We start from the raw sequence: 52804 nt of genomic DNA, 5'->3' as shown, positions 1-52804 counted from the left end.
AAGCAAATATAACAAAATTCTATTATAGAAGAGCTGAGCTAGACAATGAGCTGGCAAACAGGCTGGCAATCTGTGTATATTGAGCTCAAGGTGGATCATAATCTTCATGATCTTCAACAGCCCCCTTAGCTTGGAACTCAGATAGAAATGCTGATGTGAAGGAAGAGCTTTAGTAAACAAGTCAGTAAGTTATTCATGTGAGGGAGTGTAAACCAACTCTAACAACCCTTCAAGCACCTTTTCCCTAGTGAAATGGCAGCCTATTTCTATATGCTTGGTCCTTTCATGCAAAACAGGATTTTTTCCAATCTGAATAGCAGAGAGATTATCCAGCAAAACTTCATTGGTTGTAAACCTGTCACCCTGAGATCTTACAGCAAACGAACCAACCAAGCAATTTCTGCAGAGGCAGCTGCCATTGCTCTATACTCAGCCTCAGAAGAGGACTTAGAAACCATGCTCTGCTTCTTATATTTGCAAGATACAGGAGACTTCCCTAAGAGCATAACATAGCCTGTCACAAATCTTCTAGTTTCAATGCAAGAACCCCAATCTGAGTCTGAATATGCCTAGAGAGTTAGCAGAGTTGAACCTTGTAGTAAAAGAACTTGACCAACTGTTCCTAATATGTATCTCATAACATGAAGAAGAGCATGAACATGTGGAAACCTAGGTTGACTCATAAACTGACTCAATGTCTGGACTGCATAAGAGAGGTCAGGTCTAGTATGGGTGAGAAAATTAAGTTTTCCAACTAGGCACCTGTAGAGAGCTGGATCATGAAAATGATCACCTTGTTCTGATTCCAGCTTTAAATGCATAGGCAAGGGAGTCTTTGTAGATTTGGAAAGATCAAAACCACAATCTTGTAACAATTCGTTAGTGAATTTCTTCTGAGTAAGAATAACACCATGATGAACATAAGAAACTTCTATTCCCAAGAAGAAATTCAGCTTCCCTAAATCCTTGATGCTAAACACATTGTACAAGTGATCTTTTAGATCCCGTATTACTGCATTATCATTACCAGTGAGGATGATATCATCCACATACACAACTGCAAAGACTAGAACAGAAGAATTATGCAAAATGAATAGGGAAGTATCATTTGCAGACTGTATAAATCCTTTGCTGTTCAATTCCTCAGTCAATTTGGCAAACCATTGCCTTGAAGCTTTTTTTAGTCCATAAAGACTTCTTTGCAGTTTATAGACAAGATTATTAGGATTAAGGATTCCTTCTAGCATCTTCATATACACTTCTTTAGTCAATTTGCCATGTAAAAAGGCATTGTTAATGTCAAGTTAATGTAGAACCCACCCATGTCCTGCAGCTACAGCAAGTATGCTTCTTACAGTTACCATTTTGATGACTAGAGAAAAAGTCTCATCATAGTCTATGCCATAGACCTGTGTGTAACCCTTAGAAACAAGCCTAGCTTTCAACCTCTCAACTGTCCCATCAGCTTTGAGCTTAACCTTAAAAATCCACTTACACCCTATAGCTTTCTTTCCTTTAGGCAAGGGAACAAGAATCCACTACTAGAAAACAGTCGAATAACGACGGAAAATTTCCGTCGGAAACACCTTAATTTCCGTCGGAAAACAGTTTTCCGACGGAATTCCGTCGGAACTGGTTGTCGCAATACACGTTGTCGCAAAAAGGGCCTTTTCCAACGGAATTTCCGTCGGAAACATGTTTTCCGACGGAATTCTGTCCGCCGGAAGTGAATTTTAGGTTCATTCGGGAAAGTCCGTCGGAAATTTCCGACGAATATTATTTCGCCGGAAAATTCCGACGGAAATTCCGTCGGAAATTTCAATTAAAAAAAACGCACCCCACCCAGAACCACCAGCCCCCACCCCAGAACCACCAGCCCCACCCCAGAACTACCAGCCCCTTCTTATCCCACCACCACCAACACTACCGCTCCAATAATGAACCCCAAAAAATGAAAATAAATCCCGAAAACACCAAAAACAACGAAAATTAAACATCGAAAAACGAAAATTAAACCCAACAAAATGAAAATCAACCCCAACGAAATAAAATACACCCCCAAAAAATCGAAAATTAACACCACATAACGAAAATCAGCCAAAAAATCTTAAATTAACAACGAAATCGAAAACATCCACACAATTATCTAATAAAATTCATAAATTAACATAACAATTACAAAAATATACAATTATCCAATAAAATTCATAAATTAACATAACAATTACAAAGAAATTAACTAGATCTACAATCTAACCTAAATTAAAACTAGATCTACAAAACAAAAACCTTGAAAGTTGTTGGCTGTTGTTGTTGTTGCGTCGTGGTTGTTATTGTTGCGTCGTTGTTGTTGCTGTGTCGTTGTTGTTGTTGTTGCGTTGTTGCTGCCGACATTGGTGGTGGTTGACGTTGCGGTCGATGCTGGTGGTGGCTGGAGACAGAAGAGTATGACGGTGAGAGAAAAAATAAAAATACGAGACGGAGAGGAGGAGGAGATGGAGGATTGGAGAAGAGTAGAGGGAGAAGAGACGGAGAGGAGGGGCAGAGGGAAAGGAGGAAAGAGAAGAGGAGAGAGAAAGAGAATGTGAAGGGGAAAGTGAAAAGAGGCGGAACGCAGAAGAAGGGGATTAGGGTTAGTATATAAATTTATTTTTTTCTTTTTTTTTAAAATTATAATTCCGACGGATTTTGTCGTCAAAAATTTCCGACGGAATATTTTTCCGTCGGAATTGACCTTTTTCAACGGAATATTCCGTCGGAACGTCTAATTATTCCGACGGATTTATTTTCCGTCGAAAATTTCCGGCGGATTTCCGACGGAATGTTTTAATTCGTCGAAAATATCCGACGGAAAATAAATCCGTCGGAAATATCAATTTTTCCGACGGATTTAAAGGTCCGTCGGAATCGATCCGTCGCTATTTGACCTAATTCTTGTAGTGATCCAAATCCCATTCTATTCTAATACAGAAATTTCTTTTTGCATAGCATCAACCCAGCCTAGGTCTTGAGAAGCTTCCCGAAAACTACTAGGTTCATGAACAGTTGTAGTACAAGCAATTTTGTGTTGATCTGAACTAGGAATATCCTGGAACATGACAATGTTACACCAATGCTGAGAAATATAAGGTGCAGTGATGTAATATTTCATCCAAGCAGGGGCTTTATGTGGTCTGGTTGATTGTTTAAGTAAAGGGTGAGGTATAGGATCAGCTATTGTGTTTTCAGAAGGAGAATCAGAAGTGACAAAAGGAGAAGAAGTTTGAGATGGTTGTGATGTAATTGAGTCATGAGTAGAAATAGGAGTATGAGAATCTCATGTGTGAAGGTAATGTCACTATCAAAGTCCTTACACAGTTTATGAGTGCTGATCAAATTAAAAGACAAAACAGGCACATGCAACACATTTTTTAACTCAACGCCATTATCAAACCTAATTATCCCAACATTCTCAATTTTCACATGTTTTCCATCATCAGCAACTGTAATAGTAGTAGGCACCTTACAATATTTCTCAAAGCTATGAAACAAATCAATATTAGAACAAATATGATATGTGGCCCCACTATCTACTATCCATTTGGAATTCAAACAGGATAATAGGCATGTACCTGCTACATTAGCTGAATTGTTAGCAGAATGCACAAGATTCTGTGCATTCTCAGTCTGAGCTGAAGACACATGCTGCATCATCTTGCTATATTCTGCAGCCGATAGATGAACAGGTTCACAAGCTAGACTGTCATCCAAATTAAAGAATCATCACTGTAAACTATGGCTGCAATCCTTTTGCCTTTTCCTTTGTATCCAGGCTGAGAATTTGGATATCCATAGATCTTATAGCATCTATCTATAGTATGACCAGACATTTTGCAATGTTCACAGAAGTAACTAGACTGTTTCTTAGGAAAAGAAGTACCACGTCCAACTCTAGCTCCAAAAGAAGCACCTGAATTCCTCTGCTGGCAAGAATTAGGAATAGGAGGTTTGTAAGTAGCTTTCCTATTCTGAAAACTCTTATTCTCAGCAGAAAATGCCACCGAAGACATAGAATCTGTCAGATTGCTAGCATCTCTTTGCTTTTCTTCTTGAACAAGTAATTTGTAAGCCATAAAAACATTAGGTAAAGGCTGCATCATCAAAATATTTGTTCTGACATTAGCATATTTGTGATCAAGTTTAATGAGCAACTAAATGAGTCTCTCCTCCTGTTGTTGCTGTAAAATTTCTAAGATAAATTGCAAGTACAACCACTGCAACTGCAAACAGGAACAGGATTAATTCCATTAATTTCATCCCAAAAACCATTAATCCGAGTGAAAAGCTCCGCAATACTAGAATTTTCTTGCTGCAAATCAGATAATGATTGCTGAATTGTGAACAACTGAGGTCTAGAACTCTGCGAATACCGATCCTCTTGATCCTTCCAGATCTCTCTAGCTGTAGTGAAATAGATCACACTTCGAGCTAAAGTAGCATCAAGAGATCGCAGAATATAGGAGATGATCATCGCATTGCACCTCTCCCAAGCATGAGAAGCAGGATCTGATGCTGCAGGTTTAGGTAAGGAACCATCGATGAAAACGAGTTTGTTCTTCGCAGCTAGTGCAATCATCATACTACGACGCCATTCATTGTAACAATCGCCAGAAAACTTCTCAGAAACAATAAGAACAGCGGGATTTTCTGAAGGATGCAGAAAATATACACTAGAATGATCTTGAGTAAGAGACAGAGGTTGAGTATTGAAGAGATCAAACAAACAGAAGAACAAAATCAATCGATTGAAGCAAAAAACCGCAAGAATCACAAACAATCAAATCAATGAAACAGTAATCAGAAGAAAAACAACTCAAAATCATGCGAAAATCAATAGAAAATAGCAGGATCTCTGCTCTGATACCATGATAAAATCTGATGAAATCAGATTATTAGGAAGAAAAATACAGTAGAATTTAAGAGAGAGAAAATTAGAGAGAGAAAGGAGATATTATCATTCATTGATTAATTGAGTGAATGAATGAAATACAAGGTATATTCTGCCTTTTATTACAGCAGAAACATCTAGAAATAGTTTGTTACACAAGAAAGCAAATATAACATAATTCTGTTATAGAAGAGCTGAGCTGGACAATGAGCTGGCAAACAGGCTGGCAATCTGTGTATATTGAGCTCAAGGTGGATCATAATCTTCATGATCTTCAACAACTTTAATATGCATCCAAAACAATTATTTTAATTTGCGAAAAATAAATTTAAAAAAATAATTGACTACTTTATGAATGGATTTGACAGATGTATTGGCATTTAGCAATGAAATGTTTCAAAATATATTGTGTTCTTAACTTAACTACAGACAGCAGAGTTGCATGCAGGACTTTGGTTTACACCACTACCCGCGCCGTTTTGTTCTCCCTTAAGCTTGTGCGCTAAACTAAAACTCTCGACAGTCTATCTCGCTCATCCTCATTTTTGTCATACTTTTATTTACATAATCATCACCACTACTTTATGTATGTGTCTTTAATATATCTTCATTCCATTTAATTTATTAATTTAGGTATAGTATGATTCTTGTCACGATAAGATTACCAGTAACACACAAAATGCTACCTTATTACCTTTCACATGAATAAGGTGTCTTGATCTTGACTCATACTTTAAATAAATTAAGCTAAATATGATCTTAATTATTTGATTTGGTCGCATGCATTCTAGTACATCAAAATTGAAGTTGATCTAATTGTACATTAGCTTAATTTATTAAATTAGCAATCTAATATTACAACATGAATAGTATATTAAAAAATCAATGCAAACTCGAACCAAAGCTAACTTATTCTCAGAAGAAGTTTAGTTACTTTTTCCTAAGCTCGTTAGTTATTTTTTAACACAAACAGGAGAATACTTATATTAATAGGCTATTAGCCATAGTTAAAACTACAACTAGCATCAAATAATTTGTACAAACAAAATTGATGCTTCCCAAATATTGCCTAATAAGAGAATAAGAGATAGACAAAGACGACACTACCGCTGTACATATCCACCTGCTGTAGATATTGCCTAAGCTCGTTAGTTGTTACTCCGTATTATGAACTTTGGAAGTCAACAATAACTTTTTTTTTTTTTTAAAATATTTATTAGGGCCTGTTCACTTCAGCTTAATTTCAGTTCAGTTTAGTTCAGCTCCAATTAGTTCAATTCAATTCAGCTCTTAATTTCCTTCTCTCATAAAATATTCATTTCAGCTCACTTCAGTTTAGTTCGATTCAGTTCAGTTCAGCTCCAATCAATTCAGTTCAATTCAGTTCAGTTTAATTAAGCTAATTTCAATAAATGTGAACATACACTTAGTTAATAGAATTTTTACTAACTAGTCAATTAATTAAATCTGATCTTATACAAAGCCTTTGCTAACAATGCAATTTGAATTTGTCCCAATAACTATTTGTATAGCTCTTATCCATGCATCCAAACAATGAAACAATAATGCCCCACTCTCTCATTGATTATTGCACATGCAATGTATTTAAAACAAACTATCACAAATTCAAATTTATCAAAGTTGATAAAATCTATGGAGTAAAATCGTGTGAATGTCAATTAACTTAATTTAGGTACTTTATACATCATTGAGAAATTAAAAGTGATATGACCTGAAATAAAATCTCGAAAATGTATCTATTTTATCCTTTATGACTCTCTCTACGAATTTAGTGTAACAAAAACCCAATATTAATGGTAAAAGAAATTGGAGGTATATATTCCCCAAATAGTTCGTGGAAAACTCTATGAGTAGCTTTTTAATTTAAAACCTTTTATCGTAAAACTACAACGGTACAACCCCGGCGTTTAGTGAAATACTACCCCCAATTTCATCGACATTCGTCAAAATCCATGCTACATTTTGCAACATTCTTCCCTTAATTCTGCAATCTAACAATTAAACATAAATTTTGTATAAGATATAAAGTGGAGAATCAACCCGTTGAAATAGAATCAATTATAATATAGACTTCGTAATTTGTTTGCTATGTTGGAACAAACATACTAGTATTACTTTATTATAAAACAAATTAAAGTATAATCTCATATTTTTATGAATGTTTTTCTTTTAAATTCTTGCACTTTTGATAATTTTTCGTAGTAGTTGTTGATTTCCAATATGAATTTTGGATGGGACTTCTTTTAATTTTACTTTATGTTGTAGTTGACTTTAGCGTTTCAGATTGTTTCACAAATTCCTACCTCAAACCTTTTGCCCCAAAACAATATTCTGTACTAGTTTGAATTACAAAAATCAATGCACGAAAGAGCATAAACGCATTTGCATAATTAGTTTATTAAGGTTTTGTTTGGGAAAGAGAATTTTTGAAATTTTAGCTTATTGGAGTCTATTAGAAATTATAACCAATCTAAACAGCTTAATGATATATACTTATAGTTTTTGGTCTAATAATTAATTTTTTAAACACTTTTACACAATCAGCTATTATAACATGTTAGTAATCAGTTAATTAGTACAACTAGTCGACTAGGTAGTCAAACCAGTTAACATTAATAGCTATCATAACCCCAAAGAAGGCGTACTCTCTTTTCTTTAACTTGATCCTCCTCCTTCTCAATAGCAAACTAAAATGACAAATTTGACATTGACGAGTACTTACGATGATAACCCTAATACCAGTGGTTGTAGATGATGTTAAGTCATAATAGTGTCTTATTAGTCTCAATTAAATAATTACATATAGTGTATTTATTAGGTGGTTTTTGCTATGATGTGCTGATTGAGCTAAAGAGGAAAAATTAATTGTACGTCATGATCATTTGGTAGTTTTGTTAGAAATAACCTTTTATGTTGTCATAATTTGCCATGATAGACCTTTTTATTGTGACAAATTAGCTTAGAGCCTTAAAGGCGATGTTTCTAATCACGACATTTGGGGATGATTTACAAAAATATAGCTTTTAAAAAACTTATTCACGGTTTTGCGTTGGAATGAAACTTATTTACGAAAATATAGTCCACGTAGGCTCAGTAATACATTTGGGGTAGGTTTTTTCTTTAGAGACAAACCGCTACCTTAAGTAGCGGTTTTAGACTGTAACCGCTACTTACTTAAGTTAGTGGTTTGCCTTAGTAGACTCCAAGTAAAGATATGGAGTAGCATTATAAAGGGTAAAACCGCTACTGTACATAAACCACTCCTTGAGGTAGCGCTTTCACTCTTGAAAATAAAAAAATAAAAAAATAAAAAAATAAACAAAAATAAACTTATCTGAGCCTACGTGGACAGTAGTTCCGTAATTAAGTTTTATTCCAACGCAAAAGTGTAAATAAGTTTTAAAGTAACTATATTTTGGTAAATCATTCGATATTTTGCCGAAATTTAAAAGTTGACGGTCACTTTTGGGCGTTGACCATCATGTGCAAAACACGTGAATTGTTCAAAAGCCTAGGGTTAAAGTGTTCATAGTTGTCATAGCTCATAGGTTCTCTATTACAAGAGATAAATTATCAATTCAATGGTCAGATGATTAAATAATTATTCACTTTGAGTTCATCTTTAATTTACATCGTCAAGGCAACTTTCAACATTTCTAAATTGACATTCATCCATTTGATTTCGCATATTAAGAAAAGTTGCAATTAATATATCAGTAGCAATTTCAACCTTGAGATTAAATATATCAGCTCAAGTTACAATATCTTCATTCTATTTTTGAACTATACCAATGGTTGGCCAAAAAAAAAAAAAAAAAAAAAAAAAAAGAACACAATAATTTGTTTTATCATCTTATAATTGAATTGATAGACTTATTAGTTGATTTTGAGTTTTTGACACTTCCAATACCAATAACTATTGTAGAGCAAGCGTTCTCATCTATAAAAAATTAAAAATCATATAAACCATAATTCGTAACGGCATGCATGATTAATGAGTACTTGACCCAGCTACTATAATTGGGTAGCCATTATATTTCAAAATAAAAAATAAAAAAAAATGAGTACTTGACAAATTTCTTGATGATTATATAAATATTCGTTGAAAAGGAAATTGCAATGAAGTTTACTAGTGATTCAATAATTGATTGAATGTATACTGATGAAAGAATGAAGAGTCCTTGTTAAAGTCCCCAGTAACAAAGGTTATTTTGATTATGATATTCTAAGCGTTTAATTTCTTTTTATGCACATTTTTTTACTCAAGATTAGAACTATTTTGTTCTTAGGAGTATTATTCATTGTTATAATTTCTATTATTAGTATTTGTCATCACAAATGTCATTTTCTTAGTTTAAATGTCACTAATAATTATCTTTCCTTGATTTTAAATGATGACAAAATAAATAAATAAATAAAAAAAAAAATTGAATATTTTTGTCAAATGTCAATCCAAGTATCCAACAACTATACCCTAGAAAAATAAGTTTAAATAACAACTTCAAATTTTTTTAAAAAAAATTATAGGGATTGACGATTTGACGCTAGGCTCCTATTCCACTTACATTTGATCCCATCAAAAAAACAACTCCCCACCTCTTACGTCCCACCCACATCTCACTTCTCAACCCAAAAATACAGAAAAAAAAAAAAAAAAAAAAAAGCCCAAACCTTAATTTCCAATTTTACCCTTGGACCCACCATTACCAATTTCCTCAGTTTCTCTCCTCCAATTAAAAAACTCCTTTCTCCTCCCAAAAAAAAAAATCAACCTTTTTTCTCTTTCTCATTTATTTGCTCTATCACTCAAAACTTCCACTCCTCCAATATTTTCACCCACTCCTCTGCTCAAATTTATTAGCCCCCTTGTCCCGTACCAGGTAATAATACTCCTACTCGTTACAATACCCCGTCTCGCTTCCGTCCAGATTTAGTTTTCACATTACTCGTTTCAGTTACGTGATTACTCATTTTTGTCGGAATATTATTACATATCTGCTCAGATGGAATGAATAATAAATTCGATTACATCTTGTGTGTTATGTTAGTGGGATTTATCTTCACATTTTGCTCGTGACTTAACAATGGCGTCGATGGTTCATACTTTCTTCCACTCCCTTCTTTCGCCTTCCAATTGAAATTTTCTCTCTTCAAAATAATTTCAATACTCTTCTCTGATTTCAGGTTTGTTTTCATTCCTTCTTCTTTAATTTTTATTTTGCTAATTTCTGAATTATTTGTAATGGGGTCCAATTATCTGTTCATTTTGGTACTAATGAAATGATCTTTTTGGTTACTTCAATGATTTTTGTTTAAAGTTATTTCTCTTTATGATGATTTCATTTTTAAAAGGTAATAAGGTGAAGCATAAGTAATTTGAGTACTATAAAAATGAGTCACATTAATTCTCAAATATGGAATTTCTAAGTCAAAATTTAAGTCCTAATTAATTAATGTGTAATTTGAGTAAGTAATTTGAGTACTATACCAATTTATAGTCTAAGATAATTATATGATTTTTCGCGATCATATACGGGTAGTTATCATGGAATTTGCTTTATTTATGTGTTTAATGGAAATGGACACATGTTAGATAAACCTTAATTTAATTACCTTAGCTTAAATGATTTGTTGTTGTAAGGTATTTAATTGGTGGGTAATATACTAATATTATATGTAATTGATGTGAGTGTGCTCAGAATTAATATTCACATATTATTTGGAAGATAGTACTCGTATATGATTAGTTGATTACTGTTATAATGTACCATTAATGAAATTATGTGATAATGAAAATATAAGTAACTACTATAAAAAGGTCATTTCTTGTAACTATGAGACAGTGAGTTGATGAAGCCGAAATAATAATATGCAAAATTTCTTATTTGTTATCATAAGTAATGATCTCTTACCAAAAATAAATGTCTTAAATATTACGAGTACTTTTTTTTTTTTTTTTGAGGGAAATGTCTTAAATATTACTAATATCAATGTAGTAATATAATTCAAATAATTAACACATGTAATTTGTGTATGAAAGACTAATTAATGGGTGGATATTTATATATAGTGGTGGGCACACAAGCAAAATTAAACATGAGGATGGGGGTGAAGAAGAGCTTGGCTTGCTGTACGAGAGACAGTAGAGAAATTAGCATTGATTTTGATGAGAATGAACATAACAACAGTAAGCTTCTACTTTCTCTCTCTTCTTCCTAATTCTTATACATTTCAATTTCTTCCGTTATATTTCACCATCATATTTTTATTATGTTTGATATTATATACCCATCATGTTATTATTGCTGAAATAGTGTTTGGTTGCCCCCCTCTTAAATGCTTGATGAGTTTACTGAATTCATATGCAACTACTACTGTAACATCTTTGGTTACACGGGGTGTAAAGATACAACCGGTTGTATAATGAAAATTACGAGTATTTTTTTGTCTAATTTTGGAATGGCATTTGCGCATGAGAACACTACATAGAGTAAGGTTGTATTACTTCAATAAGGTACTGAGGCACATGGCTATCAACGTGCGTCATTGGCTTTAGATGCTGCGGAGTAGACATATTTTATGGTCCAAAGAAACAAACCATGAATAAAACAAAACATTACCCAAAAAAAACCTACATTAATCTTTATACTCATTAATCGAGATCTGGTTAGTGGCTAATCTATCATCTATGTAGTATTTCGTATGTATGTAGATCTTGACATCTTGTGTGCCTCTTCTTCTACTTCGTACTAAAAACAAGAAAATAGTCCACATGTTTGGAAATACAAGTAGTACTACTATCTTCGTTTTTGGTTGTTCTACTCATATACTGTCATACTACAGAGTATATACACGTACATTTATTCTTAAAAAATGTTAGTAGAATATATAAATTTATTAGCACTTTAATTATAACAAATATACTTTCTAGTATGTCAACACGTGAATTAAGATATTGTATCTATTTTTTAAAAATTCAATAGTTGAATCACAAATTATTGTAATGTTACCAAAGGGCCCAATTCGGCAATTTGGCGTTTAAAAAGCGTAATTCAGGGAACATATTAAAAATCTGTTTATGAAATCGTCAATTTGGAATTTCGGAATCCCTACTTATCAAGGAAGCAAGATAAATGAGATTGTAAACATATATAATTGGACGTTTTTGTTGAAATGAATGTACCGATGTACAAGCTGGACTTATTAGTTGTATACTAATTTGTCATATTGTTTCTAAAAACGTGTAAGAAAGAACTACTCTGTACTAAACACTAGTACTCAAACAATGACACAAAAATGAAAAACATGTCATGAAAACGAATACAAATATAAATACAGGTGTAATTGGATAGAGCAACACGTCAAATGATAACTAAAATGTACATGAAAATATGAAAGATGATTTTAATGTGCAAGTACTCTCCCAGAAAATTTGGTCCATACACTTAATTTCTGGCTGGTATAAGCAATAAACTAGGTCATCATTTAGTAATGCAGTAAATAATAGGCATAAAAGATTTTTGGTTCGTCAATTTTCAAACAAAAGCACCAACATTATTTGGCTCAAGGTAGGGGAGTCTTTTTGCTACTTTAGTTTGACTTTGGCATAACATACACGAATTTTTAAATGTAATAAAATGAGTTGTTGGATATTGTCTAATGCTACTTTTCATGGTTTTTAAAACTAATTAATTGCACTATTTCCCATGTAATGTATGGATTAATTAGACTTTTTGGAGTAAAAGGTCCTTTTCAATTTTCCATTGGTTTCTTTGCTTGTGTGTACTAAGTTCGAAATTTTAAATTTGAGAGAGCATTCTTTTTATCTACTGTTATTCCGTCATATTATAATACTCCCTCCGTCCCAAAAAGAACGATCCATTTGGCCAAAACTTTGTCCCAAAAAGAATGACTCATTTGCATTAAAACACCCACCAATTTGCAACAATATTTGTGCAAAATTAGTTTCCCCATATAAAAATTTAATTTTCCATGTTATTTTATTACTTTATCTCTCTATTTTTTTCAAACCCCATGTAAATTTATCTTTCCAATATACTTTTACTTCTTTTTACTTAACTTCCTTAATACCCGCGTAATCAACCCAAATTGGTCGTTCTTCTTGGGACGGAGGGAGTAATATGATCTTTAGATAAAATGAATATTCAATGTTTAAACTCTAAATATTACGAAGTACGGAGTATTATTTATTTATTGAAGGGGATCATTATTAATTGATAAAGTTACTCCATCTCCATCTCTTAATTAGATTCCTACTTATTTCTATTATGTGAGTAATAAATGAAGGAAATAAGAATTTAATTAAGGGACGGAGGAAGTAGTAATTAAAATTCTTATAAATGTTGGATTGATTTATCTTCACAACAAAGTGTATCTCCGCTAATTTTGAAAATTAAATATGAAAGGCCGTGCTCATAAATTTAAAAATGTGAGAATGACAAAAGTAGAATATGTTCTTGTTGCATTTCTTGTAATTTTTCCCCCTAAAAAGAAGGTGGGGTAAAATATGTAACACTTGCATAGTCCAAGCTCATGAAATTGTGTCATACGAAGTATATGGAAACAGAAAATGATGGAAGTAATGTTGTAATAGGGGAAGGAGAATTTGTTGTATTCTGAAGTCTTATTCTCTTATGAAAAAGAGGTATTAGGAAAATACTTGGTAGAAGACTAAAGTGTTTTTTTTATTAAAATAGAGGTCCACGGAAATTTCCTATGGCTGAATGCTTCCCTAATCCCTCTTCGTTACGTGTAATCAATGTATGAGTTGCGCACTTATCACATTTTTTTGTACCTTTCTTAATGGTTTTGAAAATAACATCCCAAGTAATTTTAAAACAAATTTATTCTTCCAATATAATAGTAAAACAATCGTCCAAAAAAAAAAAAAAAAAAAAATTCTATGTACTTCATACGAAGTATTATATAACTACAACGTGGTTCTAAGTGATTTATTTTATCCGAATTTATTTTTGACCATTATTATGTTTTCTTCGTCTTTTATCTGTAACTCTGTAAGAAATTAGAACATTTTCTCTGAATTAATTTTAAATACATGTCATAATTTGCATTCAAAGATATTTGTAGGCATTGTAGCAACTAAAAACCCAATTTTTTTGACATTTTACTTGGATTTTTTTGTTATAGTTTATAGATTACAATTTTTATAATTTCCTCATCATATTTTTTTTTTAAAAAAGAAAAAAGAAAAAAAACTAAGGAAATTTGTTGATGCTTAATGGTCATAAATTCATAATTGCACACCCACTGGATCCATTTTCTAAGGCCTGACAAGTGACAACCTTGCTGGGTCATAGGCCCAACTGAGGGAATCTTTGACTAATGATGTTTTGGGCAGAAGTTATTCCATTGGGCCCATTCTTTTTCTTTCCTTTTTGAGGTATGTAATCTGTGAGAATTGTTTTGTAGAATTTCACCTTATCGTCATACATGGATCTTTAAGAAATGCATATCTTTACTTTCCCGAATACGTATTATAATACTATTTTCTCCGTTTTTTATTACTTGCAAGTTGCAACATATGACACGAATTATGCATAATATGGACCAGGACTATTATTGATTCTTATACTATTCCTTGTGGGTAAGATATGCATATCTTAAGGATATGTTAACAATGCCTAGAAAAGGAAAATATCATACAGTAATAAATATTATTGTTGTTATGATTCTATTTTATTTATTCATTTTTTTTACTCTAGGTTAAAATGCTAAGACTTAGAGTATAAACTAGACTCAATTTCTTTTCTTTCTCCCCCCATCTTTGCACTTCTATGATGAAAATTTATCTTATGTATGCAATAAAATTGTGTTCCCTATGTCCTGGTGCTAAGTGTTAACGAGAAATAGATGTATATCAAAAATTAAGCACAGGCAGACTTGTAATCGACTGGTCAGATGTATTTGGGTTTGGTATAGGTTGGTTTCGGTGACTTAGGGCCAGTGATAAACTACTTTTTTTTTGTTACATTATTTCGGGTTTTGGGTTCAGGATCTTAAAATTTTCGAGCAATTCTGATTAGTGTTTTTACATCAGGTAAATTTTGCAAGGTCTAATGTTTGGCTTGTTGCTTGTCTTTACTAATGAAAGATACTTCTGGATCAATTTATGGCATTTAAAATTATCTGATTTCGTATACAACTTCCCTTTCACTTGAGTGAAAACAATACCTGCTTAAGTGCTTATGGCTGCAAGCACAAAAATGATACTTACAATCTGCTGTCAAATCTTTCAACTTTCTCCTTTACAACAATTCCTGATATTTTCGTTAAATAGTAAACTACCATATGCTTGTTACCCCTTAATTCGTTCATTATTGCTTATATACCCACTGACCGTCTATGATCAAGATTTTCAGTAGTGTAAGGCCAAGTTTACCAGTTGATATGTGCATGTTATCAATGCTTACTCTCTTGCTGAATTAGTATAATTACTCTAAAAGTAGAATGTGTCACTCTTGAAACTGAAGATGAAAACATATCTTTTACTCTCAATGGGAATATACCTTGAAAAATTGTCATCATTTTTTGTATGTTAGATATAGTAGCAATAATTTATACAAACATATTTCAGGAATCATGACATATGATGGTCTCGAGAGTTGCATTTTCAACAGTCGATTGTGCACAAATGAGAATTCAATCTGTGGGGAGAATGATTGTCCAGCAGACTCTTTTAATGGAGGAGAAACCAGCTGCTCATCAAGCAAAGATGCTTTCGGTTCTTTCTTTTCTGATAGGACTATGAAGAGGAACCATGAAGAAACAGATGAGTGGAGTGTCCCAGAAAGCCCAGAACATATTTATGTCAAAGACAGAGCGCCTTACACTACTCAGTTCTCTGATGTGGAGGCTATGAAAGAGAAATTCGCGAAACTTTTGTTAGGCGAGGATGTGACTGGAGGACGCAAAGGCATATGCAGTGCTCTAGCAATATCGAATGCAATAACAAATCTTTCAGGTATCGATTTTGCTTAACCTTTATGTGATCTTTCATTCTTACCAGTTGTTAACACTTTATTATTAACATCTACTAATTAACATCTACAGCATCTGTTTTCGGGGAGTTGTGGAAATTGGAACCATTATCCGAAGAAAGTAGCGCTAAGTGGCAAAAAGAGATGGATTGGTTACTTTCGCCTGCCAATTATATGGTTGAATTGGTTCCTGCTAAGCAAAGTGATACTAATGGTCAGAACTTTGAGGTGCCTCCTATTCCTCTACAATCTTTGAACTAATTTTATTAAGATAATATTGTCCTAACTTCTGTTAATTTTTGGACTTTGGACCAGATAATGACACCCAAAGCTCGTGCAGATGTGCATATCAACCTTCCAGCACTTCAGAAGATCGACTCTATGCTAATTGTAGGTGGTCTCTTCATTCCATTGAATGTATAAATTGTTATAATATGAATGGAGGAACCTTTTTGATTGTAAGAAAGAAAATATAAGCCATTTTTTTTTTCCAATCTAACATAACCTATGGAATTTGAATATGCATCAGGAATTTCTGAACTCGATGGTGGAGACAGAATTTTGGTATGCAGAAGGCAATAGCCGAAAAGATGGAAGAGGGGGGAGTGAAAGGCAGAGCAGAAGGTGGTGGCTTCCGTCTCCAAGAGTCCCAGCTGGTGGTCTCTCAGAAACTGCCCGAAAGAAGTTGCTTTCTCAGGGTAATATGGTCCATCAAGTTTTCAAGGCTGCCAAATCCATCAACGAAAATATCTTGCTTGAAATGCCAGTGCCTAAAGGCATTCAAGATGCACTCCCCAAGGCAAGCCCATTTCTATTTTTATCTAAGCATTAGACATGTCTGTTTATTGTAACTCGTTGCAGTCATTGAGTAATATTACCTCGTGTTTCAGTTCATGAAAATTGCTTAGTGGATGATAAATTGTTATTTATATGCTTGAAATGCAGTCTGGAAGGGCTTGTTTGGGAGAGGAATTGTATAAAGTCATAGCCTCAGGATCAAGCTCAGCATCAGAAATCATTGATTTCCTGAAACTGAGATCTGAACATGAGGCTCTTGACATTATCAATAAGCTGGAGGCTGCAGCACTAGCATGGAGAGAAAAAATCAAAGAGCAGATCAGTGGTATCAAGACTCCTGTCAGAAAATCCTGGCGCTTTATGAAGGAGCCCATACCTGAGGTGGAAAAATCGGAGTCACTATTGCTCTCTGTAGATGCAATTCTGTGTCAATTGAAGATGAGGTATCCGTGCCTTCCTCACACATTCCTCGATGTCACGAAAATACAGTATGGCAAGGTTAGTATAACTGGATACAGTATGACCTCTAATCTGTATATTTGATTTTTATGCAGCTAATATATTTTTTTTTTCAATAGGATATTGGACATTCCATTCTTGAAGCATATTCCAGAGTTCTTGGAAACCTGGCTTACAGCATACTGACAAGGATTGGAGATATCCTACAAGAAGATCACTCGAGCAACCCCAATTCCCCAATGCCAACGCCCTATATTTCATCGGTGTCATTCATAAACGGAATGCTGGATAGCCCCATTGGCAACCCACATATAAGGCACTCCCTAGTTGAACGAATGAACAAGGTGGATGGGTATTTCAGTGACTCAAACCCTAGCAGGTGTTCTGATTCAGAGATTTCATCTAGTACCGATGCAAAATCTAGCTCAGTTACTGCAACACCTAGTTCCAGCCGCGTCTGGTGCATTGGCAAAGATGGTTGCAGCAATGCTTCGCCAGAGAGTTCATTCACATAAGTTCTCTACTTTTTGGTAGCTTCCTATATATAAGTATGACTTTATAATCAAGAACAATTCCTTTCTTATATTTCTTTCATTAGAAAGTGGACATATTCATGATTGGCATCTCATATTTATAATGTGGAGTATATATATAGAGTACTATTTGGACACATCCAAAACAAGAATTTAAGATCACTCTATCTAAGATTACTAATAGCAAACTTCTTTACCATGAAGTAGTGCCAATGGATGTGCTTTCAAAAAAAAAAAAAAAAAAGTAGTGCCAATGGATGTTGCAGTTGCTTAAAAAAATAACAATTGTGGTAACAACTACTTGTAACAAACTAACAATAACCAATTGTGCTTCAATAAGGATTCGTTTGGCCGATTTGATGACTGAAGTTAACAAAAGTTGAACATCACTCTATCAGTAGTTTATTTACTAACCACATTTCTATTTTTAGAATCAATGAGGTTTTGGTTTAGTAGAAAATCTTGCGTGGACCTGGTCCACAATAATATTATTATGGACCTAAGGTTTATACATACGTAACTGGCATTATATTCAACATAGTGACTCTTAATTTAAATATAGTAATCTTACTTTTTAACATAGTAACCTTTTTTAAAACTTGTGTGACCTTTAATGTTATTATGAATTTAAAGTACGATATTATGTTGGATAGTGACCTAATTTTAACATAGTGATTATTATTATTCATATTGACCATTATATTAAAAATTTCATTAAAAAATAACCTCTTATAGCTTTTTATTCAAAAAAAAAAAAAATTAACCTCTTATAGCTTTTATAATGTCACACTAATTAACTTTTATTTCAACATAATAACCTTTATTTTGATATAGTAACCTTTTTTTTTATTAACATATTGTTTCTAATGTTGGTGGTCCACAATAAATTAGTGTGAACCAGGTCCATTTAAGAATTTGTATTGGTCTAGTGGCAAAACTGAGTGTCCTAGTTCTTGGGGACAATGAAATTGCTTGATCTATTGATTTGTCAATAATTATGAATATAATTGGAGAGCAAATTCTGTTACACTCCCGGATCAAAATGGGGCGTTTTCATATGCTTAGAAATTCACAAAAATCACACGAAGTCATTTTATTAAGATATCTTGAACTTGTAAACGAGCAGAACATGAAGAACCATATCACATCACGACAGACTTTATATCCCAATAAAATGAATGCCTATTCATACCAACAAGATGCATCTTTCTTTTAAAATTTCTCACATATTTAAGTATAGACACTTTCAACCGGGAATCACTGAAAGTATCAATAACGAGAGGTTGATTTTTTTTTTTTTTTTTTTTTGGACTCACATGACATAGTGACATAGTGTGTTTGTGTGATCTGATGGTTAAATTGAAAATGAGAGTGATGGATAGCTCAAGTGGTTAGAGCTCCCCTCCCAGTCCTAGGTGGTCCTGGGATCGATTCTCATCACCTGCCCTTGTGGCTCTCTAATCACCAAAAATTAAAAAAAATGGTTAACTTTAAATAAGTAATATGTTATACATAATCCTTATGATTGCCTAAAAAAAATACATAATCCAGACTTTATATATGAGGAGCTAAAAATGAAAAGAAAAAAAAAATGAAATTATACATTAATTACACGCAATTTTTATCATAAATTCCTAAATTAATACTCCATACCAAATTGGGAAAGATCTTAAATACTTATTCATAGCGTTGAAAAAATAAAAAATAAAAGTTAGGAACACTCATCAAAAAGTTTAAAAAATCTCTGTAATTGATCTCAACTGCCAAATTTCAGCTTAGCGGCTTCTGGATATCTATTAATCACTGCCATGGATGCAACCTCGAGCTCCACAGTGGTTTCGCAGATGAGATTATCATCTCCCTCCCTTCGTATTTTCAAACCCAGATTCCTTAGGTGAGTTTTTGGGACTTGCCATTTTTATTTCATATTTTTACCAAATGATTCCATTTTGTGATTCTTGCATGCTTGGATCAATTTGGGACATACTCATATTTTGATCTTTGATTTTTTTTAAAAAAAATTGTTCATGGGTTTGATCATACCCTTTGGTTGGAAATTTATTATGCTTATTTTAGCTTGTTTGATTGATTTGTTGTTTTTGGCTGAATTTTTTTTGTTTTTACTTTTCTGGGATATGATACAAATTAATAATGCCCATTTCAATCTCTCAGTTAATTTCTTGGGAATAACTTACATGTTCAATTTACAATCAATGACAAATTTTCGTTGGAGTTGCACCGTGAATTGTACTCTTGTTTTCTCCATAATTTATTTCTGTAATTCTTTCTGCCTTTGCAATTTTTATACTATAATTCTCTGTTCGTTTGGAATTAGTTGTTGCGTCGATAATGCAATGTAAAGTAAAAATGTGGCAATGGAACCTTTGAACTAGAGCTGTAGCAACGAAATCTTGATACTAGAAATGTAGCAACCAAATCTAAAAACTTGAAATGTAGGAACGAAACCCGGATGGATGTAGGATATGCTAGTATTGTGATTACTTGTACTAAATCAAATCGGGTTGGTTGGCTTCGAGTGAATGTCGCTCCTGCTTCTTACACCTTGATGTTGCATTATTAATTTGGCAGGTCAAGTCCACAAATCAGAAATTACTTGCCTACTTGTAGATATACATGTAAGAATTCTTCATCTGGCTCACGTACATTCGTATCCTCTGACTCAGTTGACAGTAAAAGAAGCAACATCAATGGATTGTCTTATTTTCAACCACAGCAGAGAAGTAATGTAGTAGTGGGAAAAACATTTTGTTCTGCGGCTTCATACACAAGCGCATACGATGAAAACCTGGCCAAAGATCCCTCTCATGTTGCAGAGGAAAAGATTGGGGTGCTTCTATTGAATCTTGGAGGACCTGATACTCTTAACGATGTTCAGCCGTTCTTGTTTAATCTATTTGCTGACCCAGTATGCTCCCTGGACTTGTTTGTTTACTTTTCTTAAGGTAGATAAAGCTATTATAAATACGAAGTATCTAAATTGTGTCTCTTAACCATTTGACTAGGACATCATTCGCCTTCCATCATTGTTTCGATTTTTGCAAAGACCCCTGGCGCGGTTAATTTCTATGCTTAGAGCCTCTAAAAGCAAGGAAGGATACGCTTCAATAGGAGGGGGTTCACCTTTGAGAAAGATAACTGATGAGCAGGTGAGACAATTTTTCTTTGTGGACTTTCCATATTTCTTCTTTATCATGTATTGTGTTTTGGTGAATAAGGCAATGAGGCATTGCCTTGTGGAACAAGGCAATGAGGCATTCACTAGTTAATATGGTTCATGGCTTATAGTCGTGACAATCCAAATTGTAAATGTTCTACCAGTAACTAGGGGGTAGGGGGATTATCCTAGTCACATTTACAGCTACATTGGGACTTCTACCCTTCTTTGCCATTCTATCCACAAGTCAATTTTCTTCTCTTCTTACATAGGCAAACTTGACGTCATTGGAACTCCGCTGCAACTCCCTGCACAAGGTGAAAATATTGTAAAAACAATCAGCCCCCATTCCTCCTTAAGCATTCTTGTTATCTCTAGGTTCAGAGAGGACCATCACATTTTGGAATTTTTAGTTTTGCAATCTGTAGTGCTTCAATAATGCTTAGAAATTCAGCATGCAGTAGGCTATTTTCATAGATCAATTTGTCAGAACAATTGATCCAATTCATTGTTGTCCCTGAAGGTGCCTGATATATTTGAAGGGAGATTAAAATTAACAAAGGAAGGATCCACATTTACAGAAGTCTGGTGAGGTGAGGTTGAGTACACACCCACGATAGGCATGGCCGTGGTGTGTGTGAATTGGCAATGTTTAAGATGCTTCGCATTCCCAGGCTAGAGAGATGGCTTTTCTTGCAGTTTCATGTGGTGGGTCAATTTTTGTTTAAAAATGAACCTATTCCATTGTTTCCATGACTTAAAGCAAAAGAAAGGGAATAGAAAAAACCATTGCAGGCCGTGAACATCATTCTTATCTCTGAGATTTACTTCCAACCATTGTTTGTTATCTCCCATGAAATTACACCCCAGGAATTGTGCCAAACTTCACCAATCATGCAAAACATGGATAAAGTTTTCCTTTGTACTATGACAGAGAGCACATATGGAATCTGACAATTCCTCTTCGTGCAAGGGGCTGTGTATGAGGTATCCTATCCCACCAAGCAAGCAACGTGGAAAAGGAGTATTTGGAGGGGCTTTGGACTTTCAAAGCCATTGAATAGAACGTTGATTTTTTTCAGGCAGTTTGGTAGTGGCAGAGTAGGCTAGGGCTCTAGCATATCTTTAATAAACTATTTGTGTTTGGATTGTGTAGTTCCATTATTGCCAATTCTTATTTGTATTGAACTCTATTTTGAAGGCAAATGCACTTAAGTTGGCACTAGAAGCAAAGAATAAGAATGTATCTGTCTATGTTGGTATGAGGTACTGGTACCCATTTACAGAAGAGGCGGTTCAACAGGTTCGTTTTCATTATTGTTCTCTTTAGTTATTGCTATACCAAAATCACTTGTTTGAGTAAAACATGTCTCTGTTTTGGAACTCCCTTTCATGATCTGCTTTTTGCCGTCTCTAGAAACTGAACTGTATGTTGTAGATTCACCAATCATCACCATATGTGTATATGTACCCAGTACCCGTAAACTGTGTAATATACTTACTCTACATTTATAAACCACTACTGTGCCGCTCAGATTAGGGAAACAAACCAAGTGCTACTTATATAGTGTAACAATAAGAATAATGAAGTACAGTGTTTTGATTTGCCATCCTGTATTGTGTAAAGTGATGCTAATTATGGAAATTTGTGTTTGTCTTCCCTTCTTATGAGGAAGATCTGTTCATTACCTCTCTGCTAAGGGGGAGGCTCTGTTTCTTTATATTCCAGCTACTCTGTACAGTTTCATTTCTATGAATATATATATGTTGGAGTTTGTGCTTGTGTTCGTATGATGTCTGCTCCAAATATATTTTTTCTGTATCCTGCTGACCTATGTAAAAATATGTTGGAGCTTAACACAATTGAATTTTTCTTTATTAAATATTCAGATTAAGAGGGACAAGGTTACAAGACTTGTTGTCCTTCCTCTGTATCCTCAGTTTTCTATATCTACGACAGGATCCAGCCTTCGAGCTCTTCAAAACATTTTCAGGTAATCTTATCTTTAGGACCTAATTGGAAAAATCCATTTATGTTTACACTCTATTGGCTTACCAATATTTAAACATTGTCAGGGAAGATGCATATCTGTCTCGCTTGCCTGTAGCTATCATTCGATTCTGGTACCAGCGAGAAGGTTACATCAAGTCCATGGCTGACTTGATTGAGAAAGAGCTTCAATCCTTTTCCATGCCAGATGAGGTAGGTTAGGCTCTTTCATTTAAATATACACCCTAGCTTTCTTATTGCACCTGGTGATTTGTTTTTGAACTTTTGGCATTCTAATTTTCTAATTGATAAACAGAACTAATTGTCAATGCTGTCACCAATGTATAGGTTATGATATTCTTCAGCGCTCATGGTGTTCCAGTTAGTTATGTCGAGGATGCTGGAGATCCATACAAAGATCAGATGGAGGATTGCATCTTCTTAATTATGAGCGAATTAAAAGCTAGAGGAATCAATAATGGTCATACACTTGCTTACCAGGTTAGCTATGAACCTGCATAGTTCCCAATCTCAGCTAGTTCTTTCGTTGCTCCTTTCGTCTCCCATTTACATGGTCACTTTGCTAATAATATTTCTCATATCCTCCTTGTTCAGAGTCGAGTTGGTCCCGTACAATGGCTGCAACCTTACACTGATAAAGTTCTTGTTGAGCTTGGCCAAAGAGGAGTAAAGAGTCTGCTGGCTGTTCCTGTGAGGTGAATCACAATTATTTAACAAGCTTTCTTTTGTCTATGCTCAACCTACTATTATAATGCTATCATTCTTTAATTACTGGATGCTGTTTTTCATTGATGAGTAGCAGTTCTCTGTTTTTGTACAATATCGCTTATAAGGAAAAATTTAAGTACTCTGTAGTAGATTCTGTTTAGACTCTGCAATATTTTGGAGAAAGAAAAAACCAGTGAGCAATACCTTATTCTATGGTAATACTGAAATATACATGTAAAAGCACTGATGTTGGCGTACCTAAAAACTAATTTTGCTATATATATATTGTCTGATTAGTAATGCCTATTTGGATTGTTGACTGTCATCTTTTTTTAGTTTTGTGAGTGAGCACATTGAGACGCTTGAAGAGATTGATATGGAATACAAGGAACTGGCGCTTGAATCTGGCATTGAGAATTGGGGTCGTGTTCCTGCTCTCAACTGCACTTCTTCATTCATCAATGATCTAGCTGATGCTGTCACTGAAGCTTTACCTTCAGCAACTGCAATCTCAACCAGCACATCTGAAGAAGTCAATAATGATCCGATCATGTTTTTCGTAAAATTGTTTTTTGGCTCTCTGTTGGCCTTTCTCCTGCTTTTGTCCCCAAAGATATTCTTGGCATTTAGGAACAACTTTTCGTAGAAATCGATAGAAGACTTACCAGGTTTTTGAAGCCACACAGGCACTGTATACACAAAACTGACAGCAGAGGAGAATCATAGATATGGACTTAAGAGGATGCTTGTTTCCTTTTGATTTCTTGCTCAACTTCCAAATGATGAAAAATGTAGTATATAGTTTGTTTTGTCCTCCTTATGGTTAATTGGTTATATTTCAAAAATATACATCTGTAACAACTAACAAGTATGTATGTGTATTTTAATTGGAACGGAGATTTCTGTTCTTGACTCTTGTTACAGGTTCTGAAAATTATTATTGTTGAATAGTTTTCTACAATATAATTGCTGCTACCCTGCTTGCAAGTCTCCTTACCATGCTTATAAGATGGAATTAGTTATGCATTAATAGATCATGAGAATTGGTATGAAACTCATGGCAAACACATAACTCCACCATAACTGATTCTAGCTTTCTTTGGTTGGAGAAACCAAAACCAGTGGATCCAAACTAGATTAGTTGATTTAAAGTATTGTGAGTGTTACCAAACCACCAGTAACATGAGATCAAAACTCAGCTACAAGACTACAAGTTTGCACTGTGTCAATTTTTTTACTTCCGAGGAAATTTATCTCCTTATTGTAAAACTCCCAACCATAAATGCAGTCACAGCAGCCTGTCAGCACGACGTAGTAGGGCCAATAGTAGTAAGGCTCCATAAATCAGACCATAATCACCATATACAGGATTACAGGCTTGTCAACAGTTGTGATTTGGGTACAATAAGATTGTGGTCGAAAATGAAAAAGAAGGAACAAGAATTTCGAACTTTCTACTGCAGGGGATTTGCTCAAACACCTTTTCCCTTCCTGGCACAATGGAGTATTAGATCCTGCTTATTTCTTTCAGTTGTCCTTTTGAAATTTGCATTAAACCACATACTCTCCGGTTTTATCATCTTAAAATATTGACACATGAGAAAAACATAACTAGTTAACTACATGAGAAAAACATAACTAGTTAACTACATGAGACCTTGTTGTATTTGTCTCCACATGTATTTTCACAACACGCTTTTCACCAGACCTGAATAAGATAGTTATTCATTCACTAATAAGCCATTCAATGTCAAATACATTGCATTTACCAGCACTCAGCAGCCAAATATCAGAAGTATAAAGTTTGCCTTTTATGTGTTATCTAAAGGGGAGGGAGGAAGAGAGACATGTTTCAAAGGGAATTGAGCTTCAGCCCTTTGATTTGATTACAAAAATCCTCATCATGTCTGGTTTTTCTCAAAAATCTTCAGCTCAACTACGCACTTGGGGGTAAAAGAGAATGGAAAGAAGGCAACTTGTCTAAAAGCAAGTCACATAATGTGGACGTTCAACTTAAACTTGGTAGCCAGTAAAGGTAAATCCCCGTCCTACGATTTCACCAGCACAATACCATGCAAAGCATTCCAGTCCAAACAAAGCTGCGACTCCAAGTTCTTCTACTTTCACGTCCTTCCTGTTCTGCCATGCCTGCTTTACTTGATCAACTTCTTTCCGGAGTGCCTCACGACGACCAGGTAAGCTGCATCAATGATAAGAGCCAGACACATCAGTTTTCTGACATTTGAATGATTATACACACAGTACATGGCTTTTGTTGTTGAAGATCATCGATAGTCGTACAGTTCTAAGGTGATCGACAACGTAAGTTGATACATATGATCCCATGTAACAATACCATGGAATTTAGAAATACCAAAATACCTTTCATGAGGCAAGTCATAAACATACTCCTTAGACATGCACTACAAATCTACAACCATGTCTCGAGAAAATGACAGGATCAAAACACCTTCGAACAAGTGACTTGTGCAAGGTCAAACATTTGTGACACATATATGCAATAAATACATTATATCTTAAAATCCCAAATCCTATAACTTCAGTATTTCTATATGCAATCAGCAAATTAGACTTTGTTTTTAAAATTAATACTACAAATATTAAAACCACAGACTCAATTGTATAGGACAAAATAAAAAGCACCTAAGATTATAACTGCAAAAGGATTGCCGCATATACAAAAGATAAAAAAAAAACAATAAAACACAAGGTCAAAAAAAGGGGAAGTACTAGGAGCTAGGCTGAACTTGGGAATCAGAGTTCATCATTCAACAACAAACAACCCTGGCTTATTCCATAGACACTACAAGAAATGACACTTTGACAAGCCAAATTAGACGCACATATAAAGACCCTCACAAGCAGCCAACTTATCTGATCTAATGAGAACAAATCTAAATTCATCCGTTGCAATGTTTTCTGTATATATGTCAGAACTACCAAAATATTACCCAACTTAGCCAAGGCCCACACATTTATATTTTCACTTTTTTCAGTCCAATTCAGTGGCTTGAAAGTACTCACAGCAAAACATCATCACTGTTTAGAACAAATACTCTTTTGTAATCAGATAATTACTAACAGCAACTCTATTTACACAACAACAAAGCCTTGGTCCCAAATGAATTGGGGTCACACAACATGAATTTCAAAAGTATATTCAAGGTCTATTTACAGTTTTACACATATTGCAAACATACATTCAAGGTAATGTTGCCTTCTTAGATTATAGAGATCAATGAATATCATGGAAGTACGTATCCCATCCAAACTCACAAGATAAAAATGACCTGCTTATATAAAACAGAATATAACTTATGTATCCTATCCTATCCATGATGACAGATAATACAAACCAATATGATTTTTCCCTCAAGACAACAAACAGCAGCAAAATTAAGGCACTATGAGTTTCTGTAACATCCATTTCTGTTTGTATACACACCTGGCAAGACGAGTGTAAAACAATTGCTTGGCCAATCGATTGCATGTCTCAACAGTGGGAGGTTCTTGAATGTGCTCCTTGTTTTGCTCTAGCATCTGCTTATAGTAGACTTCCCCATGTTTGGAAACAAACTGGGTAGCCTGACAAGCCTTGGACTGCAACTGACGAAGCTTTGATGCAATTGATGCCATTGAAATCAAAACTACAGATATACACATTGATAATATCATCTTAGCATCGTATAACATGAGTTCAGATGACATGAACAATATAGATATGGACAGTGTGAGAGGGGGGTGGGAATGGAGACAAGATGTGAGTAGAACGCTGAGGGGATTGAAAAAATTAAATCAATTTCATAACCAAGCAACATAATAGACTTTTCACATATTTAGCGCAAGCCAAAAAGCGCAGGTGCAGTTATACCAGATAAGGCTCCATGCATAATAAAATTACTCGGAATAATCCAAGATAGATTCATAACTCAAAAGCTTACAAAGAAATATATTCCACAAGGGTGATTGCAGCATTTCTCTCAAAAAGTATCCACATGAAATAGGGAGAAATTTTCACGAGAGGATCTGGGAATCCCATTTTCACGAGAATCTTATCCATATTTGATATAATTGCCAATCTTGGGATCCTCTTCAATCCTTAGACACCCAACCTTGGATAATCATATATTATAGAATGCCCCAACTCAGATTAGCCCAAAATCCCAAAAAACATCTTTTCATCACCAATACTCTACTATTGTTCCCATTGCAATCACAACAAACACATTCATAAGCACCACACAAGCATCCAGATCATGAACCAAAACATGAGAGGCTAACTAACAGAATCAATACAAAGTGATCAAAAAAAGATAATACCAACAAAAGGTCCTTCCTATCCATCTGATATAAACTGATCAAATGTAAATACTCCAACCAAAATCAATAAATAATATGCTAATATATGAAACGGAACAACAATAATCCTCCAAATCCTTCCGTTTTCTCCACACCCCCCCCCCCCCTCCTTAAAATCATTTCCTTCCACTGCAATCGACAGATAAAACCTTGCTAGTTAACGCATTTCCTATACTTGAGCTCAATAATGAAGATAAACCTGATACATTGTCTTGGCTAATCATTCAACTTATCTTTCATTTGCTGCTATTCTCAGCTCTAGACCTCCAAGATGATGCTAAACCCAAATCCACAAATGTAATCAGACAAAACCCTACATACGTATCAAGACTTTATCAAAGACGATAAACAAGCTTACATCATTTCAATTTTCAAATGCAAAACCCTAAAATCAGAAAATGTACGCACAAATCCCCAAAATTTAACGAAATTCACAAATGAAAATTCCAATTCAAATCCCTCGAGCTAAACAATCTATCATCTAGACGAAGCTAAGCAGAATTTCCAAATTTAAGAATCACATTTCTGAATCTACAACAACAAATCAAAAACCCCTCAATCATGAACATAATCAAACCCATCAAACATCGGCCAAATCATCCCACATTTACCCATCAATTCAACCAAATAAAACACGAAATCAACCCCATCAATCAACAATCAAGAACAAAGTCATACCGAAGATCAAAGCACATAAGACGAATTCAACAAAGCAATCGACGAGCTAAAAATTGAAATTGATACGAAAATCAAAAACCCAAAACTTTAAAAACCCAGAAAAATTAGAAAGTAAACTAACCCTCTGAGAAGATCGCGCGAGTGAGATCGACCAGGAGGAGAGAGAAAGTGAAGAAATGTGAGAGAAGATGAGGAAGGTGTGCTCTCTCTGCTTTGAAGTGGGTCTTATTTCTGATTTTTCATTTTTCTTTATTATTAATGGTTTAACCCTAATACTTTAAAAATAACCCACCCAAAATTTATAAATGGATCTTATTATTTGGATCGGGTTTATGTGGAGTTTGTTGGACATGTAACATTTTCCCAATTCTCTTGGACAACAAGTCTCATATGAGCCAATTTCCTATGTTTGTGTGTTGATGCATATGTCATATTGTCATGGTGTAGATTAATGTCATTGCGTGTTATTTTCTCGGTTGTAGTGATATTTTACGCTGGTTGTTTTGTTGCTCATATGGAGAAGGTTGGCCTACGTTAAGGCTCGAAGATTCAGGCACCACACAGACAATTTGCGCTCATCACTTTGACACCAAAATCTTATGATCATATAAAATATATTGATGAATAAATGAATAAATAACCTATATTGTACCTTTTTTGTGTTCATCTAAGATTGCATAAGGTTTGAGAGTAATTTGTCTTATAAGTTTGCTTCATACCATAGTTAGGTATGAGAGACTACAAAATTATAGTCACGTACAATCATATATACTAGTATTTTCAATCTCATTAAGTTTCTCTCTATCAAAACTTATAATGAAGCAACTTATAATGAAGCAATCGAAGGAGGTAAGGAATTGAGAGTAAAGTGTATCATGAAACAGACAATAATAGGTTGTTTTAAACTTTATTCTATCTACAAATCATGTTTATTTTGAGCTTGTTAAAGTTTATTTTGGTCTAACTAAATTTTAATTGTGCTAACTCTTTATGATAAAAGAATTAATTTGAAGAATTTTATATTTCCAAACAACACTTTTTATATATGTAGTAGTTACAATTGGGTGATGAACAATCCCACAAGAATTAGTATTTTTTTTTCATCATTATATATACAATTTTACTAAAAGTGTCCAACAAACATTTTTGTTTTTGTGGAGGTCATTGCTGAATTCCAAATGCTTTTCTTTATCTCCAACTTTATAACCTAAAGTAAAATATAGAAAATCACAATTTAAAAATATGGATATAATGTAAGACCTAAAACTCTAAAAGCTTTTAAAACATTTTCATCAAAAGTACCTCATGAATTAATACTTGTACATAGATAATGTATTGTAGAATATGAACTCCTAAGAAAATAAAATTATGATGTGCATCGAAAAACAACATACTCTCTTTGCCCAAGCACATGCTTAACAAATTAGATATTGTAGCTATATAGAGAGATGAGCTAGGAATGATTGAATTGAGGAGAGAGGCAAAAGAGTGGTTTTGATGAGTCGAAATGAGAAAGGAGAGGGGTGGAGGATGTGCTAGGTTTGGGGAAGAGAAAAAAAAAATAAGGGAGGTAAGTGGTAGTGGTAGACTGGTAGTTACAAAGACAATGCAATCAGGGGCAAAACCAAACTTGACTAGTCTAATATGCAATCATGCTACTTCAATAAGCGCGAGTTAGGCGAAGCACTAGTAAAGTAAGAAACCACGAGGGCTATGGCCCTCTTAGGCCTCAACTAAGCTTCGCCCATGAATGTAATGGGGTGGCGCAATTTGATATATGTCATAATATGAATTGTAATTTGTAAATGATATGATGTATTTACTCACCAACAAGTGCTTGGATCAACTAATAAGGGGTTGTTTTATCTTAACCAAAATCTTGAATTCAACTCTAGAAAAAGTAGCAACATTTGTTATATGAGATTTTTCTAATTGGAGCCTAACCCGAGTTTAATCCGAATTAAGCTCATTAAACATGGTGTTGTGTAACTTTGTCTCATAACTCATTTACTCATTAGACACTACTTTCTCTCAAACCCCAGAAATCAAGAACAATAAACCATTGATCCATCACATCTCCAATTCAAATTTTCACCAACACCAAAATCACAAAACCCCCAAATGGGTCCACCCAAATTCATGCGCCCAAAACCTCAAATCAATGGCGAAGAACCAGAAAAACCCACCAATTTGGTGAGCTCAAACCTCTACGTTGCCAATTGCGGCCCAGCAGTGGGACTCTCATACGAAGCCATATCAACGGCATTCAGCCAATTCGGCGTCGTCCGAGGAGTTCACGCCGCCGACGAAAGTGGCACTCGAGTTATCGTCTCATTTTCCGACGAGGGTTCAGCTCAATCAGCTTTCACCGCTTTCAATGGCCGCCGTTGTTCGCAGCTTTCTAACCGGTTTTTGCATATCCGGTACTCCGTACCTCGCCCATCTTCGCCGGTAATTTATAATTTTTATTATTTGGGATTTTGATTTTGATTGTGGGTTTTGATTTATTTGAGCTTTTATTTGGTGGGTGTGATTTAATTAGCATGCTGTTTGTTGTTGGAAAATTGAGGTTAATAAAGATGTTTTTTTTTAATTATGCTTTTGAGTAATGATTACTTGGGGTTTGGTTAATCTTTGATTGTATGGATATATGAAAATGGGTTAGGTTCTCTTTATTGATTGGTAATTCAGGATTTTTATTAAGTCTTATATATAATGAAATGATATATTGAGGTTTAAAGGTTAAAACTTTGTTTGTAAGAAGTTCAAATAAAAATATTGAGCTTAAAGTGATCATCAAAAACACTGATCGGCTTGGGATTGCGTAAACAAATACGGAGTACAAATTTAGGAAATATTTCCAATGCTTATGGTTTCAACTCTTTCTGAGTAACCTTGTAGTGCTGCATACATCAACACCGAAAATATGTACTTATGATGTTACTTTAGAAACTGCTATGATATTTGTCTATGTAGATACATGTGATTGTGCTGGACTGGGAGGGGTGGGTGGAGGTTTGGTAATATAGGAGTAATTTGTGTTGTTAAATGGAAATGAGTGATTGTGTTTGTGTATATATATGTGTGTTATTGATATGGATGGTGATATGCTGTGACAATTTATTTTTTTAAATTGAATGAAAGGCTGCTAAGGTGCACATGTCTTCAGGTACGAGATCGTGATATGGTGGATGTATCGTTGACTGCTGAAGAGCTAAATATACCTGGCCTTCACTTGATTCTGGACTTCATTACTCCAAAAGAAGAGGAGGTGGGTAGTTTGTTGACTTGAATACATTTCACTCAAGACATTGCATTATTGTTTTCATACATTTGCTCATCAATTTTCCTCCTAGGAACTACTTGCAGCAGTTGATTCGAGACCCTGGATAAGTCTTGCTAAAAGAAGGGTTCAGCATTATGGTTATGAGTTCTGCTATCAGGTTATCATTTAATTTGATTATGATTGGTCAGAACTTTATAGTTTTTGCTGCTGTAATATTTGTGGTTATTATAAGTTGTAAAGTCTCAACTTAGATAAAGTATATAACCTTGGATATCTACTTGTCTTTCTTAAGCATTGGCTATTGAGCATGCTTCGGGTGATTTAAAAAGGCTAATTAAGAATGGAGGTTGGAATGTACAAGGTTTATGCAAAGAAAACACATTGTACGTAGTATAACCTTTGGCTATATGTGATCCCCCCCCCCCCCCCCCCCCATTAGCACTTTTCACAATTTCACTATGAAGCAAATGGAGTACACATGGTTTATGCAAAAAGAGTTGGATAAAATGTCATTATGTGCCGCTTCCATGAAACATTTTGAAATTATAGGCATATAGCACTTAAATGATACTGGTATACCTCCCACTGCCACTCCACATATGTTTATCTACTTTCACCTAGCTATATGTTTTATTGCAACTGGAACTCTGAAGCTATCTTAAATTTCTGGCCCATATTTATAGTTAGAAATTGAACATACTACCCCTTCTAAAACTTAGTTTTATAATGCTAAAACAACGGGCCTTAGTGTTAGCTTCAGCTGCATTACATTCTGCAGAGACTATTTGCTAATCCACATAATTGAATACTACCATGTAACCGAGTCTCCCTTTCAACTGGGCCAGTGACCATTTTTTGTTGACTTGTCACTGTTTAGTTGTATTTTGCATTTACGGTTACTGTAGCCCTTTGCTTTATTCATGCTTTTCTTGTTTTCCAACAATTTGGTCTCTTCAACCTATCAATTAGGTAAAAGTTTATTCTAATATATTCACGTTTCCGTTGACAGACTAGAAATGTTGACACAAAAAAGTTCTTGGGTGGACTTCCATCATTTGTTTCACCTGTGCTAGAAAGAATCTCAGCATCTTCTCTTGATGATGCTGCAAATTTAAACTTGGACCAGTTAACAGTATGCTTCAACATTTTACCATCCTCATTTCTGACTTACTTTCTGGTTGCTAAGTTGCTTTACTTCATCTTTATTTTTTTTTTCTTTTGTTAACTAAAGTCCCTGGGCGTACATCTCCAGGTTAATGAATACCCACCTGGAGTGGGATTGTCCCCTCATGTTGATACTCATTCAGCATTTGAGGATAAGATTTTCAGTCTTTCACTAGCAGGGCCTTGCATTATGGAATTCAGGAGGTATCAAGGAGGTTGGCAATCTGATCCTGCAATGAGCAAGACTATGCACGAAGAGACTCCCGAAAATTCCACAAACTTCATAAGAAGAGCTATATATCTTCCCCCACGGTCAATCCTTCTGTTGTCAGGGGAGGCACGTTATGCTTGGCATCATTACATCCCACACCATAAGGTAATAATCAGGGGAGGCAAGTTATGCTGCATTTACTAATTTGCTGTTGACTTAGTATCGCATAAATCATTATACATCATAGGAATTGGAAAGGTCGTCAACTTGTTTTACTCGTATTCAATGATCTCTGTTCTGGGGAATAGTTTGGATGTATTTTTCTGTGGTTCACTTTTTACTGTTTCATGAAAATCTCAAATGGGGTGACTTCCCTGGTCAATTGCTCTTGCTGACACCAGGGTAATATGGGGCTATTATGTGAACAGGCTAATACATGTTGCCAAATTTTCTGTTTGAATTACAGTATAATTACTTGAATAGTCTTATCAGTCTATTAAAATTCTACTATATTCATCTAGTTTCCTCTTTCTGTGTTGCTTCTCAAGTATATTTAGTGTTAGTGTCGGGAAGACTGAAAAGGTTACCCTCTTCTGTATTCACTTTTTGAGCAATTCAAATTCCCTGTTGAGTTATAACATGAAAGGCAAATTGAGATGTTCATTTTTTGTGTTTTCTGTACAGTGATTACAACCCTCCCAACTAAAGTTACTACTATTGTTGATAACATTCTTGTTTGGGTTTTCCTCTAGTTATTTTTTTGGACCAGTGAGTTGCAATGTTGTCTTTGGTTAGGGACATTTGTTTTTGCCTTAAAAGCCCGATCGAGTAAATGATTTTTTTGTTGGATGTAACACTTTAGAAATTGCCATGTTGAGATCAGTCTTCTAGTTCTAACTAATCATCTTGTTTATAGTATGACCAATAGTTAACTTATGGACCTGGTTCCCATCTGCTAACTGACCCAACTTATGCTATTTACGTTTAAATCTATCTTTATCAAAAACACCCCTATTATCCTTGCTGTTTGTGCTGGTTTATCCCATGTACTGCAGAAGTAGCCTAATTGTTTGCTTAGCTTCTTTTATTAGTTCCTCATATTTTCCTTGATTTATATAGATTGACAATGTGAAAGACAGCTTGATTCGAAGGGCCTCAAGAAGGGTATCTTTCACACTGCGTAAGGTATTTGTTTTTCCCTTTTACCTTTTCTTGTAAAACTATCTTATACTATATTTTTAACTGTAATTTGAATGTTTGTTGCCTTCAAATCACTTATTGTGTCCCTTTTCCAAAAGTTTGCGTAGTTTGCGTACTGCTTAGCCTTTGAGAGTTAAATGTAAAATTATCTGTTTTTCTAAGGCTCATTTTTTATTTGGCCTGAACTAAAAATTACATGAATTGACCTCATGCAACTTTTCTTGTATAAGCTTGCAGGAAAAAAACTTTTAGATTGTCCTCTGCTATTTAATTTATCTACCCCTTTGGTAATTATCCTCTGCATATCTTAAGCACGGAACCATGTAGGTAATGTAGTTCATGTTTTACTCTTGTAGCTTTGTCATATCTAAAATATAATCGAGTAATCCACATGCTCTCTATCCCTCCCTGGATTAAAAAAGCAGTTTGTTTGCCATAAAGTCTGGTCGTGTTACTTGTACTGCTGATCGTTTTTGCATGGTTTCAGGCCATAACTTTGTTGGCTTTTATGGTGTAGGTCCGTACAAGACCTTGCTGCTGTGTTTATGGTCAGTACTGTGACTCTCAAAGGTAGAGAGATCCTGTGTCTGTAATGGTAACCTGCATGTAGTGAGTAGTGACAGCTTAACAGCCAGCTAATGGAAAATTGCGATGGATGATGGTGTTGCACATTTTTTTTTTCTCATAGTTAAAAAGGATTGAAGCTCTTCGTTCGTTGCATTGAGATTCACACAAATGAAGAAATTTGCTAAATTTGAGAAAAATAATTCTCTCAATATTTTTGCCACAATCGCTGAAGGGTGTTGTAGGGATGCAGCTACATGAATGAAAAAGGAGGCCCGATTTTGCTAATTTGCATCAGGATTTATGTTCGTGATACTTTGGAGATTGCTTTTTCGGGACACTTGGTTGAAACTTGGAAGCTATAGCCACAAAATATATTACATTGTTCAGAAATTAGATTGGTGGGCTGAACTGCTGATTATTAAATTAATGGAACACCCAGAACTAAGATCATTGAAAGTGCCGTCTACTGGGATCATACTATGTAATTTTTTGATGCAATTTTTCCAATGAGAGAATTAGATACCACTTTGTGATATGTTCTGACATTGATGAAAGCTTGATGTAAGCAATTTGTCTTCTATACGGAGTAATAATCATACTTTTTCTTATGTTGATAAATAGAGAACTAATGACGTTGAGTCTACTAAAATTTTGTGACGAGGTAAAATAAAAACATCCGCTGACAAATTTTGCGCTAACCTTAAACCATTCTCCCTTGTCCCTTGAATATTGTCCCAATTTTTCATATAACTTATTTCCAGTTATCACTTCCAACAAAAACCTAACTAATCGATGAGAACAGGCAAGATTTTGACTTCAATAATTCAGCGATGATGGAGACAAACAAACCATCAAAGAAAATTGATTTCAAAGGTTACAAACAATGTGATTCGTTCTACGAGTATTATCTGTGCTGGAGGGCAAAGCAGAGTACTCAGGTCGGACAGATACTTGAAGATCTCCTTATGTGGATTTTGTCTCTCTTCTCATACCTAAAGTCCGCAAAACTTGGTAACAGCAATTACTGCTAAATTAAACAACATAGTTTGTGGCTCATTACGCAGTTAGATTGGTCCTTTCCAATGGGGTTGAATAGTATCAGACTCGTTTCCCCAAGTATTATAACCGATCACTTGAAATAGTTTTTGAGCTTCTGGAGTTTAATCAAGCCAAGGATTTGTGTTCAATTGTTCATTGGACACTCAATATTCAATCAAAGCCTTTTGTAAGATAGCTTTGGAATCTATGAGCTATTAAGCCTATTTGAAGATTTGACAACCAATTTTAGATCTATCCAAAAAAGATACTATAGTCAAATGGAGGCGATGGAGCATTAGTCGAACAGATTTTTACACTATGGTGATTCTAAGGAACAAAATGGTTACAAAAAGGGGAAGAAGCCTATATAATTATTAGATTATTGCAACCCTTTAATCATGGAAGTTGATAGTTAATCTTTTCAGTAACACTCCTAATTACTGGAGGATGAAGAATTAAGTATAGACATCTAGGAGAGAAGAAACTTCAGACACAAAAATAGTTCAGGCCAACAAATTAGAAGACTGACTTAGCTTTTGTGTACTTGAAAACTTTCAATTTCATTCCTTGAAATGTTGTTTTACATCACATGAGATTTACACTTCTACAACAGCACTTTGCAACAGTGATCATACCATGTTTTTTAACCAAATCTCAGCTTGCTAGCAGCTAGCTTGTGTTCGCGCAAAGTATCTTTAAAGGAGGAGCTCGAAGGAAAGCTTGCAACGTTGTGTTCAAATCAGGCATCTTTAAAAGAGAAATTTCAAGGAGTCCGTACACTAGACTTGAGCAGGTTCTTGATGACATCTTTCTCCTAAGGGACAGTGAACCATTACAGCAGGTCAACAAAGAATGAAGGGGCGGGGGGGGAACTTGGGTAATAATTCATAATTTACAGATAATAGGCGAGGAAAGCCAACTTTCAATTGAACTGAACTTGAAATTATACTGATTTACCCTTAAACTCACGTAACTACAACTCTACAAGATATATTACTTTACCCTTAAACTCACATAACTACATTTCTACAAGATATATTGCTTTACTCTTAAACTCACATAACTACAACTCCACAAGAGAAGCACCTGCAACTCAAATCACATCATAACAGGTTCATGCAGACTAAAGTAGTTTCAATTGTATCTTTTAATCTCAGTGCAACCACATCATGATTGCCATACCTAACCTACCTGTATCCCTCAAAATTCAAAGAAACAGAGTCATTCATTCTTATATAGGTTTTAAGTAATCTCAGTGCAACCACTACGAGTACTGGTCAGATATGTATCTTTCAATTCAGGAAGTACTGTTTAGTGATGTATCTTGAAAATTGTAAACGGTACCAAATTAACATGCCAGATGAATGGAAGGATTATTTTGTTAGTCTTTTACAAGTAATACTACAAACCAATATATAAAAGTACCAAAAAAAAAGAAATATTATTTTGTTAGTCTAATGCCAATGCAGGAATAATTCAAATTCCATTTTGATCAAGAATTATGCCAGCCCTGAGTATATCAAGAATACTTACCGTGCATGTTTTTGATGAAATTGTCCAACTCTGAGAAACAATATGTTCTCTGAACGAAAGGAGATGGTAGCTGAAACACAAAGAATGAAAAATGGCGACGGTCGGGATCGTTGTTTGGCTTTGAAGTCTCAACCATTTTTATGTGTTCTCCCCTGTCAAAACATGGATCAGCATTTTGACCAGCAACAGTCAAACCACAGTCCCAGGCTGTATTTAATACCTGTTAAAGCGAGAGTATTTCAGGTCATTTATATGTTGTAAATCTTGTAATTGTTTAATTATTAAAACAAATGTGGAAGCTACTAAGATTTTTCCTTATTAAAGTACTAACGGAAATCACAGTAGTGCCAAATAATGGACTTGACCGCTTAATTTGCCAGTGAAGAAGGCAAAACAATCACCTGCCAACTCAAACTTTCAGGATCAGCAGATGACTCATCATTTTCCCGACAATGAATATGGGATCCCGGACACACGAATTTCATTGTCACGGAATGCTTACTGAGAACTTCAAAAACAGGAGAGTATCCATCTCGATTAGTTGGGTTATAGTACCCTGCAGTAAGCTCAGCTGCATGGCTAGGGGTCTTGTACCACCAATAGACTGCCGGAATCTGCAAAAGGATTGCCAATCCATCAAATTATTTTTTACTTAGGGTTTTGTATGTGTATTAAACTTTAAATGCAGGTGTTTGGACACAAACTTTGGACTTTGGAGTCGAGCCTTGTTATTTCCCAATCAGATATTATGCATCAAGGTAAAGTAAGTGCATAGTTCCAGGGCACAAACATAGTTCCAGGGCACTCCATAACACCGCACAAGACTCCACGGACCAGGAAATAAAAAATATTCAAATATTTATCAATCAATAACTAATCACTTGATATACAGAAGCATTATATAACAATCACGGATTCATGATATAGGCCAGGGACAAATCCAGGGAGGTCAACCTTATTGACTCCGTCACGATCGTTTTCTAATGTCACGTGTAATGGACTGATTTTCTGGGTTTATGATTCTGATTTAATAATGCCAAGTAAATAAAGATTAAAGCTTGAATCTTCATTGATAATGGTTGAAAGGTTACAAAAGGATAGGTTAATAGCTTTAGGCTATCACTCTCTAAATGGCTTTAGGCCATGACTCTTCAAGGTTTCCCTTCAATACAAATATCTGCCTATCTTTTTCCTTTCCCCCTCTCTCTATTTAAACTAAAGTTAAGGACCATAACCTAGTAATAATACTAGACTTCCCAAATTACCCCTCCTAAAGCCAGTCTATTACATCATGCTCCAGGCTCAACCTTATTGATTCCATCAAAATGCATAGTGTGAACTGTAAAGCCACCAGTGAGTATTGTGGCAATTTCCATCATACTATACTGAGAAGAAAATCATGTCCTCTACAACAGCTACAAAGGATAGAGGCCACAGCCACAAAGTATTGGTATGGGGTATGGATTAAGTCAACACTAACAAATCTGAAGTCAAATTAGAGAAGATTAAAGGGGAAGAATAGAAAAGCAATAAGGTACAATAACATCTTGTGCTTATTATGTACAGGGGATATGCAATAGGAAGTTACCTTGACAACAATTTGTGTTTCTTCAAATGCAAGGCTTGCCAATGATAATACATTGTCAGCATGGTCTATCAACATCTGAGCATACCAGTTCAAGAAAAAACGTCCAAAGTAGCTTTCATAATCACCTTTTTCACAGAAAAACCCAGTTTCAGGCGGCCTTGAATTATAATTCCCTGCATTATCAGGGCCTCGTGCCCAAAATGAGTGGCCACGCAATTTTGCAGCCTTCCTTAAATTCTGTTGCAAGTATCTGTCATAACACTGAATCAATTTTTTTGGTCACATGTCCAAGTTGATTTCAGGAGAAAGAAAACTGAGCTGAGAAAATGTAATAAAATTAAGACAGAGTATGTCATATATTGAATGGTAGTGTAGCAAACTTTGGATACATTCAAAGCTAGACACATTCACAATATTATACAGGTGTAGTAAATAAATGAGATGGTAGCTTCACAATAAAGAGAAATGTGACAAATGTTTCTTCAACATTACTATTTTCTGGGAAGCATACAGGCCAATGCAACTAGCCTGGCACGGTGGCACCAATGCAAAAAGTCGAAAGATGCTCTGCAAGGACTCGCCAACAGTACGACCTGAGCACTTGATACATTATTTGTGCTTTATATGTCTTAACCTCATCTTAAATGGGTTAAATTCTAGTAAGATAGAAATATTGAAGATAATTACATATTTACATCAGATGGCCAATGTAAAATAAAACTACTGACAAGGATTATATAGTCTAACAGGGGCAAATTGAAGCAAACCTTTCATACAAGGTTCCTTTCAGAAAGGATGATCATGCACTGCAAACTACTGAAATAGCAGCAGATGACATGAGAGAACCATAACCTGATAAAGAAATTCTCAAGAGTTTTCCATAACAAGTATCTTACAAATCTATAACAATCTTTCTTCAACATATAAATATACATCTATGGGCTACGGAGCCATCACAATGAAAGCAATGTCATTATTCTAGCATGAAGATTAGTCACTTCCAAGCTTTGACTTAGACTTCAGAGAGACTAATTCAAGGGTCCTTCAATTATCAAATTTTTCTCATGATATTGCAAAGTTCGCCTGCCTGAGACACACCACTAATTCCATAACAAGAAGGTGCATATTCACACTCCAGCCACAACCTTATTGGTTACTTGAGATGCATTACTCAGAAACTAAAGAGATGCACAAAGGGCAAAATCAGCATCAACAAATATATACCTGAAACTCACCAACACCAGGATATCTCCATCCCAACCTTTCTGGGAAAGAAGGAAACTTCAGCTCCCCTGATGCTCCTAGACCAATTTCAACAGCAGTGATAAAACCATCACCAAATATATCATCAAACTCTGAACGGAAGCTTCTCATAAAATCAAAGTAAACCTACAGTTTGTTTCAGAATGCTATTGCCAGGTAAGTTACAAATTGTTCTGCCTTCCTCTTATTAAAACAAACAAAAAATGAACAAGATGATTACCTCGATACCAGTTCTTCCTCTTAATACTCGTTCTTTGTCAATGCCCCATGATAAACATTCAGTGTTTCTCCGTCCTTCACGATCTGTGAAGAATATGTCTTGGTTGTCTTTCCCAATCTCTAGGACCCAGTGGGGGAGTGAGATGAATACATTACCAGAATCGCTTCCTCCATACTCATGAAAAGCCAACACAACCTTCAGATTCAGTTGCTATATGTTAGAGTTAGATGACTTATAGAAAATCTATCACTGCTAGAGTGCTAGCTACAATAACCAGATACAATGAGCACACCTTCAAATGCAAAGTAGCAGGACGGGGTGGCAGGGTAGAATTTGTCTAATATAAAGAGCCCAGACATCATCCTGGTAGCCTACAAACCATTCGACCCTAAGGCATAGCAAATGAATAGGGAACTGGAATCTTGCCCCTTAAATTAGAAGGCAGATTGTAACATGACCACCCCCTGACGTTGCAACCCCAGAGCACAAAGTGTAGTATCGTACCCCAAGCCTAATTTTATGAGATAACTGCTTTTGTTTTCATTATGTTGTTCTCTCATTAGAGCTAGTGCAAGGAGCAGATCGGAGTGAAGGGATACTGTAGGATACAGAATGGGACGTTATATGAACATCTAAGCACAGCAGACAGCAAAGTCCCTAAGGTGCCAATCTACAAAAATGTGGTCATCAAACAAACACATTTGTCTATTCCAGAGATTTGTAAATCCTGAAATGCTAGAAACATCATCCACTTATGCCCCAAAAAAAATCACCTAACAGATATTAGCTACTGCAATCTTCCTTCAACTATTACTACTTAGGTATGTTCAGCAGTGATCCAAAAATACATTCCCCCTCTTTCTAATATAACAACTGTGGGTCTTCAAGACAAGCCTCTTCTGCAGTCCGCTAGTCAGAAAAACGGGTAACCTCTACAGACCCATGCTTGCAGCAGAGATTATATTGTGATTTTGTTGTATATGTAGTCTTGTAGATATTGATGAAGGCAGATTAAGGACATAGTATATATAAGACAAGGTTCAGATTGTGACAACAGCATAATGATGAAAAAATTCAAGGAAAACACAACTACCTGCACTTTTAGCTGAAATTCTCGAATGATCATAAACAACTCCCGATATCCCAACCACATGTACTTCTGTGGAGTCCATCCTTCAACAATTCCCCACCAACAGTCTACAATGACACCATCCACATTTAATGATTTCAGATGCTTTAGCTCCTGTCTAATGCCGTCGGGATCAACAAGCTGGCAGTAACTGTTGACGATGCCACTCTAGCATAGTTAAGCCCATAGAATAAAAGAATTATATTACATGTAGGTAATCAGATAACCATAGAGAGTTTAATCAGAAACTATATTGTAAAGGAAATGAAAGAGGCTTCAAGTAGTTTCGGCTATTGCAAAGGCCAATGCATAATATCTTAAGCAAGAGTATCGATCAGACAATCAGTAGAAGATAAACAAAACAGATAGAACATGAAAATATTAAGTCAAGGAATACAGCAAGTTAATGGATGAGCAAAAATAAGTGCAACAAAAAAAGGGGCAAAATCACTTACTTGGAGCTTAATATACACAGGAACATGTGGGGTTCCAGAGTAATCCTCCTCGCGAAAGTCGGATTGAACATGTTGTATCAACTGAAGCATAAAACCACATTATCGGATACAGAAAAGGCAGGCTTCCCCCTATCAGAAAGCAAATTCATTTACAAGCATCGTGAGAGGTAGTATGATACCTGATGTGCCTCCAAAGATCCAGGTGAGTCGATATTGCTCGTGCTATATCTCTCACTTTTTGTTTCCATCTCTGTAACGACAACAGAATCAAGAGATACTGGTGATAAATTTTCATCAATTCCAAGAACTGCTGGCTGACAGTCTAATGATGCTTTCATGGAGCAATTCTTCAAAGAACTAGCAGAAAGGGGACTTTCAGATGACCTAATAGGAAGCCCTCCCTGTCAACATTATTAATTCATCTAAATGCCACATGTCATGTAATTCTTGTAGCAAAATGCATAAGGAATTTTCAGCTTCACACAGTGACAGACCAAAGACCTGGAAGACTTTGCCAATGAGGTACAGACCCAACAGACCAAATATTGACCTTTGCACTAGAAGAGTGTGATTGCAAATTTGCAACTGCGTGCTACAAAAGAGACATTGATCAAAAAGTAACAGTATACCTAGATCTTCTCGAGTAATTAAACATAAAGTGGAACTACTAGAACATAATGATATCTTGATGTGATCATAACAAAATAGCACATAAACAAATGAAAACTGATAATACTACAGGCTCCCCAGGCCCGTTCAATATTCAGTTCTGAACAGCCCCTGGATTGGACTCAGCAATTAACTGTAAACAGCAATAGGCATTTATATTTGCATGCTTCAAGCCATATGTTTTTAACAGTATTTACAATACAGGTGGAAAAAGAAGAAAAAGAGACATGACCCTGTCAATCAAGAAAAGAACACAAAACAAACAGAAGTATAAAATGGAACAGAAAACTGCCAATCAATACAGAATAAATGCACACAGCTGAACAAAATAAGCTGCAACCTCTCAGATAAAGTCCTTATTACATCCCATTACTGGTAAATCCTCTTCCCCAATTTCTTTTCTTTATTAAATTTATACATAGAAATGGGATTGAATACCACACAACCTAGAATGAGAATACATACTATATGTTAGTGAAATGGATATGGACAGACATCATCAGCTTGTATCATCTTCAAGTTCAGTGTAGTAAGGTTGTCCAACCTTAATATATGCTCTTTTCTGGTCTAATTGAACAAGGGTAGAAAGTGAGAAAAATCAAGTTTTCGTTTACGCTTTGTTTGGATAGCAAAGAAGGAAGGAAAAGAAGGGGAGGGAAAATGGAGGAAGGGAAGGGAAAAGAAAGGGAGGGGGAGGTGAGCTCCATTTTCCCTCCAAATCTCTCCAATTTTGGAGAGATAATGCTTATTAAAGAGAGAGGGAAAATGGATCCTCCCCCTCCTTCCCCTTCCTTCCCCCAATCTTTTACCCAAACAAGAGAATTTGTCCCCCTCCATTTCTCTTCTCTTCTTTTCCTTCCATTTCTTCCTATCCAAACAAAGTGTTTAGATGAATTAATAATGTTGACAGGGAGGGCTTCCTATTAGGGGGGCTTGAGGCAACTTTAATCAATCGGGGGGGTGGTAAAAAGATGTCTTCCGACAGCAGTAGCTTACAGATATCCAACTTCTAAATAAAGAAACAGCTCAGATTCTGGTTTTGATGTTGCCAATACTTTTCCCAAAGAATTCTAGAAGTAGTTAATCCACAAATCTCTAATAAATTTCAAACAATTTCATTTTTATACTCTTTCCAGCACCTCAAACAATTTCAAACGACCGCTGTAAAATCATCCCGTTAGTTAAAAGTTTCCATTTTTACACAATTCTAGGCACAAAAAAAAAATGATGATATAGCACAAACTACTTGTGAAGAGATAACGGTTGATATATCAAAACTAAATCAAATATCAATAAGCACCAACCAACTGCGTGATTTTATTGTGCATTCCTAAATTAAAACCATAATCATAACTAATGTTTATAATCAGCACTTGGGGTTCCATGTACCATAATTGATTTTTATTCAATCACCACTATTACTGCTGTAACAACAAATGAAGAAGAAAACGGAACAAACCAGCTGAGAAGGAGGAGGAGAAGATCGATAAGTAGTGCCATCAGGCTCAACCATCCAACCCGCTTCCCGAGCAAGAGCAGCGAGCACGTCATTCATGTCAGCGCGAGCAGGAAGTGGGAAATTCCCGTATTGCCGGAGACCGGAGAGCATGCGGCTAGTGATGGCTCGCCGATGCCGCTCTCGTAGCTTGGTTCGCTCCTTTTCCTTTTCCCTCTCTCTCCTCCCTTTACCATCGCCGTTGCCGGAGGAATTTCCGGCGGTGACGGCGAAGCCTCGAGGACGGCGGTTGCTCTGTTGCTGTTGTTGGGGCTGAGAAATGTGATGGTAATGGTGGGAATTTGAGTGGGAGAAATTGTTAGGGTTAGGGTTAGGGTTTGGGATTTGGGGGTTGGGATTTTGGGGATTTTGATGGATTTCGTTGTGATCGAAGGTTGCCGGAGTTGTGTTTTCGCCGGTGTTGTTCATTTTGATTTATTTGGGTGTCATCGACTGTGGAGTTTTGGAGTGTGTTCTTTCTAGCACTTCCTCTCACTCACTTTGTTTGATCGTGCTCCTCCATTTTTTTTTTTTTTTTTTTTTTTTTTTTTGGAGAAGTTAAATGACGCCCTTATTTTACCAGATAACGCCCGCATTTAAATATGAATAGACAAATATACCCTTGGTGTGTTTCATGTTCTAAGGGTTGTTCCTTTCTCAGTTTAATCAATCAGAACAGACCCTAAGTCAATCTAACATCCTCTCTTCCCAATAAACCACCACCGACCGAGAGCAAAGTCATCGGACACATCGCCGGAATTAAAATCGTTTTTTTTTTTTTTTTTTTTGGGGAAGGGGAAAACGCCTAATTTTTTCAAAACTCTAGGGGAGAAACACCTAAAATTTTCAAAAGTCCTTAGGAGATTCGAAAATTCTAGGCGTTTTACCCCATAGAATTTTCCCGTTTTTTAGCGTTTTTTTATTTTATCATAACTTTGGAGAGCATGCAAAAAATCCTCAGCCATACTGGTCAAACTGTGACTAAAGAAATGTGTCAACTAAAAAGAAATGGAGGAATTATGTTTGGTCCTAAAAGAATGGGCTTCCATTGGTTTTTATCAGTGGAAAGCCCCAATCGTTGTTTTTGTGTGTTTTTTCTCTTATTTTAAGTTTATAATAACTCTTCCTCTTCTAGGAGGAATATTTCTCCCTCGAAAGACAGGGTTTTTCTTCTTCTTTTAAAGAATTTGGCTCTTTCGAAAGACCGAGTTTTTCTTCTCTCTTTGGAGGGAGGATTTGCTTTTTTATTTCATGGATTGCTATAAAGTTGTTTCATGGGTAAAATTTTGTGCGGGATTGAAAAAGAGGTTAATATTTCGACAACAATCTAATGAATCAGACGAAAATTTTATGCACAGCTACAATTGATCGATAGACCCCCTCGCCGAAGAAGGCTGTAAATCACTGAGATATGAAAGAGGGTATGAAGAATATACGATTTGCAACAACCATCGTAGCTTTGCTTAATGTTTTTTATTTGATTCAATCATTATGTATTCGTTAATTCTAAATCTCTTTGTATGTGTCGTATGACTTATTTATGAATCAATTTTATTTCAAAAAAAAAAAGTTTGGTCCTAAAATTATGATAGGATACGATCGAAATAGTCATTAATTCTATTTTATTTTTTTTGTTTTTTTTAACTACAATGTACGTATCAGTTTGACCAACATATTTTTTTGAGAATCTATAGTACAGTATTATATAAAGAGAATAGACTTTTTTGTTGATAAATTTTGATAAAGAGAAAGGACATTTTAATTGATAAATTTTGATTTTTCTAAAATACCCTTCTACATTTTAAAAATTACATTTTTACTAAAAGTAAGTGCAATTAAAAAAAAAAAAAAACTATCCTATCATAATTCATAACTACCCCTCTCATTTTTGTCTTAAAAAATAATAAAACTACCATCGTTTAAAAAAAACATTTAAAAAAATCCATCTTCAAAAAACGCAGAATTGATCTTGATAGATTACTTATAATTCGTGTGTCGATCTCTTAGCTTGTAGTTTTTAAACTAGATCATATCAATAGATCTACTAGTTGTCTAGTACTACTTATCTAAATCTTTTATACTCTGATCCGTACTATCATTGCATTCTTCCCTCCCCTTATCTTCCCACTAGGGGTGTTCAGTATTGGGTACCCGGGTTTTCGGGTACCCGGATATTTTCGGGTACCGATTTTTCGGGTAGTCAATAAATCGGCCTATGTCCCGACGCGCTTAGCTCGGGTACCCGATTTCGGATACCCGAGAACTTCGGGTCGGGTCATAGGGTACCCGAAGTTTCCAATATGGTATTTTAAAACTCGAGTATCACAATGAAAGAGAAAGGCATATTTGAGGAACAAAGAGGGTGAAAGAAGCATTATTTAGCCATTCAATAATTTCAATGCTAGAATAATTAAAATGAGAATTATATATAAAACAAATTATGGAAAAATGAGAAAATCATAACATTCATCAAAATTTGTAATTTACTTCCTTTAATTCTTTTTAACGGTTAGAACTTACCGGCAATAAGTTTTAGATCAAGTATAAATTAAATAATCAAGGTATCAAACTAACTACTATTTGTAATACACCAAAGTAGTGGCCTTTTCAATTGGGAATTGAAGACATACTTTGCTTTACTTACACATACAAATTCAATATTAACCCATCATCAAAAGTCACCTTCTTCACCAGATTGTCATCCACTGATGCGTATTTTTATGGACTCTTCAAGAACTTTGGGGATATGAAGCTATTTAATCTAACCAAGACTAAATAACAACTAGATTGATAGCTTTCTCAGCAAAATATCATATGCAATTCTCTTGCTAAAACAATTCATACGAATTGATTAATTATAACTCAAAACTTCTCTCTATATGAAAATGTTACAACCTAAAGCCCTTTACATAGGCAAATTAAAATAAACTCTAGAATATTCTAAAATCAAAAGATAAACTAATCCGATCTCTAAACTAAAGCTATAAAAATAAAAGATAAATAACAACTAAACATTATTATCTATAATGACCACCCAAAAGATTAATATTATAAAGAAAAGATAATTTTAATGGCTCTTCAACTTATCTTCCAGATATGCATCATCCACACCAGAGAATTTGAAGAAATTTCCTTATAGAATATGGATGAAGAAGAACCAGGCTAGCAAATGTGAGGAGAGAAAGAGCACTACGATGTTGTGACTAAAAGCTGATCTACCGTCGAATAAGAGAGGGCTGACCGCTTAGTCAATGTAGTAGGGTACGGTGCAGCTAGCGCGCGGCGGTGGGATGGAGTGGAGAGGAGAGAGACTGAGCAAGCAAGTGTGAGACTGAGAAAGAGGCTTAAAGAGAAATGATTGCGGGAAAAAGAGTGGGTAATAAGCTAAAAACCCTAATTTATTTCAGAAAAATAAATATTAAAAAAATAACTTCGGGATAGCGGGTACCCGCCTGAGTCAGAATGCGGCCCATGTCCCGACCCGAAATTTCAGGTTTTTAGCGGGTCGGGTACCTGACCCAACCAAATGGTAAATTTTTTTCCAATTACCCGACAGTTTTTTTGCGGGTCATCGGGTTTTCGGGTCAGGTCAAGCGGGTCGGGTATTTTTGAACACCCCTTCTTCCCACCCCTTCTTTTCCTTACTGTTGCAGGTTAGGCGGCGCATTATGATCTAATCTGCTCATATTTTTTACTGATACAAGCAACTCGTGAATATGTTTGATAGCTTCTTAGAAACACAAGCATATTTCCTTGAAACTTAGTTAATTTCTTTGGAGAGCATGCAAAAAATCCTCAGCAATACTAGGAAGGCTTGTTGAGAGATATACTCCCTCCATTTCTTTTTAGTTGATACATTTCTTTAGTCACAGTTGCCATTGCACAAACTCAATCATTAATATTTTTAATTACCGATAAGCAAAAATTATGAAAAGTTGATATTTTGAAAATATATATCGAGACGAATCTAACAAGATTCCACATGACTTTATATTTTCATTACGCATAAAGCACAAAACACGGTCAAGGGAGAGTATGTGAGTAGTGCTAAAGTTAAAACGTGTAGGGGTAGTACATGTTTCCAATGATGCACAATGTAGGTTGTGTAATAGTGAGCACGCATCAATTATAATGTAATTTCAATTGCTCAGCTATGCAACAAGTTTGGATCACTCTTTATTTGTAAAATACAAGCAAGATGTTCTTTCTTCCTTCTCTTAGTTTGGCAAAAAGGTTTGGCTTTCATCAAGTTGAATTGGGGTGTGAATGTGTGATGCTTTGAAATTTGAATCTAGTTAATGCTCTCCACATAAACAAGTATGGGAGAACTCCTCTCGTCTTACTTATTGAAGCTAACTAGTTTAGGTCCCGTGCCATGCACAGTAATTTTAAAAAATTAATATCAACTTTTCAATATAATTGGTTATGTTACAATTTTTTTTTTTTAAAAAAAAACTTAAAAATATGAATTCTAATCAATAAATAAACAACTATTTTTAGGGAAAAATATGAATACTTTCTTAAAATAAATTAAAAATATGTCGCAAATTATGTTATTATTAGACTTCTGGCCCGCGCAATGCACGACTTGTTCATAGAAAATTGCATTGAGAGATGAGTGAGGAAATACCAATAAATAATTATGGTATAATGTGTCACAGAAAAAACATAATTAAAGAAATAAAAATTTTGGGACTTTCATTTGAAATGAGGCTTCATAGAAAGAAGATGGAGGGACTCAAATCAAAGATAGAAAATAAAAAAGGTTAAATTAAAGAGGGGAGATGAAGATGAAGTGTTTAATGAAAGAGTTAAGAAAAATAGTATAATTAAAATATAAAAAAATGTAAAACGACATGTGGCAGTACATTGGGTTGAAAAAGAAGATAGGAAAGTGTAATAGAATGATGACATATGTCTTTTTTGGTTTGCTTTGTTAAAAATACTTCGTACGAAGTATAGATACTTCGTACGAAGTATAGATTTCAACTATTAGATCCAACAACTCAAAACACCCCCACCAAAATATGAATAAATGAAAGACTCCAAGATTAAACATTTACTTTGAATAATATTAATATTCCATTTGTTTTGGGTTTTTTAGAATCCCTCGGGATACACTATGGGGCAAGAAATAAGAAACGGATGGAGTAATTATATATCCACTGTCCTTTGCCCACCGGCTATGTGTAAATAGATTTTTACTATATACATTTTAAGTGTATCGACTTGATAAGTACTTAGTTCTAGAAAGAAGAATTAAAACATGAAAATATTGAAAACAAAGTACAAATATATGTATAACAATACTAAATACGTATATAACAAGTACACAAGAACATATCAAAGTCTCACGAAAGTATAATCAAGTGAATAAGTACTCCGACAAATATACAAGTAGAGCTACGTAATAACATGCCTTGGAGTATACCTACAAAAACAAGTTTAAAAATTATATAATAATTATATAATAATTAATCTAATTTGTTTTAAAATACATTTTTGACAAAAATTAAATAACACTAATTTTACCTTTTCGTACGAGTAGAGGTAAATCATTCTTCAATTTAAGAATTTGAGCGCTCATTCCTGCTGATTATTCCTTAAATGACAAAATTTGGAATTCTAAACTTTGATTTGGAACAACATTCTTTGTGACATGAGTGACTATCATATCGGCCAAAGCATTTCCTTCTCTTGGAATATGTATGATTTCTCAACAATCTAATTGAGAGAGTACATCTAACAAATTGCTACAAAAAGATTAGAAATAAAAGTAGGACTCAAACATATTTATACAATAAATCAATCTTAATAATTTTAAAAATAATTTTTATACTAAATATTTACCTATATAGGTCGACACACTTATCACGAACATACAAACGTCATACTAGTATATCTACCCAAACTAAACAATCAGCTTGGAGTAATACTCGGGTTAAACTATTCCTCAAGGCATATGTAATAATGGCTGAAAATATGACTAATCTCTCCCCAATAAAAGTTGAGGTTGCGGCGGCCACTTTAGTCCAAAACAGTCTAACATTTCCTAGTGGGTCTAATATAATTACCCCACCTCCGGCTTCCGTCATCAACATACATCTTAATCCAAGTATCCAAAAGCTTAAGAAAGATTAAAATTTGAATTGAGTGCACTAATCGTTTAACACGGGTATACTAATAAAGAAGTAAACACTCCAAGAACAAGGATATGCAATTTGTCTGTCGGAATCAAGTACGACTATCTGACTACGTACTAACTCTACCCGAAGCCAAGATCAATATTTGCACATAACATTATTTAAATTAACAAAAGATGCATCAACATACATCTTAATCCCCAAGTATCCAAAAGCTTAAGAGAATGCCTATATAACTTTGTGTAATCTCTGGACAAAGCCAGATTTTGTAGTTAAGTGAACATTACAAAAATAAATTAATAAAATCAAGTGTCTTAATCAAAATTATTTCGTAAATTCTATCAACTCTCATTGCATAGTAATTTTATATACTATCAAGAGTTGCGCTCGATAACGTTCATAGAATCCTTTATATACAAGAAAAAAAGTGATCGCCAAAAAATATTAACGTAATTTGTTAATTTATAAATAATTTTAATATGATTTGCTTTATATTGGTTTGAACCACTTATATATATATAAAAAAAATCTAAATATTACTACTGATAAGTGTTCTCTGAATATTTATAACTGCTAATATAAATGGGGGATTGGTTGTTGCGTGGGATGGAGGTCACAGGAATGTGGAGTGATTCTGGGGTGGTGGTCCGTTCGTTGGTAGGTGATGCACCTAACAACTCTCCATATATTCATATTATTAGAAAATTCAAGACGCTTATCGATAGAAGGGAGTAGGAGGTCTCGATTTCTCATTGCTATAGGGAAGCTGTAGACACCCATTTGTGTCTCCCCAAAACCAAAACCAGTGATGAATACCTTTTGCGTCGAACCATAATCGAATGAGGTGAAAGTGTGGAAAAGTCTAGTGTTGCGGTTAGTTTTTATTAAAATCCTTCTTTCTGTTTTCGAAAACCCACTCTATTTTATGAAAACGTCCAATCCAGTTTATTTTGGTCCATGATAAGGGTCCAATAATGGTGTAGTTAAATGGGGCTTTAAAAGACCTTTCCAACGATATATTATAAGCCCAATTCCGATGAATAATGAGGAAGTTATGGCCAAAATACTAAACTGGGCCCAAAACGGATTTTACCTACGACCCAATGATCATGTGGAGGGTCCAAAGGTTTAATCCTATTCCTAAACTAATTAGGATTGATTATAATCCTCTATAAGTTTCAAAAATATCTTAATTATCCTTTTTTGAAAAGATAAGATCATAGAATTTGATTTGAATATAAACTTTCCTTTTTTAAAACTTTCCTAATTCTATTCGGATTTAAACATGTTCAAAGATAGCCAGATATTATTTTCTTGCCTTATAATTTTTATCCAAATTTTATATAGTTGGATAGATCTTGAAATTATCTTTCCAATGATATATTATAATATTAATTCCGAGCTATAACGAAAAAGATATGAAAGGAATACGAAACTCTATCCAAAACTGACACCCTTTCACTATTTCGGTCATATCTTTTTATCTACAAAAGATTTTAATCTAATTCCAATTGCATTAAAAATTAGACTTCAAGAGCTTTCCAACGACATATTATATGACTTATTTGGACTTCTAGATCAAAAGATATGATAAAAACAAAATCCGCAAAAACTGTCTCTGTCGCCAAACGACAGGTTTGTCGCCTCGCGACAGACTCTGTCGCCTGGCGACAAGATAAATTTCTGGCGACAGGTCTAGTTTTCTGGCAACAGAGTGGAGTTTTATTTCTTATCAAATTCTATGATTTTCCGGACTATTTTCTTATCAATATGGTCCTCGACCTCTGTTTTTATTCATCAATTCTCCCAATCAATTCTTCTCATCAACTTTCATCAATTACTATCAATTTTCTCTATTCTCTCTCAAGAATTACTTAATTCTTTCTTTCTTACTCTCTCTCTCTTTCTAAGCCAACCCTTTTTACAAATACAATATTCCGCATTCACAAGACTTAGAATCTCTTAGCCAAGTTCGAAGTTGCCTTCGCCCTAGACGTGCAAGGTTTGATAATTTATGAGGGTTTGGTCCAAAACTAGTCAAAACTTTATTTCAATTTAGTTATTTAATTCTTTTATTTATTATTTTCATTGAAGTTTACTAACTTGTGTTTTGTTATTAGAAAGAGGTACGAGGC

General features: G+C 34.8%; 5 protein-coding genes across 6 annotated transcripts; 3 read left to right on the top strand and 2 right to left on the bottom strand.

Moving 5' to 3' along the window:
* Window positions 1-9584: 9584 nt before the first annotated feature.
* LOC145597606 (rop guanine nucleotide exchange factor 14-like) lies at window positions 9585-17925 on the top strand. 2 transcript variants are annotated; one of them, XM_081653808.1, is made up of 9 exons: window positions 9585-9828; window positions 9997-10132; window positions 11019-11135; window positions 15564-15950; window positions 16040-16194; window positions 16282-16356; window positions 16496-16765; window positions 16912-17262; window positions 17343-17925. In XM_081653808.1, exons 3-9 carry the CDS (start codon window positions 11045-11047, stop codon window positions 17736-17738), a joined length of 1725 nt encoding a protein of 574 aa, XP_081509934.1. In that variant the 5' UTR covers window positions 9585-9828; window positions 9997-10132; window positions 11019-11044; the 3' UTR covers window positions 17739-17925. The 2 variants fall into 2 exon arrangements, with proteins under 2 accessions (XP_081509934.1, XP_081509935.1); XM_081653809.1 differs by lacking the exons at window positions 9585-9828; window positions 9997-10132; window positions 11019-11135 and adding an exon at window positions 14903-15026.
* Window positions 17926-19296: 1371 nt separating this feature from the next.
* On the top strand, window positions 19297-24604 carry LOC145598253 (ferrochelatase-2, chloroplastic-like). The gene is made up of 9 exons (XM_081654584.1): window positions 19297-19650; window positions 20346-20682; window positions 20780-20923; window positions 22133-22234; window positions 22822-22925; window positions 23008-23134; window positions 23270-23422; window positions 23537-23637; window positions 23987-24604. Exons 1-9 carry the CDS (start codon window positions 19565-19567, stop codon window positions 24294-24296), a joined length of 1464 nt encoding a protein of 487 aa, XP_081510710.1. The 5' UTR covers window positions 19297-19564; the 3' UTR covers window positions 24297-24604.
* Window positions 24605-25386: 782 nt separating this feature from the next.
* LOC145598986 (uncharacterized) lies at window positions 25387-28970 on the bottom strand. The gene is made up of 3 exons (XM_081655398.1): window positions 28830-28970; window positions 27117-27318; window positions 25387-25850 (listed from the first exon to the last, which is right to left on the bottom strand). Exons 2-3 carry the CDS (start codon window positions 27305-27307, stop codon window positions 25664-25666), a joined length of 378 nt encoding a protein of 125 aa, XP_081511524.1. The 5' UTR covers window positions 27308-27318; window positions 28830-28970; the 3' UTR covers window positions 25387-25663.
* A 1773-nt stretch (window positions 28971-30743) lies between these two features.
* On the top strand, window positions 30744-35740 carry LOC145598494 (alkylated DNA repair protein ALKBH8 homolog). Its single transcript, XM_081654855.1, has 7 exons — window positions 30744-31159; window positions 31878-31979; window positions 32065-32151; window positions 33004-33126; window positions 33247-33534; window positions 34489-34554; window positions 35087-35740. The coding sequence occupies exons 1-7, from the start codon at window positions 30830-30832 to the stop codon at window positions 35141-35143; spliced, it is 1053 nt and encodes a 350-aa protein (XP_081510981.1). The 5' UTR covers window positions 30744-30829; the 3' UTR covers window positions 35144-35740.
* Window positions 35741-36691: 951 nt separating this feature from the next.
* LOC145597669 (beta-amylase 8-like) lies at window positions 36692-44974 on the bottom strand. Its single transcript, XM_081653890.1, has 10 exons — window positions 44491-44974; window positions 42542-42763; window positions 42363-42443; window positions 41872-42075; window positions 40779-40973; window positions 40520-40684; window positions 39296-39556; window positions 38109-38321; window positions 37708-37927; window positions 36692-36988 (listed from the first exon to the last, which is right to left on the bottom strand). The coding sequence occupies exons 1-10, from the start codon at window positions 44953-44955 to the stop codon at window positions 36954-36956; spliced, it is 2061 nt and encodes a 686-aa protein (XP_081510016.1). The 5' UTR covers window positions 44956-44974; the 3' UTR covers window positions 36692-36953.
* Window positions 44975-52804: the final 7830 nt, after the last annotated feature.

This window comes from Chenopodium album, chromosome 20 (assembly GCF_948465745.1).
Source record: "Chenopodium album chromosome 20, dcCheAlbu1.1, whole genome shotgun sequence".
Taxonomy (NCBI): domain Eukaryota; kingdom Viridiplantae; phylum Streptophyta; class Magnoliopsida; order Caryophyllales; family Amaranthaceae; genus Chenopodium; species Chenopodium album.
Note: the sequence above shows the minus strand (reverse complement) of the source record. Positions and strands in the feature narration are given on the sequence as shown.

Coding starts and splice junctions, on each gene's coding strand:
- LOC145597606 (XM_081653808.1), top strand. CDS start 11,045: ATGAGGATGGGGGTGAAGAAGAGCTTGGCTTGCTGTACGAGAGACAGT. Junction 15,951..16,039: donor TGCAATAACAAATCTTTCAG/GTATCGATTTTG, acceptor TAACATCTACAG/CATCTGTTTTCGGGGAGTTG. Junction 16,195..16,281: donor CTAATGGTCAGAACTTTGAG/GTGCCTCCTATT, acceptor ACTTTGGACCAG/ATAATGACACCCAAAGCTCG.
- LOC145598253 (XM_081654584.1), top strand. CDS start 19,565: ATGGATGCAACCTCGAGCTCCACAGTGGTTTCGCAGATGAGATTATCA. Junction 22,926..23,007: donor GCTCTTCAAAACATTTTCAG/GTAATCTTATCT, acceptor AAACATTGTCAG/GGAAGATGCATATCTGTCTC. Junction 23,135..23,269: donor CCTTTTCCATGCCAGATGAG/GTAGGTTAGGCT, acceptor ACCAATGTATAG/GTTATGATATTCTTCAGCGC.
- LOC145598986 (XM_081655398.1), bottom strand. CDS start 27,307: ATGGCATCAATTGCATCAAAGCTTCGTCAGTTGCAGTCCAAGGCTTGT. Junction 25,851..27,116: donor TTTTACACTCGTCTTGCCAG/GTGTGTATACAA, acceptor TCATTGATGCAG/CTTACCTGGTCGTCGTGAGG.
- LOC145598494 (XM_081654855.1), top strand. CDS start 30,830: ATGGGTCCACCCAAATTCATGCGCCCAAAACCTCAAATCAATGGCGAA. Junction 31,980..32,064: donor TTACTCCAAAAGAAGAGGAG/GTGGGTAGTTTG, acceptor TTTTCCTCCTAG/GAACTACTTGCAGCAGTTGA. Junction 32,152..33,003: donor GTTATGAGTTCTGCTATCAG/GTTATCATTTAA, acceptor TTCCGTTGACAG/ACTAGAAATGTTGACACAAA.
- LOC145597669 (XM_081653890.1), bottom strand. CDS start 44,955: ATGAACAACACCGGCGAAAACACAACTCCGGCAACCTTCGATCACAAC. Junction 40,685..40,778: donor GAGGAAGAACTGGTATCGAG/GTAATCATCTTG, acceptor AACAAACTGTAG/GTTTACTTTGATTTTATGAG. Junction 37,928..38,108: donor CTGAAAGTTTGAGTTGGCAG/GTGATTGTTTTG, acceptor TCGCTTTAACAG/GTATTAAATACAGCCTGGGA.